This window comes from Neopsephotus bourkii, unplaced genomic scaffold, assembly GCF_033783945.1.
Source record: "Neopsephotus bourkii isolate Nb327-2 ecotype Australia unplaced genomic scaffold, CSIRO-AGI_Nbou_v1 NB_1161, whole genome shotgun sequence".
NCBI classification, from domain to species: domain Eukaryota; kingdom Metazoa; phylum Chordata; class Aves; order Psittaciformes; family Psittacidae; genus Neopsephotus; species Neopsephotus bourkii.
The window spans coordinates 430,713-502,801 of NW_026901647.1; positions in this window are offsets into that span (position 1 = coordinate 430,713).

Here is a 72,089-nt window from a genome sequence, read left to right on the forward strand (position 1 = left end):
TTTTTGTCTTTTTTTTTTTTTCTGCTGATGTTACGTTAAATCTTTATTGGCTTTCCATACTGCCCAGTTGCACAAGAAGAAAGACTGGCAGCTCAAGCTCACTTGTCCACAGCAGTATGAATATTACAAAACCGGACCATTGTCAGCATTTCTTGATGCAGAAGCCTTTGATCTCTAATGAAGAAGGAATTGTAAAGAACATTGCTAGTTTGCATGCAGTCACATTCTTCTGGTCACCCTCTTGCAAAGTTTGCCACAGACGGAGTGATTCACTTCAGTTGTAAGAGAAGTGTTAATACGTTTATTTCTATAAAACACCAATTTATATCATTAGTAAATGTGACGTTGGTTTAACAAGAAGCAGTGGTGAGATACACTTGACTGTTGACTCCATAGAAGACAGGGTCAGACAGAACTGTCAGGGAGACCCTCCCTGTTGAAACATGATTAAAAATCCCTTGCATTCCAAACTCCTCCTCAGAGAAGGGCCTAGGTGCAGCTGGATCCAGACTTAGTCCCAGACTTGGTCATTGCTTTATGACTAAAGGATTATATGTGCACAATCAGGCCTTTATATCACTTAGCTATCAGTCATTAAGAATCTGTTGTGGCAAGAAATCTCTCAACCTTGAGGGTAACCTTTTGAGTCATCCCTACACAAGGAGTGATCCTGGTGTGCAGCTAACTGCCATGCAGGAGAGCTCAATGGGCCTTGGGCTGTCCACTATTTATGTAGTGAGTTAATTGACTCAGTCATACTTGCATTTCAGCTGTATTTTGGGTTGACACAAGCTCAACTAGCCCTTAGGTGCTGAGCAAGACTTATGGCACATAGCTATTGTGGTGATACCTGTCTCCTCAGAGTCCAGTTTAAGCCAGATGCAGCCATTGTGATTGCCACTGGTGGCTAATGCTTAAACAGGAAACAGGGATGTGGGTTGTGGGGGCAACACACAACCACAGAGTCATTTTTTTTCTTAAGAGAAGTTGAGAAACTACAAATAAAAATGAGTTTTCAGAAAGTACCAATGATCTGATGGACATGTGGGTATATTTGCAATTATAATGTGTCTAAATTTGTGGCTTAAGCCTGAGAGGTGTATGATAAAGTTTCTGATAAAAAGGGCTTAACGTTGACTGCAGGATTTGTGCTGCTGTGATGTAAACAGAAGAGACTGATACAGCATAATGCAATTTCTGAGTTAAGAAAAAATTCAGGGCATTATTACGAAGTATATACAACTAGATTCCACTGGGGTTGCATCTGAGCAGGTTAACAGCAGCATTTGTGTTGATTTGAACAAGCAAACTGGGATTACAGTGTAGAAAAATGTTGGAAATGTATCTTCAATCAACACTTTGTAGTATGGCTTCTTTTCATATTTTGGGTGTGAAAAAATGAGTGTTACTTCAAGGTGGTAATTCACTGTTGTAACTTTAGATTGGGTCCTGTCGTGGTTTAACCAATGCCAGACAGCTTTTTACCCACTCCCCCCCCTTTCTTGCCCTCCCCCTACTCCTGGAGGGACGGAGAGGAGAATCAGAAAGAATGCAACTCCCACGGGTTGAGATAAGAACAGTTTAGTAACTAAGGTATAACACAAATCACTACTGCTACCACCAATAATAGTAATGATAAAGGAAATAACAAGGGAAGAGAATACAACACCCCATCACCAGGCGACCGATAACTTGCCCCCCCCAGCCCGACCAAGCACCGACCGATACCTCCTCCAACCCTGCAGTCCACCCTGTCCTTCCGGCTAACTCCCAGTTACCTCCTGGGCATGACGTGCTGTGGTATGGAATACCTCTTTGGTCAGTTTGGGTCAGGTGTCCTGTCTCTGCTTCCTCCCGGCTCCCCTCCTCCCTGGCAGAGCATGAGGCCCACAAAGTCCTTGGCCAAACCAAAACATCATTGTTTTTCAGCTCTGTTCCCAGCTGAAAGTCAAAACACAGCACTGCACCAGCTACCAAGAAAGAGAAAAATGACTGCCACTGCTAAACCCAGGACATTATCCACCCCTTATTCCATACCATTCACGTCATGCTCAGATCCCACATTTTCAATATACCATCACTCTTATCTAAGTGCACTCTCATCGTAGTGCATGGACCAGTCCCTATAAAGCTGCTGAGTCCATCTGGTCCATGATGCCAGGCTCCATCTCTTGTAACAGTCTTTCAGAGCAGGAGAGGCTGTGTGCAGTGTTCACACACATGAATAACCTGGGCAATAGTGTCCATTGTTAGGTCCACCCCTCGATCATGAGTCCATCTCGATGTTGCATCTCTGCTCTGTTGGCCTTAAGGGTCATGGGCCCACCAGGCTCAAAATAATTCACTGTCCTTCCATCTCCAATGCTTCCAAAGCACTGGAGGGGCCCAGTGGACTAGATACTTGCCCATACTGTCCCACACGCCCTGCCACTCATGGCTGTCCAGCCTTAGGGAAAACCTCTTGGTCCTCCCATATTGTTGTCTAACCCCCGATAAGACCCAAACCTGACTCTGCTTAAATTTTGGGATCAGACACAATGGTGGTGGGTAAAACACACTCTGCATGTGTGCCAACATAGTGAACACCATCACAATCAGCAGGCAGGTCCCAAGGGTACCCAAAGGCCATCCAAAACCTTCAGAACTCTCAAACGATGCTGCTGTACTTGTCACTGGGGCTGGTGTAGCTGCTGTGCTTGCCGGCTCTCCCACCACCAGCTTCTCTTTTCCTGAGTCCAGATCTTCCTCCTCTGCCTTGCTGGGAAATGCTGCGGGGTCTCCTGCGTCCTCCTGGGGCTCGGCGGGCGGCTTCCGGGGAATGCTCTCGGCCGTCGCGGGGCTGGGCTCTGCCGCGGGGCTCGGCTCCTCCGCGGGGCTCGGCTCCTCCGCCGCCTCCTCCCGCTCCTCGACCGCCCCGACCTCCTCCACCGGCAGCCGCTCCCTGCCGGCCTCCAGCCCCGCTCCCGCTTGGTCCCCGGGGCCGCTCTCCCGGGCCGCTTCAGCAGCCGCCGGCTCCCGGGGCCGCCCCCCCTCGGCTCCCCAGAGCCTCACGCAGACGGAGGCGAGGGCGAGGGCCAGGACGGTGAGGAGAAGCCGGACGGCCGGGGACCAGTCCACGGCCACGTCCGTCCCGCCCTGCTGCTGGAGCCCGCCCGTATTACAAGTCATTGCCATAAAGTACAGTGAGACAAGAACCTTAGCCCAAGCCCCACACTTGATAAACACTAACACAGCAAATACCGGCTCTAAGTAAGTTACAACATTCTGAAGCTGTGAGATCAAGAGGAACAACTCTGAGATCCAATAAATCAGCATTGTGACGGTCAGATCTGTCGTTATCTCAACCCCTCGTGCCCCACGTTGGGCGCCAAAAAGAACTGTCGTGGTTTAACCAATGCCAGACAGCTTTTTACCCACTCCCCCCCCTTTCTTGCCCTCCCCCTACTCCTGGAGGGACGGAGAGGAGAATCAGAAAGAATGCAACTCCCACGGGTTGAGATAAGAACAGTTTAGTAACTAAGGTATAACACAAATCACTACTGCTACCACCAATAATAGTAATGATAAAGGAAATAACAAGGGAAGAGAATACAACACCCCATCACCAGCCGACCGATAACTCGCCCCCCCCAGCCTGACCAAGCACCGACCGATACCTCCTCCAACCCTGCCGTCCACCTAGTCCTTCCGGCTAACTCCCAGTTACCTCCTGGGCATGACGTGCTGTGGTATGGAATACCTCTTTGGTCAGTTTGGGTCAGGTGTCCTGTCTCTGCTTCCTCCTGGCTCCCCTCCTCCCTGGCAGAGCATGAGGCCCACAAAGTCCTTGGCCAAACCAAAACATCGTTGTTTTTCAGCTCTGTTCCCAGCTGAAAGTCAAAACACAGCACTGCACCAGCTACTAAGAAAGAGAAAAATGACTGCCACTGCTAAACCCAGGACAGGTCCTTATAACTATGATGAGTAAGAGCAGTGAATCTGTCCACCTATGGAGCAATCTGACTCTTTCAAACTGCATTTGTCTCAAGCTCAGAATCTGAAAGTTTCTACAAGGGAGGTCAGGCAAAAAGTCTTGAGCGATGCAGGGTATTCATCAGTCTGGGTCTGTTTACAGCAACTGTTATTGCATATGCATACACACAAACACATAAGAGCACTGTATTTTTGGTTTTTTTTTATGTTCAGTTAATGAAAATGTTTTTGTGCTATCAGAGTGAATACGATACATACAGACATACTGCTGTTCCTGTTTTGCAAAGAACAGAATTGGGAGCAGGCACAGTAATCATTAGAATCTTAAATAACAATTAGGTATTGTAAATATAGGTAGGCATGATAGGTGATTTGCTGGTTAGAGATCCTACCAAAGCTTATTAATTTCAGTGGAAGTTGTGTGCTTCAAGTGCAGATTTGCAATATAGCTAGCTTTATTAGTACCCTAATTAGCTGTCTGTCTTCAGCGTTTTGTGCCACCTTCTATGCTCATCTGATGTTGTGGTGAGTCACGTGAAAGAGCTAAGATTATAAGGACTAAACTGATTAGAAATACAGTAAGTTGTTTTGCTGACTTATCTTGTGAACTCCTACACCATGAAGACGGGAGTGTTGGTCCTGAGGAACAGGATGGTGTGATAGTAGAGTCCAGGTAAGTGATGGAGGATAGTTTTGCATTGTTTGGAATACAGGAGTCATAGCCTTGGCTTTTGCCTGAAGCTATATCCTGAGGTATGCTATCCATAGAGCAAAAAACATAAGAGCAGCAACAACCTGAAAAACATGGTGCCAATTTATTTCTGGAAAACTATTCAGAAAGCTTGTGAGGTGCCAGGAGACCTCAATGTGAAGCTTTGAACCCTAGGCTGATCAAGTGTATCTTTTAGTACAACAATATCATCCTGGTTCTTAATAATGCTGTTCTTTACATTTTTCACTACTTTTTTGTATTGCTTATTGTCTGCCTGTCTTTGAGTGGGTTCTTTGAGTGGGTTCTGCTTCTTATAGCTAGAAAACTACTTGTGAATGAAAAAGTTGCATTCTGATAACAGTTTTTGAATGAAATGTGTTTTGTATGTTATTTTTCCTTGAATTTTTTGGCAAGTAAGGGCTGCATTTAGCAAGTACTTGACTGCTTGTCTATTGATTTTGTTGGAAGCTAGATGTTTTTTCTCTAACATCTACACTCTAAGCACAACTTGATATGAACATGTGAATAATATGGGCCAGCATTTCACTTACCTGGTGGCAGTTCATTTTTTATTTGAAGAAAGGTGTTTAATTTTCCTTGAATTCCTAACCCTGCAACAAAGGCAAATAGTGTTTGCCTTTGTTACAAGCCTGTTTAAGTTGCAAATTCGTCAATTCTGAAAATTACTATCATTGCCTTGTTTTTGTATAGCTACAACTTTCTTTCAGGAAGTGCTTTTCTGAGTGTGCTATAAAGGCATATTTGTGAAGTCACAGCCAGGGTCACTGGCTGATGATAGCCTTACACTTGGTTTTTTCAGTACACTTAAAGGTATTTTGTGTACACTTAGAAGTGTTAGAACCTGGCGTTTAATTCTGACAAATAGATTTAACCAAAGTTTTCTTTCACTACCAAGGATAAGATTGCTTATAGTTCACCTCTGTCTGCTGATCCGAATGCAGTTATGAATAACAGAGTTCTATTTCCTGGTTTTGTTTTGGAAAAGAATTTACGTTATGTGAGTCAATCATACATAAAGGACACTTAAAGAAAAAAAAAACAAACAATAGTCGTTATAAAGTTACAACTTCTTCTTACTTGTGCTTTAGTAGCAACATGAGAGAGAGAAAGAAGCATTTATGTCAGCCATTTGAGGCAGCCTTCTGAGTGCTGCCTTTGTCCTTTTCGAGAAATCATTTGTGCATTTGTGAAATCTCCAGTACTAAAGTCAGACTTCGCCTGAAGTGAGAAGTTAATGTAATTTTGGTGGCTTGCATGGTCTGAAACTATACGCAGTGTCAAAAGTTGCATTAAGTTTAGTTTCAAACCTGTTTATTAGAATTGATTATTGGCTTTGTCATAAGAGTTTCACCAGTGATATCACTGTGCTAACTTAAAATTAAAAAAAAAAAAAAACCCAGAAAGAATGCACCTCTGTATAAACAGGAGGTGGAAAACAAGTGATTTCACCTTCAGAGAACTGAGTTAGAAAGAGTTATAAATTTTGTAGTAGTCAACACGGAGCAATTCTACAGTAACTTATTACTCTCCAGGTTTCTCAGAAAGGTGCTCAGGATCTGATTATTCAAAAAATTGCTTGTTGCTAGAATAACATATCAGTTTTAGTCCTTGAATTTTATGTTACAATGTCCAGTAAAATACAGCACTCATTTTGGAAATACACTTGATAATCTCCTCAGAAGTTGCATTAGAATGATCTCATAATTATGTACTAGGTATGTGTTTTATGGCTGTAATAGGCAATATGTGGAATTCCTTATGGATGTTACAACTTGTTTCATTATGGGATCCATCTGAAAAGTACAATGGTCAAGAAATAATAGGGTTAATGAAACCCATTGAGGCAAATACGAAGCATCTAATTAGTGTGTATTGCTAATTTCATATAATGAATTGATTTAGTGAAATTTCTGGTGAGATGTGTGAAAAAAAATTCTTCTCCAAAATAGGAGTTTTGAAACTGGTCTTCAAAAATCAGTGATTGAATTTTGGATTGAAACACAAAGATGAATTTAATATATAAAATTCATAAACTTGAACATTATTTTATCATTTAATGAAGGACATGATCTTTAAAGGCTTTCATATACAAATTTTCCTTAAATTTCTTTGCAAGCATGAAGTCAGAATGGTGGAACACTGTATATAAAGTCGTAATTAAGCATAGAGTTCTGGGACAGAGGAGTACTTCTGAATTCTGCTAGTCAACTGAGTACACTGGAACCCGAGTATCAGGGACTACTCAAGGTACACAGTTGGATTCTTGAGGCCTTGATGTACAGAGGCATAGGGTTTATTTATATCCGTATCTGAAATGTTGCATCACACAAATATAAACAGCCTGAACCACTGGCTACGACCTCTTAGTCTCAAAATTTCCTCCTGTTTTTAACATTTGAAAAGGGAAAGGTAATTGGCACACAAGCAAACAGTACTGTAGCACCGAAGTAAAGTTTGAAAACTCCTGCTTGTAATAACAAAATAGGATTTAGTTTGAATTTTGCACTCTTAATGTGGTATGTTCTCATAATCCCAGAATTCTACATGGAACAACTGCTATTAAAAAAAAATAATTTATTTTAATATCTTTAATTTCATGAGAGGTGGAACTGTTTTCAGTAATTGCCTAATTCATTTCCAGTCCTTCTAGATTTTTTTTTATAAAATGCAGTCCCAAAGAAACTAGGAATTAGTAGTATGTGAGTTAGCATAACAGGTTAGAAGTCTTTTCCATTATTTAAAACTGCAGTCCTTGAAATGCAACCAAGTAGGTGAACGGAGTGTTCCTGGAGGTGAAGTGGATGAAATCTAAAAAGCCATTGCATTTAATGTTTCAAATGAGAAAGGGGGGGAAAAAAAGGCAAAGGGAAGAAAAAGAGCAAAATCAAAAACAGATAAGAATACTTTGGCAGTAGTACCAGTCATGAGATGTATTCCTGGTTACTCTAATTGTTTAATTGTAATAGTTGTCTAGAAGCACAAGAGCTTAATGTTGGCAAATATGCATCAACAATTACCTCTATACTTTTTTGTTGGCTAAAGCTTGATACTGATTTTCATGCTATTAATAGTAATAATCAGCATTGTATCCCTTGGCTTCTATATTGCAATATTCTCCCATAGATCTTAAGGTGCTGTTATAATCCAAATTTCACAAAGAAGAGTAAGAAACAGAAGTGACTTGTGAAAGTCATTGGGGTGGTTTGTAGAGCCTGAAATGAAATTTTGGATTCTGAAGTCCCATATCTATGCCTTTTTGGTTGTACAGGAGATGCTCCAGTCCCCTGATCATCCTCATGACCCTCCTCTGAACTTGTGCCAACAGTTCCATGTCTTTTTTATGCTGAGGACACCAGAACTGCTCACAATACTCTGAGTTCTCACAAGAGCAGAGTAGTGGGGCAGGATCACCTCCTTCGACCTGCTCCTTTTGATGTCACGCTCCTTTTGATACAGCCCAGGATACGGTTGGCTTTCTGGGCTGTGAGTGCACACTGAAGCTGGCTCATGTTCATTTTCTCATCGACCAGTATTCCCAAGTCCTTCTCCGCAGGGCTGCTCTGAATCCCTTCTCTGCCCAGCCTGTAGCTGTGTCTGGGATTGCTCCAACCCAGGTGTAGGACCTTGCACTTGGCATGGTTAAACTTCATGAGGTTGGCATCAGCCCACCTCACAAGCAAGTCAAGGTCCCTCTGGATGGCATTCCTTCCCTCCAGCATATCAACGCAACCACACTGCTTGGTGTCATTGGCAAACTCGCTGAGGGCACACTCAATCCCACTGTCCCTGTCAGTGATGAAGATGTTAAACAAGACCAGTCCCAACACTGATCCCTGAGGGACACCACTTGTTACTGGTCTCCAGCCAGACATTGTGCCATTGACCAAAACTCTTTGTGTTCGGCCATCCAGCCAGTTCTTTATCCACCGAGTGGTCCATCCATCAAATTGATGTCCCTCCAATTTAGAGACAAGGATGTTGTGTGGAACAGTGTCGAACACTCTACACAAATCCAGGTGGATGATATCAACCGCTCTACCGCTGTCCATCAGTTCTGTAGCCCCATCCCAGAAGGCCACCAAATTGGTCAGGCAGGATTTCCCCTTAGTGAAGCCATGTTGGCTGTCAGCAAGCGCCTTGTTCTTTTTCATGTGCCTTAGCATGCCTTCCAGGAGAATCTGCTCCAAGATTTTCCCAGGAACAGAGGTGAGACTAACTGGTCTGTAATTGCCCGGGTCATCCATTTTCCCCTTCTTGAAAACGGGGGTTATATTTCCCTTTCTCCAGTCGTTGGGAACTTCACCTGACTGCCATGATTTTTCAAATATGATGGCCAGCGGCTTAGCAACTCCATTTGCCAGCTCCTTCAGGACCCGTGGGTAGATTTTATCAGGTCCCATGGACTTGTGGACGTTTAGAGTTTTGAGATGGTCCTGAACCAATTCCTCTCCTACAGTGGGCCCAAGGTCTTCATTCTCACAGTCGCTGCATCTGCCTTCCAAGACTTCGGGGGTGCGGTCAGAGCCTTTGCCAGTCAAGACCAAGGTAAAGTGGTCATTCAGAATCTCAACCTTCTCCAAATCCTGTGTAGCTAGCTCTCCTGATAGCTTCCAGAGGGGGCCCACGTTGTCCCTAATCTGTTTTTTATTTGCTATGTAGCTGTAGAATCCCTTCCTGTTATCCTTAATATCCCTAACCAAGTTTAATTCTAACTGGGCCTTAGCTTTCCTGACCTGGTCCCTAGCTTCCCGGACAATATCCCTTGTACTCTGCCAAGGCCACCTCTCCTTGCTTCCACTTTCTATGAGACTCTTTTTTCATTTGAATTTTCCTGAGCAGCTCCTTATCCATCTAAGGAGGTCTCCTGGTCCTCCTGCTGCACTTCCTTCTGGTTGGGATGCAACACTCCTGAGCTTGTAGCAGGTGATCCTTGCAACCAAGAGTCTTGCGCCCCCCTGCCCTTTGGGCCTATATCCCATGGAACCTCACTGAGCAGGTTCCTGAAGAGGCCAAAGTCTGCTTTTTTGAAGTCTAGGGCAGTGAGCTTGCTGCACGCTCTTCTCACTGTCCTGAGGATCTCAAATAATCTGTCTTCTGTTTAGACAGCAGTTATTGTCATAACTGCAGTATGTTACAGTGCAATTAAAAGACCCCAAATTATGAAAGAATACAACCTATGAAAGTTAGAAACATTTGCATTATATCCAGTGTTATTACTGTTTCACTTAAGGATCTTAGAAAACTCAATGCTCTAAATCTTCAGACCAAGTGATTGTAATTTGATGGACAGAGTGTTGGAATCAGGTGTCTTACAAGAAAAGCGGATAACATAGGAAGACAAAAGTGTATTGAAATACTAGAGGATTAAGAGCATTAGACATGAAGACTGAGAGTGTCCAAAGCAGAGACAACATTTGTGTGCCTGAGAAGTTAGGACCTAACTAAGCTTATCATTGTATCTCTAAGACAGAGTAACACAGCGTTTGGGCTGGAAGGAGTCTTTCTCTATATGTTTTTTGTTGTAATTTGTTTGCTTATTTGCCGTTTGGTTTTGTTTTGATTTTTAAAAAGGTCCTCAATAAAGGATTATACATTTTGTGACACTGTTAATGATGCAGGGGCAGGCTCTGCCCAATGGTCAGAGAATGAGCATACATAACCCTGAATTTCTTACAGCCAGCTGCTGAGCTCCTTGGAGAAGGAGCGGGTGGTAGAAGTAATGTCTTTGGTTGGTCTAGTTAGCTGTATGGTGAGATTGGCTATTTATTTAAATATTTTATTGTGCATTGCTAGATCTAAAACAATGATTGTGCCCAGGCTTGTCCTTTTATCGTATTTTTTACTCTTTTAAACTTTACTGCTTCTCAAAATATATAATCAAGATAAAAACACTCAGGAATTAAAAAGAACAAAACAGGAGATTTTTTTAAACAGGAATTTTAGTATTTGGAAAAAATAGGTGTGAGAATTTATGTATGTGTGACTTCATATAGTGTGTTAATATGATTGAATAACATGACTTATTCTGGATTCCATGAGCAAATCCTTTGTTAAAAGAAAGAAGCATTAATCGAAACCCCAGAAAATGCATTTTGCTTTGCTGACTAAAAAAAGATGGTGTTCTGATTTAGGAATTACGAGCCTTCTGATACAAATTATTTTATTTTTTTTCCATGTTCAATGCGAGCATTGTAGTCACATGTTCCGTAAATTTTCTGGGTCTCATTGGTGACCATTTGCTGATACACTTGCATAGGAATTATACTTTAGTTAAGACTAGATAGTGATAATATACTGCAGCTGCTTCTAGCTACGTGTTGCTGTCGCTACATCTGGGAACAACTGAATTTCTCAGTGAGCAGTGATTACCATTTTGATCTTGACAAGCACTTTACTGTCTGAATACCAATGTCTGAATGTTTGTTTTTGCCAAGCAAGGCATAAACAGCTATTGCATATATAACTTGTAGTGAGGTTCTGCTTACTAGAAACATTGGACCAAATACTTGCACATTTGATTTTTCTTTTTTTTTTTTTTTAATTATATTGGAAGTAATCACCTCTAATTTGTAGTTGTAGAAAAAAAAAAAATGTAGTTTTATGTGCCTAAGTATGCAAAGTCAACTAATTCCAGTATAAAAAGCTAGATGTCTGAAAGAGCATTTAATGTCAGGTGTTGTGATCGAATATGTTATTGGTTCATGCCAGTGCTCCCAGCTACATGCAAATTAACAGTATTCAAGTGTAACCAGACAGCATTTATAGTCTACAGATTAGCATAGCCTGAGAAAAATCCAATTATCCTTTCCTTGGTTGTTTGCCTTCATTATATTTTTGTTTCAGGGGACCTTTTTTGTTCAAAAAAATTAGAATTGGAGAACTTAAACAGGGGAAGTTCAGGTTACATATAAGGAAGAAGTTCTTTACTGTGCGGGTGGTGAGGCACTGAAACAGGTTACTCAAAGAAGTGGTGAATGCTCCATTCCTGGCAGTGTTCAAGGCGAGATTAGACAGAACCTTGACGACATGGTCTAGGGTGAGGTGGCCCTGGCTGGGGGGGGGTGTTGGAACTAGATGATCTTAAGGTCCTTTCCAACCCAAACCATTCAATGATTCTATAAAAATTTATAAATAGTAAATGATAATGGGAATTCCACATAGAAGTATGAGTGCACTTGTTTCCTTTACTGAAAGGATGGCCAATCTTGCAAATTAAGCCCGAGTACAAGAGACTGAGGGCATAGAATTTAAGCCTAGCAATATCTTTATGTTTTGCTGCAAAACAAGCTTAAATTAAGACCAAGTTATTATCCTGGACCAATTTTAGTTGTTTGCGAAAAGCCTCCTGCCCTCCAGTCAGGGACAGAGCATCCATAGAAAGCTATCTTGCGGAGAGCTGAGAAGCGTTTTGCTGGGGGGATGGTAGCTACAGATGCTTTTGCTTATGCCCTTGTGTTCTTCTCTATGTTCAGGAATTCTACTGAAATGAATATTCTGCACCATGACTACAGTGCGTTACCAAAGCATGCATTATACTCATTGACATGGTTGTGAGTATCGTCTATAAGAAAATATTGTGCAAATGATTATACCTAATTATGGAGTATAGCTTCATTTGTTTAGATATTAAAACTATGTTCATTAGGTTGATACAGGCAAGTATAACCATGTCATATCTAGTTAGGGTGTTAAACATATACAGATTGTTTCCCTGAAACAGATTTGTTTCATGGCTGGAGGGAGTTTGGATTGTAGCTCAGATCCAATTCATTGCAAAAGTGATACAAGTTTGGAATGGTAGGGCTGAAGCTTTCAGGCAGGGGTTGCAGGTTATCACATGCTGATGAGCCAAGCTGCCTCTTGAACCAATTTCTGACTGTCCGGAAGAATCTGAAATTGTCCAAATACAGTAGGAACAGTGTGTTTAAGCACAGAAAATCATAGCGCTTCATAGGCCTCACTTGGAGTATTGTGTGCAATTCTGGTGTCCTCAACATAAAAAGGACATGGAACTGTTGGAACAAGTCCAGAGGAGGCCACGAGAATGATCAGGGGACTGGAGCATCCCCCATATGAAGATCGGCTGAGAAAGTTGGGGCTGTTCAGCCTGGAGAAGAGACGACCGCATGGAGACCTCATAGCAGCCTTCCAGTATCTGAAGGGGGCCTATAGGGATGCCGGGGATGGACTCTTCATTAGGGACTGTAGTGATAGGACAAGGGGTAATGGGTTAAAACTTAAACGGGGAAGTTTAGATTGGATATAAGGAGAAAATTGTTTCCTGTTAGGGTAGTGAGGCACTGGAATGCATTGCCCAGGGAGTTTGTGAATGCTCCATCCCTGGCAGCATTCAAGGCCAGGTTGGACGAGGCCTTGGGTGATATGGTTTAGAGCGAGGTGTCCCTGCCCATGACAGGGGGGTTGGAACTTGATGATCTTAAGGTCCTTTCTAACTATTCTATGATTCTGTGATTCTAAGTCTCTCTCTAGCTGTCAACAAATGTAGCCTTTTTTCAGACACTTTTTTATTTGATTTTCATCTGTATCTGAGTCAATAGGAAAGAAAAATATTTGGAAATCACTTAACGGGGAATGATATTGATAGCAGTCGTTTGAAATGAATTACCTTGCCATCTGTTCAAAACATGCCTGTGCACAGTGTCACATGGCTTTAGTGGATAATCAAGGAGGGTTGATTGTATCTGAGCCCCCCATCCTGGGAGACTAAGGGTGAGAAGGAGTCATATTACACTAAAAATCAGCTGAAAAAACTAACTCACTGATACCTGTGAAGAATTTAAAATATAGGTAGGAGTGTTTATTAACAAAGAAGAGGTTTAGGCTTTAGAAAACAGTGTAAGGTATACAAAAAGTGCTTTGAAGATTGCATGAAGAAGGCTGACGTAGAGTGCAGATAATGCACACACATAGTTACCTGTCAGTTCATTAACACTGTGAAGATAAAAATATGTTGTCTAAAAGAGAAGATGTAGCAGATCAGTATAACCAAAGGTATTTTGGGGAGACCATCAAAAGCAGGTATATTCCTCCTCACATTCGCACAAGCCTAATTCTTTTTCTTGAAGTGGAAAGACCTTCAGAAGGACTCAGATAGCAGTAGTGTTACCCTGTGGATACTTCACAGAAATACACTGGAGCATAAATGTTTTTGGAGTCCTTGTGACATGATTCATCTTCGTGGAAGTAGAATCGGGTATTGTGAAGAAATCTTTCACTGAAGCTAGACTACAGTGAGTGAGCGAGAACTACTTATAAAGTAGAAGTACAAGAAAATTCAAAATGAGCATGGTGTTGAATTGCTGTCAAAGGCCCTTGTGACATTAAATGGACAGGGAATGCGCCATTTCCTTGCAAAAACATGGAGTTCAGATGTTTATCACTCTTTTGCAACTAGAGTTCTAAACGTATGAAATGTATGTAGCCAGGAACTGTTGCACACCTCAGGTGCTTGGACTGTACAACAGCACTGTAGTTTGTGGCCAAGCTATGTCGTCTACTTTCACATCATTCCTCTTTGAAAAGATGATGTACCCATAATTTGTTCTTAGAATGGAATTTTGTGTGCTACCCTACGTATATCGGACTCGCTTAAAAAAGACCAAACAAAACCAACGAAAAACCTCCCAAGTCCCACCTCACCCATCCCCCAAAACCAACCTCAAAACCTACACCCAACCTACTTTTTGTCATCATCCTTGTCCTCCCCCCTGTTCCGAAGTGGTAAATGTTTCCTTAGGTGAGGGTTCTGCTGTTTTGCTAGACTGCCAGTAAATTGTTGCCATCTGGTCAAGGAGGGTCAGGTGCTTAAAAAGAGAATTTTTCTCAGCTGGTATTTCATGCACAAATTGAACTACCTTGAACCTGATGTTTTGGGTTTTATACGTTAGTTAATAATTACACTTGATGCAAATGCAAATGGTGCTAATAAAGTTCTCTTTGAGAGAAGTATAAAACACTGGGATAATAGTTGATTGTAGGATTGAATCCTTGAGGAACAAGTGAGGCAAAGGTATGAATATGTGAAAGAGCAAATGAGCTGATACTCCAAAATAGTTACCAAGAATATAAATGTAGGAAGTTTAAGGTATTAGTGTGGTGAGGGTCTTAATGGGGAAATGAACAGACAGTGGTTTTCTAGACTTCTGAATTGTGAAGAACTAGAGTGTGGTGAAATTCGGAAGGCAGTCACAACCTTCAGGTATAACAAAGCACTGGGTGTTGATAATGTTCCAGTTGTGACTCAATGAATTATTGGTCTAGTTAGTTTGGGGCAAAAAGTCAAGGAATATGTTGCCCTAGGAAGTTGCAAATGCTCCATCCCTGAAGTGTTCAAGGCCAGGTTGGACAGTCTTGGGTGACATGGTTTAGTGTGTAGTGTGACTGCCCCTGGCTGGGGGGGTGGAATTAGACGATCTTAAGGTCCTTTCCAACCCTGACTGCTGTGTGATTCTATGAATAGTTAATAATGGTCTTAATGAAGAGAAGGTAAGGTTTTGGTTGTGTGAAGAGCTGTTTATTCTCTCATAAGAAAGCATCTGGAACTAAGAAAGGCTGAGTATTGTGTTCAGCATCCCTAATGGAGTCGCCTGTGAGTCACTGACCAGGAAGTCATCAGTCTGGTGGAAAGGTGCCAGCCTGTGTTGCTTGCTGGAATTTGGTGATTCTTGATCTTTCAAAACAGCTATCTTTCCACTTGTTTTGTTTTCCCTCTCAAGTATTTATGCCTCTTTATGTATGTGTTTTTCTCTTTCATTATAAACTACTACCAACACAAAATATTTTCTTGTTTGTTTCTACTTTTTAAAAATCTTTTGAATCTTTAGTTTATATACTCTGTGTCAGTTCAGCTTCGAAGCTGGGCCAGGTTCATATAGCTGTACTTTGCAGAATTTGGCCTTATGTTAGAGATAATTCTTATTAGACTGGATCCTGGATGACAGTCTGTCTACCTGTAAAACAACACAGTGATACATTTATTATCTTGCTTCTCCTCCCCCCCCCTCCCCCCAAGGATTTTCAGCATAATAGAGGAGCTTTGAGATGTTTTGATGAAACATGATATTTGAATTAAAAAACATGAAAGTAGGCTAACTAAAAATAATATTAATTGCTCAAATCTGTAAGAAATTCTGTATTACTGCCTCTAAGTAGCACAGTTAATTTAATAGTTTACATAAATTATTAAGGTTCAGTAAATCATGCACCAAGTTAAGATCCTACTTGCTATTACATTTTCAGATATGAGTCAGCAACTTTATTAGTGTAGGCATCTGAATTTCAAATGTTAAATGTATTTTAACACTGCTCTAGAATGCGTAAGAAATTATAGGTCACCTGTTTAAAAATTTACCTGCGTATATGTAATTTGATGTATGTAACATGATCTGTTAATGCATATCAGGTTTGTATTGTGCAATTTTGTAATGTAAAACATAGCGCAAACTTTTTTTTTTTTCCCCATATTTCCACCTACAAAGTCACTGACTGATAGTTCCATTTCAAAGGCAAAGATCTAGTTTTTTGAGAAACTTTAAACATAGCAGTACTATTTTTCCTAGATGTGTACAAGGCCAGGCTTCACTTCAGGCACAGCTTTTCTTGAAACTATGCATTTTTAACTGATAGGCTTATTTGGTATGGAGGAACATAATCAGGCATCCAGCTTCTCATCCTGAAAGGCCAGTTTTTTGAAGAAAGCAGTCTGTCTATAAAATCTCGTCTTTTTCTTCTGCCTTTGTTCAGTGACCTGTCAGTAATGATAATCAGAATATATTTGTACACATCATTAAGGTGTTTGCATTTACATATGAAGTAATATATCTACAAAGTCTTTTGAATCGTGTTTAAGGAATAGAAATTTAAACCAGTAAAACTTTTTTGATAGAGACATCCAGGTTAAGTGTTCATTGAAGATGTTAAACCTAAAGGCAGGTCATATAATGCTGTCTTTAAATATGATTATTTCTATTTTTAGATAAAGAATAATCTTAAATTCCTTTCCTACTATTTTTTTTAAAACACCATCTGAATTTGGAACTTTGTAATATTTGTGTAGGAGGGTTTTGGAGCTAATATATTTTGAAACATCACTTCATGAAGTAACATGACCAAAAAAGATGACCCAGAAGATTAATTTGATGACAGGAAGAAAGCTCATTTGAGATACTTGAGCAAATAAAGTTCCTGGTATTTAAAAAAAAAATAAAATAAAAAAAATAAAAAGCTGCCCTAGTGGTGGCTTTGTTATGAAGCCTTCCTCTGATGGATCTGTAAAAATAAAACAGGGACCAAATGTTGTGCATAAAACTCGTATTCATGTTGTATACAAAGTTTCATAAGTGCTTCAAAACAGGATACTGATTCAGAGCTGAGAAAGTTAGCAATATTAATAGTGTATTGAAAAGAACGCCAGAGGCTTGTTTTTTCAGACAAGTTATTTGGGAATATTTATAGTGACCAAGCGAGCAGGTGAAAGATACAGTCATTAAAATGTACTTAAGATATTCCACTTTTGAAAGTGTGGTTTGACATAAGACAACACAGTCAGTTTTCCCAGAAGTAATGCAGAGAGAAGACATCTTATTTACTGTTCAAAAGCATCACTGTGCACAAAAAAAACCCCTCATATGGCATTTAAACCACTGCTTGTGTTGGGCCAGGTGAATGCTTCTGCTGGTAATGAAGAGCAGTCATGTTATGCTGTTACGCTACCTATAATAAAACCAAGTTAGTCTCCACAGACAGAAATTGACTTTATAAATCCATACAAAGTAGCACAGCATTTCTCATATTGTCAGACAGTATTGTAAGACTGAGCAGGGAAAGGCAAACAGCAAGACCCTCCAAATGAGGAAAACTTTGTGACCAACAGTAAATAGTAACACTGGGATACAGCCAGCTGTTACAAAGACACGCTCTCAAACACTAAACTTCATTATTTATGTTGACACTAACTACCAATGACAGCTTCAGAAACTGGAGATGCTAAGGTAAAACTACAGAGCTGTTTTTCTGTTCAGAGGGTTTCAAGGAACAGTGAAGAAGAGTGATGCAGTGTAGAAGATAATTAGGAGAGCTAAATAGTCTTGCTACAGAAAAGAAACAACTCTTTTTTTCAAGTTCTTAGATGATTTGAGGAGTACTGTGAGTGAAAAGTTCAGGCAAAATTCTAATTAAAAACCCTGGGAAATGCAATAAAGAAAATGTGCAGTAAAACCTGTGAAATTCAAGATCTTGTTTTACAGATTGTATACTTAGGTTTATGGACCAGCTAAGCACACCTTGTGAGGCCACTTGATCTCTTTGTTGATCTGAAAAAGATGAGAGGACAAGACGAACCAAGACTCAAAGCCATTTTCTTTATGACTTAAGATACCTACATACTCCCCAGCTGTCACTAGACTGTTCTGTTGTGTGAATTAGGAAACTGAGAGACTCCACAAATTTTAATTGAAATCACAATCTGAGCAGTTATCAATGAATGTTTGGAAGGGAGAGGAATCACCTTTCCCCACTATGGCAACATGTCTGACTTCTGAAAAGTATATCAGCAACTTTGTCAGTAATTCAAGCATAGCACAGGTGCCTGTGAGTACCTCACTGTAACCAAATATTGACTGAAGATAGTGCTGACCTGAGGTATTTGCCTGTCATTTTTCAGTCTGGTGGATACTTAGGGGTTGATTTATGATTTATCATCAACACAAATAATTGGGTATAAAACTGGAGAACAGTAGTTTTTCTTTAACCCTTGTATATGCACTGTAGTGATTCCCTTCACAAGGTGCATGCATAAACCTTTATTTTGTTGGAACAGTATGCCATTTACAAACTGACTTGTGATCGGTGTTAAGAACTGAGGATGGGCTATTTTCCAAATAGGAAACAGAGCTAAAGGCCTCTTTAAGCAGGTGAGAGTGATGTGGAGCTTACCTAATGTCAGAGCATTTCAGAGCTTCGATAATATTTCATTTTCTAGTAATATTGTTGCTGGGGTTTTTTTGGTTGGTGGGGTGGGTGTTTAGTTGATGTCATTACATAAATTACTGAGCTCAAGTGATGGTGATACTGCTGTTTATACTTGCTAAAAGCAATATTTAGAAGGTTTATATTGTAATAGTCTTTGATTCTATCACATTGCTGACTTGCTATGGAAAACAAACTACTGTATCAGAATGAGTGAGGAGCGTTATTCTCCTAGTTACTTTTATTTTTTTTTCTAAGATGAAAAGTTGTTTATATGGATGTAAACTCATCTTGCAAAAATAATCTCAGATCCTACAAAAACAACAAATTTGCCTATTCTTGAAAACTTTCACTAGACAATGGCAACAAATCTGTAGTAATAGTAATATGGTAAACAGTAAATATGGTGATATAGTAAGATGCTAATAAAGCCCATTGTTGAGAGTACAATGGAAAAGGTTAGAACAGCAAACAAAATACTCATGTAAATATCACTCTGTGCCTGAGTGCTGTCATTGCAAAGTACTGACGTTCTTTTCTTCTTATAGGTATCAAATAACTATGCAATGAATTAAGAAACTAAGATCAGGGAACATTCTTTTAAAAAAAAAAAAGAAAAAGGTATTTTTTAGTGGGGTGGGAAAGAGAGAATAGAATAAGCCTTTTGTTGTGCTTGTAAAAGGTATCACAGGGTGTTCAAAGGTATTCAAAAGGTGTTTCTGGACAAGGCAGAGGCTGTCTATTGTCTTCATCTTGATGGTGTTTGAGTGAAATTTCTTCTGTTCTCAGGTTTGATGTTGGAACTACCAACTTTGGTCTGAGTGGATACCTATATGCATTCATTTTTCCTGCCTTACATCAGTGTCTGTGATGAAGCTAAAGGCAAGCATTACCTGGATCACAGCACTGAGAGTGCCAGATGCCAAAGGTGATCCTAGTATGTCATTGAATAGAAGAGATAAGGGCATGTGAGGAAATGTCTTTAGTTTAAATATGGCCACAGCTGACAAATGTAGTTCAAAACAATACCATATTTAGGCTTTTAGAAAAGACAGGCCTGGAAGGCTGGGAGGGGGAGTTGCTATTCATGTTAGGGATAGGCTGGAGAATATGGAACTCTGGGGACAGGAGAGCAGTCGACAGAGAGTTTGTGGGTCAGGGTTAAAGGGAGAACAGCAATGGGAGACATTAGTGTGGGGATCTGTTACAGAGCACCTGATCAAGAGCAACCTGCTGATGAAGCACTCTGTAGACAGATAGGAATAGCCTCACACTCGCAGGCCCTTGTTCTCATGGGGGACTTTAACTACCCTGACTTCTGTTGGGAGGGATGGTACAGCCCAGCACAAGCAATCCAGGGGGTTCCTCGATTGTGTGGAAGACAAATTCCTCCTGCAAGTAATAGAAGAACCGACAAGGAGAAGTGCCATGCTTGACCTTGTGCTTAACAACAGGGAAGGGCTCATTGGAAATGTGATGCTCCAGGGCAGCCTTGGATGCAGCGATCATGAGATGGTCGAATTCGAGATCCTCAGGACAGTGAGAAGAGCGTGCAGCAAGCTCACTGCCCTGGACTTCAAGGGAGCAGATTTTGGCCTCTTCAGGAACCTGCTCAGTAAGGTTCTGTGGGATACAGCCCTATAGGAGGGACCAAAGCCTGTTGGAGCGTGACTAGCAGGTCAAAGGAGGTGATCCTGCCCCACTACTCTGCTCTCATGAGACCTCACTTGGAGTATTGTGTACAGTTCCGGTGTCTTCACCACGGAACTGTTGGAACAAGTCCAGGGGAGGTCCACAAGGATGATCAGGGGACTGGAGCATCTCCACTATGAAGATAGGCTTAGAAAGTTGGGGCTGTTTAGCCTGGAGAAGAGAAGGCTGCGTGGAGACCTCATAGCATCCTTCCAGTATCTGAAGGGATATAAGGATTCTGGCAAGGGAGTCTTCATTAGGGACTGTAGTGATAGGACAAGGGGTAACAGGTTAAAACTTAAACAGGGGAAGTTTAGATTGGATATAAGGAGGAAATTCTTTCCTGTTAGGGTGGTGATGCACTGGAATAGGTTGCCTAGGGAGGTTGTGAATGCACTATCACTGGCAGTGTTCAAGGCCAGGTTGAGCTAAGCCTTGTGTGACATGGTTTAGTGTGAGGTGTCCCTGCCTATGGCAGGGGGTTTGGAACTTGATGTTCTTAAGGTCCTTTCCAACCCTAACTATTCTATGATTCTATGATTCTCTATTTGTAGTGCTCTTCAAGCATGTAAAAGGTTCTAAGTGCTGTGTATTAATCTCCTCTTCTGCTTTTAGATTGCAGATTAGCCTTCCAAAGGAAGCAATATGTGATGTGTCACTTGAGAGGTTTAAAATCAGACTCTTACCATACAAGAAAATGCAGCTTTGAGTTTTTATGAAGTCTTGGAAAGCCTTTCTGAAGGATGAAATCCATAATTGACAGCCAGGAGGCTGCTTCTGTTTCTTACTTCTTTAGTGGCTGGCTGAGAAAGATGCCTAGAAAACCGTAGATCTTTTCATGTTTATTTCATGCTATTTCTTTCACCTGTTCACTGTAAAATGTTATATAGGATATAGGCTGACTCGGCAAAAGCTGGGAGTTCAGATTTGGAAGCGTATGAATTTTAGCACTGATTTGTTTGACATTTAACTGTATATAAAAGTAGGTTGGACATGGCAGTAATTTAACTAACGAGTTTAGGTGTTATAGAAATCTCCATATTTTTTACTCACTTTGGTAGGAAAACAATATGTCAACAGTCTGTCCAGCTTTTTGCTGTTAAGAGTTTCAAGAGAGGCCCTGGAGGCACAAGGATATTTAAGGCATTTCTGAATGAGATTTAAGGCACTTCTCAATCCGATTGATAAGGCCCTTCAGATCACAGTACTCTATGAATATACCTCTTCAATATCTGGCTTTGCGATGTAGAACTCGTATTCACTTCTCTTACTCTGCAAGTTGTGATGCAGAGAAACAGAGGTTACTTAGAAACACACACGTCTGTGTCCCCAGCCACCAGCTAGATGTGTGTTTACAGAAATAGATTTTAAAAATTGTTAGTAGATTGCAAGAGAGACAGTCTTATAATAAAAATATAAATACCTCTAAATAGTGCATTTAAATAGACTGTATTTTTGCTGAGCAATCCAACCCAGTTTATTAATGTCCACCTACTTAAATCTTATTATGTGCCTGCTAAAACATACACGTTACTTACAAGTTACGTTATACTACAAGACTATGCAGAATGCCTTTTTTTTTCTAAAACAGTTTGATTAAGAACATAGGAATTCAATTATCTCCTGTATTTCATAAATTTCTGTCTTGTATCAGTTTATGAATGTTTGATATGCAGAACATGCTTCATTGAAATAACTAATTGCAAATACTGTGATATATTGAACGTACTTTACTGGACATTTAATTGAAATATCTGTTCCAAACTGATTTGAACATAGATTGTGTTTGCTTTTTAGAAATTCCATCCGGTATAATAAATTTTCTGCTTTAATTGCACGTTAACCTTAGAAAAATTGTACCTCTGGGAAAGCCTCCCACTGGTAAATATGGCTTCTGAATTTGGTGATGGTACAGTTGCAGGTAACTGTTATGACAAAAAAAGGCATAATCCGTATTTATGATTATGCTAGATCCAAAGACTGATCTGTAGTCATTTGCGTAAGGCACCAACTTCTAATAAAGGTCCTTTTAGACTAAATTATATGACAACATGGTCTATCCATTCATGAATGGAGATGACCTTAACTGTTTTTAGGCCTGGGACCTAAAGAATCCTGTTATTTTTTTTTATTTTTTATTTGTTTTTCTAGGAACTTCTCGTCAGACTTCTTGGTTGAAATGTTTAGATATACAGCCTGTGTTTCAAATGGGGGAAAGAAATCCCCGAAACATTCTAAATCAAAAGCACTCTAATATGCTTGAAGCTTGCATACAGTCTAACAAGGAAAACTCTAAAATCTTGTGACCAGCATGCAGGACTCTGCTGCTGTCCAGTAGATGATTTTCCTACGAAGGTAAAAGGTATGAACCAGCATCAGGAAGTCAAAGAGGGTGTAAGTTTAGAGACCAGTGGGTCGAGCTCTGACTTTGAACTACAAAGAGAGCTCATATTTTTTGGCCTTTATAAAAAGTAGTGTCCTTTTAAATTTGATGCTGCTTTTATTCTGTACTTGCCCTTGAAGGTCTAGAAGGTCACTGCTTTCTGTAATCCTGCTCAATTCAGGATTTAAGTTGCTGGAAGATCATTCCTTTAAGTCTGGTCTTTGTGTTTGAAGAAAGTCCTCTTTTTTCCACCTGGATACATAAATGCTCAAATACTGCTTTTTATTCAGTTTAGTGGTGAAACTGCTGCTAATTACATTAAGATGAAGATTGTGCTGCTTGTGAAACTAACCATCTTTGTCAGCAGCCTGTTCTAGCTCTTCTTCCTCCATGTAACTAAATTGTTATACTGCTAGCATGTACCTGCACAGCACTCTGATTCTGGAGCAGACAGTGACTCTCCTAGAAGTAGACTTTCCTATAGTAAAAATGGAGAGAGAAAGTATGTTCAATTCATATGGAGCTTTTGCTTTGTATTTTGGAGTTTCATTGTGTCATATACTCCAAGTAGTCTAAATGCAATGAAAGAGTACTTTTTGCTAGTAAAATTTAGGCGATCAGAAGTCTTAAAATGTTGGTTTATGTGCTTCCAAAGTTTTCTGACAATTGAGGGCCTACCTGTTTAGAAAAACCAGTCTGAAGTAGTGTCTTGTTCAGCAGCTCCTGCCCATGCACATCTCAAAATCTACTTCTACAAGCTCTGTGACCCTCTAGCAGTGGAATCACAAGATTTTGGTTTTTGTTTACATTTATGTGTCTTGAACTTCCACATTTGTCAAAGATACTCCTTAAGAATTTTGCATGTGAAAATGTCTTTGAAATGGCACTATCTTCTTAAATGTTTCAGAACTTCACTTTTCTAATCTTCAGCTAAATTTGTCTCTACAGTCTTTGCTACACTTTATTGCTTGTAAAAGTCAAAGTGTTTCTCCTGTGGGACAGGTTCATACTAGGTATCTGATGTGCTTTGCTGTGAGAATTGAAAAAATAAAGCATAATAGGTTAAGAGTAGGTGAGTTATTTCATATGCTTTTCAGAGCTATAAATAACTTTTTTTTTTTAAAGGTAGCTATTACTTTGTTATCTAAAGATGAGATACATTGCTTTCAGAAACCTTTTATATTGGTACTGTAAACAACTTGATACAGTCTTGAACTGTCCTTTGTCCAACAAAGTCATTGTACTTCTAGTCCTTTAGAAAACATTTTTGGTAGCAGTATTTTGGCTCATAAAGAGTTCACCTTGAGAAAAAAATTAATTTAAAGGATTTTAGAGGTGGATCTGTTTAGAAACAGCTGAAATTATAATTCCTGACTGTAAATAAAGGAGCAACTTAATGGCATGTGTGCCACAGTTTTGACAGTAATTGTGTTCTGGACTTTCACTGGCATTACCATATATATATGAATTTACTTCTTAATACTGTAACATTTCAATTATATTTTTTATGTTCAGCCTGTACTTCTACAGCTTAATTTTGAGGTAGTGGTGGCCAATGTCCGATACATATTTGTTAACTATGTGTAGTAAGTTTGTGGCAAAATTAAGCTGTGGATATTTATAATATATTTTGTTTCTTGCTATGACCCTGGATATTAGCATTCAGAAGTACCAGGATTTTTATTTCTCTGCATCAGTTCAATAGCCTGTGACCATCTGAAATAACTGACATTAAGATAGAGAACACATCAGTGATGATGAAGAAATTATAGTTGGATTTGCTCTTCTTTAAAAAAAATAAAAATAAAATATGTCTAATAAAAATAATGCCAATTAAGAGTGATAGGTCTGAGAGCCATGTTCATTAAAGCACATTGACAGATATATGTGGATGTGTGATTAAATGGAGATTTGAGCACTTTAGAGTTAATAAAATATCCTAAAGATAAACCAGATGGTCTTGATAAAATACTGAATGTGTTTTATAGCACAGGCTTAAATGATGTAAGCCCTGAGCAGAATAAGTTACGAGGCTTAGTTACCATTATATAATGAATAACTGCCTGCTGACCTGTGGTAACTGTTCAGGTATTCATTGTTTCTCCATAGCAAATGGAAGATAACTTACCTGTATAGCAGATTCTCAATAGTTGATTATCTGCTGGACAACAGTTGAACCTGAGAATAGAAATGAGAAAGGATGAAACATGAACTTGAGTTCAAATTAGGAATTGGAGATACTACTATAAAGACTTGGGATTGAACTTGATTCTTCCTCTCCCATACTGGAGCATGAATCAGATTTATACTTTATTTTGCTTGGTAGCTATTGGTACATTTCTGTGACAGTCATGAGTGATTGTTACATGCTCATAGTGGGATATTAAACTGGTACGTATACTGTTGGTATGTGTTCCATTTAAGTTCTCACACCAGTTGCAGAGTTACTGTATAAGAAACACTGAAGATGCTCAGTTGTCCTTCCCCTACCCTTTCCTTTGAACTAATGACTTTTTAAGTGGTACATTAAAAAAATGGGAAAGCCTAAATAGTGAGAGGTGGTGTACTCATCTTCTCATTGTAATCTAGAGTAATCAATATCTTGGAAGTTAAAGCATACATTTAGGAGCTAAGAAGCATGTTTTGGTTTATTTGTGAGGGTGTTTGTTTTTTGGTGGTTTATTTTTGTGGGTTGTTTTTTGTGTGTGTGTGTGTGGTTTTTCTAATGTTTTTTTTTCCCCCTAGAATGAGGTTTTCATGAATGTCATTTATTCAAAGCTACGAAAGACAACATAAGGGAGTTGCCATTTTTGCCACAGTGATTGAATTAGGTCTGTAAGAACAGAGCTTTCCAGGTACAAATCTGGTTTTAGGTTGGAAAGTCTGGATTTCGCGAAGTGAATTAGTTGATCATGCCCATTATAGCATGGCTGTTGCTGACTGCATGAAGCTTCCAGTAATGCCAGTTTATTATCTAAAATTAAATGTTTAAATATTGAAAAAGAGAGCTAGTTTAAGTTTTCTCAATAATTAGGTATTTATAGTGTTTTGTAGAGCATGTAGCACAGAACTGAAACTGATGTGTCCTGAAGTGGGAGGAGGAAAAAGTTGAACCATAATTTCTACAATTCGAAGAGTCTCTTGCTGAATCATTTTATTGTTCCTGGAAGAAACATAAAGTTGTTCACAAATACTTGCAGATGGAAACCGAAGACTGGATTATAGCTGTTGGAAGCAGAGTAGCTGTGTGTCTTGTTCCCTGGGAGAAGCTTATTTACACTGGCCTGAAATGCTCTGTGCTTTCACCAGAGTTTAGTCAGGAAAAAATGACTGTTGGAGCCTGGTGAACTTTATTAAATAATCTTGTTACTCAGATGCTGGAACTACAGATTCTGTTGTGTGTTGGTCTTTAGGGGAAGATGAAAGAAACCTTTCACATGTCTAATCACCATGCTTTAGGCTCACCTGGGAAAATAAGTGAATGTATCTTAGGTTTTCTTTTCATGACTATTCCATCAGTTTTATTAAAAGTAGAATTTCTTAATTGATGCATGCCAGAATGTCGTACAGCCTTAACTGGCATACTTGACCATGACTTGTAAATCTAAGTTGAAGGAGTGGTGTTGAATTAGGCAGAGAAGGCTTAAATTTGAAATGTTTGATTCAAAGCTTAACTATACCTGCTCATCCTTATTCATAATTTGTTGCAAGTGTTGTATCCCATGATACTTGTTACAGCCTATCCAGCAAGTTAGTCATCTTGTAGATCCCATATTGACTTCTGTAGAAGTCAAGAAGTTCAGTTATGTAGCTAGTGGAAACATCTCTGTTTTGCCATTCTATGATGGTATCAGAACAATAAAATTAATTAAAGTCACTAGAGAAAGCTTCTAGAAAAGGGAGCATAAGAATAAATGAAAAAGATCTGGCAGACACTGCATGGCTGTTTGTTTAAAGCATTGTGTTGTGTCTTTCCTCTTTGCTAATTCCCACTTTACTTGATAGCTAGCAGTACTGCCTGCGTTATACGCTTTTGAAGCTTTCTGGGTACCAGCTTCATAGTCTTGAGATCTCCAGATGTGTTTCGCATGGACCCTGTTCTTTCCCATGGCCCCTCAGGTGCTCTGAGTTTTCTGCCATGGTACCCCTTCCCCTCCCCCTTTTTTCCCATGGCCCCTGGTTTTTCTCAAGGCCCCCGGATTTTTTTGCATACCTCCAACGTCCTTGCTCCACCCTCCTCCCCCTGTTTTCCCCACACCCACCACTTGTTTGACCATGCCCTCCCCCTCCCCTTTTTTCCCTGTGTGCCCTCTGTTTTTCCTGTGTCCCCTCAGGTTTTCCCATGATTTGTTGTTTTTCCCATGGCATGTGGTGTTATCCCATGTTCCCTGGTTTTGCCCAAGGCCTCTCATGGTCACAACTCCTCTCCTGTTTTTCTCACGGTCCCCAGGATTCTTTACCCATCCCCCGTGTTTTTCTCACAGTCCTTGTTTTTTTCACATGGTCCTGTTTTTTTTCTCAGGGTCCTTGGTTTTCCCATGTCTCCATAGCTCTTCCATGTCCCCTATGATTCTCCCATGGCCCCTGTTTTTTCCCACGGCCCCTTACTTTTTTCCCCACAACTCCTCTGTTTCTTTTCCAGCAGTCCCTTGGTTTTTCCTGTGATCCCCCTGGGTTTTCCCATGGCCCCTTGGCTTTTGCATGGCTCCTCAGGTTTTGCCATGGAATCTCATTCTTGTGGCCCATTTGTTTTTGTCATGGCTCCCTGGGTTTTCCTCTTATTTCTACCTGCAGCTCCTCAGTTTTTCCCATGGCCCACAGCTCCTTATTTTTTCACATTGCCCCCTGGGTTTTCTTATCGGCCCCTATATTTTTTACTGTGGCCTCTTGTTTTCTTCCTAAGGCCCCTCAGTTTCCCATGGCTTCAGGTGTTTTCTACATTCCTCAGTTTTTCCCACAGCCCCCCATGGTTTTCCACACATCCCCCTCAGTTTTTACCAAGCCTTCTTCCTTTTTTTCCACAAGCCCTTTTCTTTTCCCACAGGCACCCTTCTTTTCCTCCACTTCCCTTTTGTATTTCCTCAACCAAAAAAACCTGGCAGGACAGAAAACAAATGTCTGACAAATCATTAGTGTATGACTTTGGGGAATGCAATAACATACAAGATTTGTTAAAAAAAAAAAAAAAAAGTGAAAAAATATGAGAATTAATCAAAAGCATCATTGAAATATTTTTGATAATTGCTTTTAAAATAACACCATTATAGTAACATTTTTTTTCTCCTAATTCTATTGTCTTTTTGAAGTTGCTAGATGCAGTAGTGGTAGAAAGAAAGAAATATAACCTTGTTTGTAATGAAATGAAGTTATGCTTAGTGCAAGGGAACAGGAACTTTTTATTAAGTTAGGAAAAAAGATTTTTATGTGGAAACTAAATTCTCAGTAGCAAAATTCACTACTGTGTTCTATGGACTTCAATGGAGAGCTAATTTATGTTCTCAGCCATACATATTTTAAACCACTGAGAATACACATTTTTTGTAATAATTTTTCTTTTACCTTTTTTCCATTCTCAGTGGTTTCCAGTTTTTAATCCTTCTTCCTCCCGTGACTCATAATGCCTTTTCCAGTTTTCTTTTGACTTATTTTCAGCCTTGCTTTCCACTCCATCTCTTCTGTTACTTGTATTCCTCTTTGTCTACCTCCCAAACTACTGAAATGCTTCTGCATTAATGCTGTGTGAGCTCTCAAATACACTGTCACATGGTGATATGAAGCAATATAGATGTCATGACGGAATAAAAAGCATTAATAATATTTAGTGTTTCTCACATAAGGGTTGATGATATTGAAGCAGTGAAAATTGCAAAAATGAAGAATAGTTCCTGTTTGAATTGGTGTGATGTCACTTGTTGGTGTTGGTAAAATAGGTACTTGTGGCAAGGCTTACTTTCCATGAGAAAAGAGTTTTAACTCAGTGAACTATAGCTGTGTTGTACTGCTTTTTCTAGCTCCAGTAGGTTGTATTGCAAACAGTTTTTGTGAAATCTGTAGAGCAGAAAGAGGTGAGACTCCCTGTAAATGAGAAAAAACAGATGCTGTATGTGGTAAAAATCAGAGTGTATCTTTATATATGTGTTTGATAGTTCTTACACATAAGGCTTTAACCTAATCTCGCACTCCAAAACCAGCTTTTGTCCATAGGTGAAAGTACTGAACTTTTAATTAGTTCTGTGTATTGGGCTGTGATTGGATAGGAATATTAGTCTGCTCTGAAAGGAATTTGGAGATCATTATTCCGAAGGAATTTAGAATCTTCTGGGGATTTTGCACCTAGAGTACAGAGGAGTCAGGATCATTAGGTAAGTCTTATGCCATGCTCATAATGTGTGGATTCCTGCTGTAGTTATGTGACCCTAACACCAACTCCAGAGTTGAACATGGCTGATATTTTTTTAAATTTATTTTTAAAAATTTATTTCACTTTCTATATGACAATTGACAATTAATTTCTTCATTGTTTATTTTAGCAAGCCTTAAAAACGCAGAGGTTAGTATTGCCTAAAAATCTCTTACTAGACTGAACTGATAAGAATTCTGACTAAAAATCAGTTCTTTTTTGTTCCTAATTCAGTGGCATGTAAATTAAAGGTAACCAGGGAAACCGAGAGTTTGCTACCCTTATATACATTGCAGAGTGCTTTCTGGAAATAGTGTTCTCCAGTCTGTTGTGATCAGTATTCTTTGAGAACACAATAAATGAAAATAATCTCAACAGACATAGGAAGCAGGAAGACAGGATCCTTTTAATGTGAAAGTAATCATTCAGGCCTCAAAACTTTTTATTTTGTTCTGAATGTATTGGGGGTACTAGGAAATTACTAGGTTGTAAAGAAAAGAAAAAAAAAGCTAAATGTGTGGGAAACTCCTCTGTGCCACAAATTCAGCCTTTTTGAGTGGTATAACACGTGCTTGTAGATGGAAACGCGGTTAAGAATGTGGAATTAGGATCAATTGCATCTCTAGACTTAGATGCACTAAGGAACATGCAATGTGCTTTTTCTTACCCATGTGTAGGTGTAGATTTTCCTGATACATCTAACTGTAGAGCAGACTTTCCTCCATTCTCTCCAGAATCTAGCCAGGCAGAAACTAATGGCAAGAGTGACTGTTTAGCATCTCAGTATAGAAGGCACACAAGGTAACACAAAAATAGTAATCCTAGTTTCCTGTTAAGAGTGGTGTTGCTGACTTTATGTCCTGGGTATGATTTTTGGTTACGGTGTGTGTCGAGTTCTCCTGGGGGAAGTGTTAGTGTGATCTCAAGCAGAGGCAAGTGTTGACAGAAGGTTAACTGTAATAATGTATTATGTTGAAAAACCACTGTATTTTATGGTGTTTATTGTATTTGATCATACAGTGTATGGCAATGTACTCTTGCATAGATAGTGGTCTCTGATATTTTGGCTCTAAATTTAGATTCCAACAAATGAGTGATGCCAAACCTATAGTAAATTTTATTTGTTTTGGGAAAGGGGGCTGGAGATGAGGAGTGAGGGGAATGATGTGTGGTTAACAAGTAGAAGACTATAACTTTAGCTGCTTTTAGAAATAAGCTGCTTCTTTTATATATTATTCCTGATGGGACAGAGGGCTTTCTTTGTAGTTGACTTCAGAAACATCCTTCTTTCCTACTGTACCAAATGCAGAACTACCTGTACAAGCTAACTTTTAGAATTTGATATGTAGAATAATATTTCCACTACTGTACTACTAACAGATATGTGCTGTACAATCTCTGAAATTAATTGTGACTCCTATGAAGATACTTGGAGAATGTTTCAAAACAAATTAAAAATTAATGACAAAAAAGTTTTCTTTTGTGGCTTGTATTTTTTCACCTGCAGATAACGTCAAAGAAAGCAAGTGTTAGATTCTAAGATGGAGTGACTTATTGAAGGAAAATAATCACTGCACTCCCAATGGTATTTTTTGACAACTACCTAATTATTAAAAGTCGTTGGTAAGAGCTACATCAAGCTGGCTCTCACCAGACTAATTCAAAGAAATGCGTGGCCTGTGATCATGGAGAAGAAATAGTAACTTTAAGAGCATATCTAGATTTTTTTTTCCTTGCAGCATGTTGTAGAATCACAGCTGCTGGTTCTGCCATTCATATGCTGTTGCATCTGTTGGCCAACAGCCATGAAGAATAAGCAGGCAAAAATAGCAAATAAATCTTACACATTTTGTATCTGAAAAACAACCCAGACCCAATTCAACCCAGTGATTAAGTTCATTGTTTATGTGTCTGTATGTGGTAATCAATGTCATAAATATAGCAAACATGACGTTTTTAGTCTTCTGAATGCCTTCACTTGATATAAAAATAAGGAATAAGAGGTTGAAAAGGGTCTATGGAGTTAATTTGCCATGTGAAATTGCTATAAATTATGACAGCAGTAAGTAGGAAACCCTTTTTCTCATTTATTGTTATTGTAATCACCACCTTCTCTCACCTTCCAGTCTTTCTAGCTTTGCTCATGTTTAATAGATATATTTGCACCATTCTAAGTCTTTTTTTGATGAGCAAACCAGGGACTAAAGAAAGAATTTTAGGACTAAGATCACAGCTATCTGGTTGGAAGGAGACAAGATGCTTAACTAACTATGCAGAGGATTCCTGTTCATGCAGAGATACAGTCAGAAACAGTCAGTCTCACTGAGCTAGATCTGATAGGACAGGATAGCCCATGACATACTGTACAACTGTGAGGGACTTAAAAGTTAAGATTGTATTCATAGTGTAAATTCTGTGAGATGTGGCTGCATGCTTTAATCTATTTGATTGCCTACAAGTTAGGTACAATGTTATATATTTAATAGGCAAACCAGCAGTTTTATTTACAAGGTAGTGAAAGTGTAGAATAGTCAACTTATTAGCATGATGCATCTATTACTTTTTTTTTCCTCTGTACATATTGGAAGCAGTTTCAAAGCATGTCTGAGATGTACATTGATACTTCTAAAACATAGGAAATAAAAAAGATCTTTTCCCATTCAGTTTTTGTGATTCTATTACAGTAATCGATAAAACCACACAATATATCCCATTGGATACGGAAGGGAGAGAGATACATTACTGTTCATTTTGGGAAGGCACTCGACATTTATTACAAAACTACTGGGGGGAGCTCTGTTGTTACTTTGTGGAATAACTCATCCCATCATGGTGGTGACTTCATTCCTAGGGTGTTAATAGAAAGTAAAATCTTGACCATTTTAACCAGTCTGCTTCTTCATCAGTAAATTGCTTTCAAAGTTTAAGTGTTAGCAATATCCTTTGAAATACTAAACAGAACTTTAGGAAATTAGGAAACTGTTTTCTATATTATTCCAAGGTATATTGATTTGACACAAGTGAGTCCCAACACATACTTGTCACATAGGAAACTGCCACATCATTACTGCATATTTACTCCCTGAGATGTACTTCCCATTTCATTATGTATACTGTTCTGGAACAGTATAAGTAGATATTTCTTAGTAATGAGTAATTCTTCTTTAAGTTTCTGTTAGAGTATGAATTGTGAGGTTTGAGACTTCCTGCACCTGTTTCCTATTGAATTTTGTCAGTTAAGAGTGCTAATTTTGAGATAGCACATGCTGTATTATGTAAGAAATGTTATCTAAATTATAACAGAAAAGTAATGCTAAACACAATTGGTTGATTAATAAATCCTCTTTGTGGCAATATTACTTGAAATCATGTAGAGAACTCACCAGGTACATACATTTCAGACGACATGTTAAAATGTGTCTAGCCTCTCAGGCAAAAAATCCATCATTTTTTGCCAATGCTGGAATTGCTGTTGGGGGTGGGGGGAGAGGGAGGGAAGAAGAGATATTTTTAACAGGAATATGGTAAAAACTTACATGCACGTACTTTCAGTAAGTATCACTGTGTTTCTCACATAGTAGCACTACATCATGGAAACCAGTTGTGCATTGAGGAGCTGTTCAGAACAAGAAAGTGATATCTAGGGATCATTAAATGTATAGGCAAAAAGTACAGTGTTTTCTCTATGTGCTAATAGGGTAGTTTAATTTCTAATTAAATTTCTCCCTAGGTGTGATTGATACGAAACCAGGTGGAGATAGGAAAAACCTTTGCTTAAGTTTTAATGATTTAAGTCCAAGTTACACTTTCCAAAAAGAAAAAAAGAAAATCTTTTTCAAATTTGTATCATGGCAGTGCTGGATCTGTTTTGCACTTGGTGGAATTAGCTGAATTGGTTTGCATGTGATCCACATAACTTTTGTCTTTTCTTCCTCCAATGCTGGCGGTTGACTTATAAATATAAGGAAAAAGAACATTCAAAAGTTATTACCAACAACTGAATGTTACTTTGCATAGAGAGATGTGAATTTAGGGCTGTAACCTTTGATTTTTATAGTTACACTTGTCCATTCATGGAATTGAATATAACCAGGCAGTATGATTGGTGGTGGACATGCAGTACTGTGGATTTTCATTGTAGTTGTTACTGTACTTCAATATAAGTACTTAAGAGTTATGATTTCTTAGCAAAGTTTATAAGGTGAGCTTTTAAAATAGCGGACAGTGATTATACATACCTGGGGCATGAATAGAATTTTTTTAAAAAGCTTTGTTTAGTTTCTAGCTGTGCATTCTGCAAAGTTATCCATAGCTAATTCTTTTTAGAAGGTTAATTTGCACTGGGTTAAACTCTCCTGTGGATTTTCTTGGGCTGTGGTTTGTCACAGTAGACCTCAGAGCTTCCTTTGGATCCACTTCACTATCTTAATTAAATCTGTGGTTAGGCTTATTTAGCTATACTTCGTTTCATAGAATAAAACATTTGAGAGTTTGGTGTCTGCTCCTGAGTGTACTAAAAGTAACTGCTTTAATTAGGCCAAAACTGAAGTCACTTCTGTTTTTTAAGTGCTGACTTTATTACCAACTTCACCAGTAACTCTTCTTAAACAGAGAGGTATAACTGCTTCTGTAAATGCTTAAGTCTGAATTGTAAAGTTTTATTAAGACTTATTCAGTGGGAATTATTTATGTTTTAGGGTAAAAGTTACCAAGTTTATAAAAAATGTAAAAGTCAGGTAAATTTTGTGGTTTTTTTTTTTTTTTATTGAAGTTGATTTTTGCTTTTGAAGAAAACGGGACTCATCTATTTTCTTACATGTTTTTCACTTTCACCCCTTGGAGTTTCATTTCAGGAAAATAAATTTTTTACTGTGCTAACATGTATGCTGTTTTAGTCTCTCATTTTCTGGAGAAATAGTTCAAAACACCTTCTTGTGTTAAAACTCTTAAAAACTGATTATTTGAGAAACATTTCATAGATATGCCTGAAGGCTCCACTGTAGGCACACCAGGTGATGCCCTACAAACAGCTTGCAGTTAGAATAATGTTTTATGAGCACAACAAAAGAAGTTCATATTCTTAAAGAGAAGAACATACTTGGTTTATAGGCCAGAAAGAAACATTTTATGCAGTTACTGAGAATAGCTGATTATTCATAAAGTTACAATCCTAGAAGATCACTGTAAGATTGTATAGTGTTTGTGTATTTATATCTTGTACTTCTCTTGATTTTTAAGTGATAATACACTTTTGTGTTTGTGTAGAGAACTGGGATTTGAATTTGTGGTGAATACAGTCCTTAACCAGAACTGCAGGCTGAAGCAAAGCTGTGGAAACCTGAAAGAATCACTCTAACAGTGCTAAATGTGATAAAGGAAGCTGGATAAAATGATTGACGAAACGTCAGATGGCAAACTGAGAGCAAGACATCAGTAATGTGTAAAAGACTAATGAGGTCTACAACAGCCACTTCCAGAGATAGAACAGAACATGCGTATTAAGAAATGTTTAAACACAGCATTTGAAGATGCAAACCACATACTGAATGTAAGCTACTGTTATTTATGTGGATGCTTGTTTAGCTTGAAAACACATGATAGACCATGATTAACTAGTACCTCCAAGAGTAGAGTAATACACTGTATTCCTGCAAGACAAAGGTGTACCAGTCTGTTCTTGGATGTTCCTGCCATGGGTCAGGGTCCCTGGAACTGTACTAATAAGGCCCTGTAGCTAATAGGGTGACAGGCCTCGAAAAAGGGTACTACTGGTTTTCATTTTTCAAGGAATTCAACAGAATATGAGAGGTCCTGCTCCACTTTCTCCTTCCTAGCGCTAAAGTATTGGCTTATAGATTGTTTTGCAGTCCTTATAGGCTAGCTTTTATCAGAAATGTCACATTCAATAGGAAATACTTTAGGAACAGAAATAAATCATGGTAACTGTTGTAATTTTCATAAATTGAACTTTTATGAAGAGTAATTCTACTGAGAAAATTCTGGTGGTACTGTAAGTACAGGCATAGGTAGAAGATTGTTACCTCACTTGAATTGCCTTTTCTCTTTTTATGAAAACGACACCTTTGGGAGGCTTTGAGATTATGCTTGGCCCTCAAAAAGGGCTTTCTACAGAGGACTTGATTTCACTTTATAGTGCTTTGGCACTTGATTTGCGTGAGCAATGAGAGTAAATAAGTTCTGGAAATAAAACAACACTGCAAGTAAATATTTTTAGCCAATAAGAATAAAGTACTGAATAAAATGAAAGACTTCTTTGTACACTGTGTGCTTGATGTTACAAACCCAAAGTTTTCCATGAATTGCCAGCTGCTTAATTTATCATGTTAGCTCTTGACATTTTTCTGATAAGTATAAAAGATAAATCTATCACATTTTTGCTTTCTAACTGCAATTGCATTTTCTGCATAGGATGCACTGAAATAATAGAGTGCTTAGCAGAGTAAATATATGAAAATGGTGTTTAGGATTTCAGTGTAAGCAGTAATTAGAGTACTGCTTGTCAGTTTTAGAGCATTGTGAAATATTATGGCATATTGTGACTTTATTTTTACAGAATCTGTTACATACCTGTCACGTTAATTCAACTAGAAAGCATTCTTTATGACAATTCATATAATATCATAAAGGCAACCAGTCATGTTTGTTACTGAATCATTGCATGTCTCAATGTTGAGATTAAATTGGAAAAGAAAAAGACAGTTCAGGAAGATTAAGCTCAGTATAAAATGCATTTTAAAGGAAAGCAGATCTTATTTTGCCATTCCTCTTGCAATCATAAAATTCGGAAGATGTGCACCTGCTTAAATTAGATATATCTCCAGGAATTAATATTTTGTCTAGTGTTGACAGAAGTGATTGCATGAACTGCAACAAGATGCCCAAGGCTGACAACGAAGATGTAAAACTTTTATTATTACTATTCAGCTCTTACAGAGCAAGATGGACTTTTATTCAATGACTCTGACATTTTAATGTTTGGTTTTTGGTTTTAGTTTGGTTTTGCTTTGTGGTTTTTATGTGGTTTTTTTTTTAATTCTTTTTTTTTTTCTTTCTTGGTCCACAAGGATGAAAACTGTGAACTGCAGCATACTATATGAGAAAGATTCATCTTTTATTTCTTGATGTGGTTTATCTTAGCATCTTGAATGTGTGGATTTTGGGGGTTAGTTGTTGGCGTGTTCGAGATTTTTGATGATTGCTTTCTTAGGCATTGCTTGGAAGGAATCCAGTTAATGTGTGATTGGTGTGTTTGGGCCTTCTGTGCATTTAATTTGTCTTCTGTTTTCATAAGGTGATTTGTTAGTAGTTTTGTACATTTCTCAAACAGCATCAGATGTCAGCTCAAGCATTTTTTACTTAGCCGTATCCATGTAGTCTTACCACCTAGGACAAGTGTAATAAAAGGTTTTAAAACATTTCTGTAAACTGAATGTTTTTAGAAGTGGGTTTGCATTTTCTTATGCTGTTTTAAACCAGTTTTAACTATATTCGACTTTCTTGCTTCCTATCAACATCTTGGAGTTGAATTACCTGCAGTTACGTATAGCTGGTGCTGCTAGGCAAGCTTATCACTGTTGCTAGATGGTTCTTTCACTGTAAATATATAGTAGATAAAATTACTACTGTTTAGTGATGCACTCTTTACTGATCTGTTTTTTATTAACATGGAATAGAACAGTGATAGTAAATATCATTAAATATTTTTATTCTTTGATAAAAGTAACAGGGTAGTCATTAATTGAACAAATAAACAGGTTTTATGAAAGCTATTATATGGTTATCTATATACATACCTAGCTTTATTCATCTCTGAAATGGTGCAGATTTTTTCCAATAATGTTTACCACTAGCTGAAGTGTTTTAGGTGCCAGTTCAAAACAGAAGTTGTTAATAACCATGATAGGACCTACTAAAAAGAGCTATAGCTTACTTAAAAGCAGTTTAGTATTCAGGTTTACTTCTTTGGTTTCTATTTTGGAAAGAGTTGAGCATCTTGGTAATTCTCAGTTTTACATCAGTCTTTAATATTCAGCCTGAAGAAGTCAGGCCAGTGTTGTCAAATATAGCTGAAATTAGACTCCTAGTCCTTATTCTGTGTCCATTAGTAAGGGACGTGAGCTTATTTAAATGATGTAGTCAGTAAGAAGAGAAGCATTTTGGAAATGTAGGGGGAGGAGATTCCTTTTTTTTTTTAACCAAATATTGTTTGTTCTTTTGTATTTTATTTTAATGTGTTTGTTACTGTGCTTTGTAATGGTACCCGTATGCCCTGGGCTTCAGTTGGACAGAATATAATGAAAAGAACTTTTAGAAAAGGACAAAAAACCTGGTAGGTGTATTTTTGAGTTCCAGTATTAGTTTTATTCTGACTTTTCCGACTTGGACCTTTGAGACGCTTTTTTTTTGTCTTTTCTTTTCTTTCCTTTCTTTTTTTTTTTTTTTTTTTTTTACCAGTGTACAATTGCATGCATGGTGACTGCCGATTTTGAATATTTCAGTTCTGTAACAACTGATTTTGATGGCTCCTTGATAGCAATCACTACTTAAGCATTTGCTCTCCTTAATTACATGAGAAGAAAAGATGATTAAAAGTAGTGTGGTGCTGAATGTGGGTGCTATGTTTTTCAGTTTTAGCTGAATATACTTTTAGTTTAGGTTAGTTGTACAGAGATGGAATATGCACTGGTCATACAAAATACGATGTTACCATTTATTGGCAGCAATTGTTAATGCGTTTGGTATTTTAATCATTCAGCTATGCATCTACCATTACATTGTCACGTTAACTGTATGAGTGATACTGGCTTCTCACAAATACAGGCAGCTGCTTCTCCTTTACTGTGTAAACTTTGCCACTAAGCCGTATGTGTGCGTCTGTGTGTGTGTATATACAAAAATATATGTATGTGATAGTTGTGAGAAGACCAGTGCATTTGGTGACTTCTCGTTGCTCTCAACAAAGATAAAATTTAAAGTTTACTTCTAGGAGTGAAAAGTGAGTTTTTCTGATTTAGGAAATTTTTAAAATTTTAAATGCATGTTGGAAATTCTCTGTATCAATGGGGAAAACAAACAATCGCATACATCCCTCACCATGACTTGAAACATGGATATCAAATGCATCGCAAAAAATGTGAACATTTAATCTTAATCCTTTCTGATTACTGGAAGAACATTGATATTTTCTGTGAACTCCCTGTGGTTTAATCTGAAATGAGAGCTGAAGCCAATGAGTTTCTGCTCCAGAAAATGGAAAAAGTGATTGTCTTAACAAGACCTGTTTCAAAGTTTGGGCTGAAGTGCAGTGTGCTATGGGGTAATTAAAATGAGAATTTCATTTAATAGAACATTTTTGCAGGAAGCCAGAAAGCACTTTCGTTCTGAGGACTCAGTTCCTTGGCTTTTCATACACATCTGAATTCAGAAATGCAGATTCAAGTATACAAACATGCATGCATGTACTTATTCAACCACTTAGAAGAAATTTGTCATTTTTATAGACTATTTTGAATAATGTTCGACTTGCAATGACAGAAAACTTTTAAATAATGTATTAATAATATATGAACATGAGAAATTATACTTCTGAGGTTTTATGAGTAAAAAATGTCAGTGCAATGCCTGTAACAGTGAACTTGTTACTCTTCCAAGAACTGGATTGAGGGGCTGCTGGAGGTCAGATATACCAAATGTAAGCAAAGCTGTGAAGAAAGCCAATGATCTATTTCATAGATCTAAGAAATAATACTTTAGTATGATTACCATTAATCGTCAATTGTCTGATGCTTGTTTTGCAACAAGTAAGATTTAATGATTTTGTAAGATCAGGGAATGTGGGGCATTGTTTTACATTTGTATTTACAGAGAAAGTATTATAGTAGCATTTTGCAGCATCTCATAAAACAGCACATCTAACAAATCACAATAAAAAGGGAAAAAGTCTTAATTTGAAATAAAGGGCATGTCGTTTATTGTGGATGTGAGGAAAAATGTGTAACAATACTTAACTCTTTTTTTCTGGGGAGAGTATCACAATTACTTCTCTGTCACTGGAGGTTTTAGAGACTAAAGCATGTATGAAGACTTCTGTTTTGTCTTAACCCACCAGGATGGTGAAGACAACTTCTCAGACTTTCAACCTCAGCATCTTTAACTAAATGGTATTAATAACAGCTACATACAAAATAATTTCCTTAACAAACCAGAAAATTGCTAGAGTTCATGGAGTTAATTTCTTGGTCAGGGCTTTGACCTAAGGTTTACTTCCTGCCAAGTCTGCCAAAATAATCAGTTTTCATGATAATTTGTGACACTTGAGAGACTAGGTCTACCTTCCAGAATGCTTGTGACATCGTCCAATGATACTTGTCATTGCCATAGACTAGGGGAAGGATTGGAGAATGCAGATACCCAGTTGAAGTTATTACACTCCACATCAGGAATTCTTTTCAAACTTTCCATTTTCTCTTTTGGTAGTTGAAGAAGATAGTTTTAATAAGATGAAACATTGGTCTTCTGCAACACAGAAATTGTCACTGAAGTCTTTTATCTTTTCAGTTGTACCTTCTGAGAAGGATGCTTTCAGCTGAGCTTATACGTATCTCCTTTTCATTCTCTGATAAGTGAAGAGACACACTGGAAGTGAGCTGCTTGATGGTAAACAAGGGGGGAAAATACTGGATGGCACACCAGGTTTTGCTTGGTCTTTATTTATACAATACTGTTTATCTGAATTTTGCTTTTGTGGTCATGTTAAAATGTTGCAATCTCTTTTAGTAATAAACATCCAAGAGAGCTACACCAAGTGTACAAGGATGGCACCTTCTAAGCAGAGTGGTTGAAAAAGGATTAGCTTGCATTTTTGATAGTTTAAGGGTCCTTTGTACCATTAAATTTCCCTCTTTAAAGTGACAGCACAGACTAAGCTTTCTTGACAAGGGATGTCCTGATTCTGGTATTGTAGAAATAACTGTGGGGTTTCTGTATGCTTGCTGCCTCTCTTCACCTTACCCCACCTTTGGTGTTAGAGTTTCTAAAGGTTGTTTCCTATGACTGCTAATTGGTAGAATATAGCTAGTGATGTAAAGTGACATACCATAAGTCTAGAAATAATAGCACTATAAGTCAAATTGGAAGGCAAAAATAAGTAACTCTGCATTATAGGTGACTCTTCTTCTCTAGTTCTGAAATACAAGATTTAAGTTTGATGGGGGAAAAAAAATTACAATAATCATATTTTCAGTACTTGACAGTTCTCATTGTTAACAAGGGTGCCATTTCATGTATTTTATAAATATTTCAAATCAGGCTTCCTTAGATGAAGATATTAAGATGACATTTCACCGGTGAATGTCATGGGTGACAGGTAATTTTCCAATTTTCCAAACAAGTTTTCTTTTTCTTTGTAACTTCTCTTATTTTCAGTATTCCCAAATCCTCTTTGATTCCTTTCACACTTCTGTCTTCCCAGTCAGATTTCATAAAGCATGTGGCAATAGAAATGTGTATTAAAAACCTCCTGAAGTTTGAATATACAATGAAATGAAGTCCCTTAGTACTTCGTTGTGATTTTGTTGTGGTTTTTGTTTTGGTTTTTTTTTTTTGTTGTTGTTTGTTTGGTTTGGTTTGGTTTTTGTTTTATGTAATCTACTACTTTTCTGTAATTTATTAAGTTTGGGTTTTTTTTTTCCCCTTTGTTTTTTTTAAGTTGAGGATATATTTTTATTATACTAGGTGAAGAGAGAAAACAAATTTCCTGGTCATATAAGAATGTTAAGACAAAATAATTTAAGGCAAGTTCTCAGTTGGTGGGAATCTTAGAGTGAAATGTAAGCAGATTAAAAGTAAAATGCTTTAATTTTTTTTTATTTTCTAGGAGATTTGAATTTGGATGGATGTAATAGTCTAATTTTTTGTAAATTAAATATATAATTAAAGCAACTTCACGCATCTTTATTTTTGGTTTTCAAGAAGCTTTGATTTTATTGTGTAATGGCAGAAGGTAGAAGGATTGTGGTGGATTAATTTGCAAGAACTTTTGTAACAACTTCCCAGTACTTTCCTAAGTATAAAGGTAGGACTTGTTTATCTTTTTTTAATTGTGCAAAGTACCTATCAACTGCTAAATCTTTGATGCCTATCTATGCAAGATCATTCAGACATAAATTATCTTTTATAATGACTAGTTGTGGGCTGCATGTAGTTTTGACCCACCTTCTACAGGAAATATAATGATTGCATTTTTTGTTCTTCTTCCACATTAAAATATAAATTTGGTAAACACTTGACATTATGACTTAAAGTGTACTTATAACAGAATGAAGAAGAATGTGTTGAGGATCTGTATTGATACATGTAAGCAAACAGTTTTTGGAGTTCAGAGGTGGGATTATTGGACTTCCGGCAATTATCTGAAAAGATCATCAGGTCTAGTGCTGGCAGTCAGCTATTACATGAAATACTCCCTTTTTAAATTAATTAAGGTACATTTCAAAAACTTAGATTATTTTGTCTCCACTATTTTTTATCTGAAACTGTTCCAAAAGGAGTTCCAGGATTCGAGCTCTAATGGCAGAAAACTCTGCTAATTTCCAATTTATATCTCTGAAGTGGCTGTGAACCCTAATTTGCATTGGTCTTTAAGGTAAACTTTTTTTTTTTTTTTAATCTTTTTTTTTTCTCCTTCCCTTTCTTTTCTTTCTCTCTTGCAACACAAGTCAGGGTTATGCATCTATCCATTCCATACCAGAGCTTTAACAACATCCTCTGCAGATGCACACACAGAGCCTTGCAGAACCATACACCTTAACCTGGTATTCTAGTCAGGGAGGATCCATTTGAGCTACTTCTCAGGGCCAGCTCAGGGCAGGAGACAAGAACAGGAGATATGAGGGCTCTAGCTGGAAATAAGTCAAATAGGCTGAGCTCTGCCTGCTAGCCAGTTATAGTAGCTGTCCTAGCAGAAAGAATTAGCAACAGGGGCTACCAAAGGCATAATATTTATAGAACATCATCTCCTTTGAATGGCATAACCCTGAACTAATGTGTATGTACATATCAGTCGTTCATTTCCAGTTAACATTTGTGTTGATACATGAACAAATCAAGGTCGTACTCTATTTGCCATATTTAATCTGAAATGTTGTTTTGCCAGTACACTTTTACATAGTATTAACACTAATACTTCTAATGAATATACAGTGCTTTTGGGGTTATGACCTTGTGTCTGACTCCTGCAAACGTGGTCTGTAGCAATAAAGGCATACTGCAGTGGTGATTTCTGCAGTCTGTATTCCTGTTCTCTGCAGTCACTTCTGATTGATGAACTAGTTGATGTAACATTGGGTTTTTTTCTTAGTTACTAACTGAATCATCTTGACTTTTATACTTACAGCTTTCATTCCCTGTCTGTAACTGCACTCATTGAGATAATCCAATTCATTAGGTATGGTATCTTCTTTCTACTCTTTACTGACAAATGTTTTAGCAGTGCTTGCCTGTTGTGCCAAGATAATAATAAAAAAAAAAAAATCAACCTAAAAAGATTGATTCCAAGAGTAATCTTTCACATTGCTAACTTCCTTCCAGCTGATCCTTTCCTTTTAGAGGATGGTTAATACCTAATTTGACATTTTCCATCTTAAATAATGTTAAAACCTCTGATTTTCCTCATGATGTCTGATTATTTTTAGCTAAGTGAGAAATAACTTAATATGTAAGGCATTTAACTTGTAGGTCATAAGTCAGAATAACAAATATTATTTTCCTATGGTAGTACCAATGTACTGTGTGAATGTAGATACTCATATTTAGAAAGGTTTCTCCTCCCTTCTTTCTGGTTGAAATGTTTCTTGAAAAATGTTAATGGTCTAATTTGAATAAGAATGCAAAAACCCTCAATCACCTGCTTAAACAACATCATACCCTGAAAGCACTGAAAGTATAGTTCGAATAACATTGCAACCAGCTCGCTCATGCTGGTTTTGTGCATCCCGAATATGCATTTTTCTTACTTAATTTTCACTGTGGTGAATGTATTATTGACTATAATATTAACAGTGTCAGAAATATATATGCAGACAGGGATAATGAAAAAGAGAACTCCAAGGGGAAATTGAAAGTAATGAAAAAAGATTTACTGGCTGCAGGGCTGTCTTGCATGACAGCTTTATGTCTTATCAGCCCTTCGTGTGTTTGAAAGGGTATGATGCACAGCCTTTTGTTTCTGATAGTGCAGTTATGGTCAGCATGTATGAAACCCTCACAGTGGTAATTCTGTGATCTCATTTCCTGCATGAGGCAAAGAATTATTGTTACTCATGTGGGTTTGAGTCTTCTAAGAAATAGTTGTTGATGGATTGTGATAGTGGTCATGTGGGTTTATGGTGTTACATTTCTTTGTTTTAAAGCTCTGTATCAGGTTTGTCATTATTTCATCTCTCCAAAACAAAATCTGTTGTCTTTCCAAAATTTCCAAAAATTAAACTTTAACACACTATGCATTATAACATAGAGATCTATAATTGTGGAAGATTTCCCAAATTTCAGGATGTTGAAATGGCAAACAGTGCAAACTTCCATTGCTGGAAGAAAGTCGTCTAGTACCTAACAAAGCTATGTTTGACTGCCTGTTCATTTAATTTATTGTGGTTTAGGTTATAGAGTAAATGTTGGTAAATTTGGTAACAATGGCAGGTAGCTTTTCCTCATATAGAGTACAGTATTTGGTAACCTTAACTCACAAACTTTTATTTGACTTCAGGGAAAACTCTTGTAAAACACGCTTGATGCAGCAAAGAGTCAGGAAGTTTTTCCTTCAGTTATATTTTTGTGACAGTTAGGTTTCTAAATCAGCTAACTCGATAGAATTGATAACTGATCAGTTTTTCCATTCACTTCTAAAAACTTTTTTTTTTTTCTTTTTTGATTGCTTGATGACTGTAGTGGTTTATGATGTAAATATAATTAGCTTTTCACTACATGAATGAAACTAGCATTGACCTTTGAAACAGCATTGTAACTTCAGATAATATTTTCAAGTTCATGGCAACCTCTGCTCATCACCATTGCAACCTGCAGCTAAACATTTTCCCCTCTAGTCATATTATTAACATGGTTTTCTGCTTAAATGTCCCACAGTAACCTTCTGCTAATTACTAAATGCACATAAAATTGTATTCTGCTTTTCTAGTACTTGGGCCTTTTGCTGTCTCTCAGATATCTTTATGAAGTCTTACAAGGCTAGTAGAGGACATGTGTGTGGTGCATGGTTGGGGGTTATTTTGTTTTAATTTTGTCCTGACTGTACTTCAGTATGTACTTCTAGCTTTGCGGTGCAGATCATTGTAGAAATACCATGCTATTTAAACATATATGCTCAATGCTGATCTTCTTTGAAAATTTTCGGTTTAATAACTGAAAGTTTTCAGTTATTTCAGAACTAAAGATTGCAAATTTGCTGACTGTAATGCAGTTAATTTTGTCAATATTGAAGTGGCTAATGTAATAACTTATTTTCTCTGTGCACTCTCATGATGCAAGTAGAGTTCTATGCTTAAGAACTAAAATAAGATGTAACAATGAAGAATTACCTTATTGAAGGTTTCAGTAAGTGATGTGGTGTGTACGTCATGGGGTTATAAGAATATGATGAATGGGTTATACAGTGATGGAATTATTTCCTCATGTCAACAGGTACAGAATCCACACCAAGCATTCCTAACGTGAGATGGAAAATCTATAGCCTGATATTGTGCTAGCAATTATGTAGTGAATAACAAACTTGCTTCAAAAGATGAGCTGGACCTTGATAAATAGCATGAAAAGTGTCTAAATGGAATTAAAATTAGGCAATATCCAGACAGTTTTACCTTCTCCATACTTGAAAAAAAAAAACCCTCAGGTATCTTTCTTGAGAGACTGTAATTGTATTAGGAGTTCTGGTGAAGAATGTACATAGCATATTGATAGTTATGCCTGTCTGCTCATAAAGAATGCTGTCATTGGCTTTGGAGAAATTCAGAAAATTAACGGAAGAAAGAAGAAAAATTGTTCAAACCAATGACTAAATGAAGACGCATCTTTTGAGAAATGTCTGATACTTTGAGTCTTGAGGACTGGACCCTCAGGCTTTAACTCAAAATTTCTAAGAGTTTCTGAGGACCTGTGACTTTCATTGACGTCATATGGTGATGTGGATCTTAAAATGTCTGTATTGGAGAGATTCGTGCATGCAATAAGCTCATAAGGTGTGGCAGGATTTCTTTTCCATACTTGATTGTGTAGTTGTAGATGGAATCAGAGCTAACTTGGAGGGGGGGGGGGGGAGGACACATTAACAGAATTAAAAAAAAAAAAAAAAAATTATTCCTGACTATAAATCTTTTGAAAGGTTTTTAAATCAGGGAAGTTGCTTAGATTCATCCTATATTGCTAGCTGTGTGGAGAGTCAGCTGGCTTAATGTTTCACATTTCACAGCAGAAACATACTATTTCTTGATTTGAGGAAATGATGCAGAATCACAGCAGTTGCCATGAAAGTACAGTATTCATGAAGTTTATAAAATATCTAACAGCCTCATTTTCCAAAGCCAAGGTTTGAAATTTCTGCTTCTAATAGAGGAGGAAACGTTGCTTTATTTAGGTGGACTTTTACATCAGTCTGTTGAAATAGCACACAACTGTTTCCAGTTTATCTGTTGTTCCTCACCCTGTCAGAGGTAGCATTTCAGCAAAAAGCAGGCTGATAAATGGGAAGGTCTAAAAGAATGCTGATGTCAAGTCTTCAAAGATTATTTGATACGTGAAGATGTAATAATGAAGAAGCTACACCATCCAGTAATCCTGGGGTGAGTGCTACAAAATCAGGATTTCTGAGGAAATCTTACTGACTTCAAGAAAAAAAAACCTGCCTTTGCTGGATTTCAATCTTGCAGAATTTTGTCATTCCGAAAGCCCAGGATATTGTGTCCTGGAGACGTTTTTTTTCAGGGAGAACTTTTTAATTGTAAGTGTCCAAAGCAACTGCCTGCTTATCCAAGATGATTATATATGAGATCAGTCTTGGAGAGCTTGTATTTGCAAAAGGTGAGTTTGGAAAGTGTGCATCTGGAAGCTTCTGATAGCTTATTTGTTAGGAAAACATGACTGGGTCCTCATTAGCTATATATAGAACATTTAATTCTTTTAAATCTTAAAAAAATTTTATCAGTGTGCGTGGTAGACATCATAATGGAGAAGAATGCTGTGGAAGAGGGCGGAGAGCAAAAAAAAAAAGGGGGCAGGGAAGGGGAGAGAAAGATGTTTAAGAAAATTGTAACAAATCATAGGAATTTCTAGAACAATGTAGTTTCTTTCAACAAGAACTTTAAGGTCTTTGGTTTTGATGTTTTGTTTTTTTTTTTTTCCATTTCTGCTTCAATTAATGTAATAAGGCTGTACAGTTTAATTTACAACTAGCTAAACTCCCTGGGAGGTACTCTAGTGGTAATGAGTCATCTGAGAAAATGCAGCAAAGTATAAATGAGTGGCAGATTCATAAACACATCACACATACAGTGTTAATTTTTTAGGGCTTTGTTCTTAGAGATGTACACTGTGCAGAATAAAACAATGCATATGAACACATGCCTAAGGTTGGGGAAGAATAGTTTAGCTCACATGTTTTCTCTTAGTATCTTTCTTCATCAAGAAATAATATTTTACCTCTGAGTGAAAGTGCTGAGTCTTATCACTTACTTGTAAGACCTTATCTGAAACTTTGGCCAGAAAAACTGAGTAGCGCTTCTTTCTTTTTCTTGTTTTTAAAAGACAGTGATAATGCAGTGCAGTGGCTGAGCTGACCTCCAGCCAGGCAGAGCTCAGTTTCTGTTTTGTGGTGTTACATACAAATAGGGTATTCCATCCCCTATTTAGATTGTCAGCATAGGAATAGGGCCTTGCTGTGAGCTGTAAGGAAGAAATTATGTTTAGTTAAAAGTGCCAGGGTTAGGGGAAAGTGAGGAAATTAATCTCTTTTCTAAAATACAATGTTCTTGCAGGTTTTAATTTTGAGAAGTAGAGCTTTTAGGCCTTCAGTCTTTGGATGTTGGTCTTTTCACCACATAAACATTGTATGTTTAAATCTGTTTTTCCTGCCTTAGAATATAGTTCATTGCAATATATTACTGTATATATATATAAAAATATAGATGCATATTATTCATATTATGCAAAGTTGTATTAAACTCAATGGTGCATGTATCTTTCATTTCAATGTGACTTTGTGGAGTAAAATTCTATATAGTGGTAGGAATTTTTAATGTAGTAGCTGCCAGAACTTCTCAAAGAACAACTAAGAGACTGAGAAAATAAAAATTGTTATCACATAATTTAACATTGCCACAGCTATATAATTTTTTGATAAAGCATCCACAATTATCCAGCATAGTTTCTTTTTTTTTTTTTTTAATAGATATGAAGTCTCATTATTTTAATAAAGAGCTTAGGCCTGGGCTTTATGTTACTGGCAGACTATGAAGGAAAGAACAGACAAATTAACTACTGTAAATCATATCAGTCAGCTTACATCGGCTGCATATGAATTTGCAGGTGAAATTTTAAAATGCTATTTTTCACATTGCAAAGCTCTAAAAACTGGAAGAACTTAGGAAAAGAAAATTTGATCTCTTTCACACCTCTTTTTTGTTGTTGTTGTTGTTGTTTTTTTTTTGTGAAAAGCTGAGACCAAGAGGGATTTCAATGATGTATGCTGCAGTAGGTGCTGCTACCTCTGTCTCTATAGAATGTTCCCATATAGTACACTAACTGGTAATAAAAGTAGATCTTGCTAAAAGGCCTTTGTAAGGAAAATTTCATCCCAGCGCTTTTTCAATATTAATAAGTAATGAAATTACTTCTATCAGTTCTGTGTACTAAATGGAATTGATTGCCACACTACTCATGTTAGCACACAAGGAGCATAATATGGATCAGATTTTGAAAGCTAAGTGAATGTAACATTAAAAATCAGAATTTTTCTTTCCACTGAAATCAGGACACTTAAGGCTTAGAACAAAACCTTAATTTGGGGCATTCTAGTCGAAAGTATTTAACTGCACTTTGTAAAATGAGTAGTCCAACGTTGTGTCACACTTTATTGTCTTATCCCTTGCAAATCATGTATGTTAAGTTTCATCATGTGTTCCTTGTTCTAAATTTCATTTGGGTAAGATCAATGGAAATAAATGTAACCTAATACCACCATTCTGTTGTCATCTTCCCATGCAATTGCAGAGCATGTAGACCATTTCAGAATTATATCACCCCCTCTGATATGTAATTCTAGCATGTAACCAGTTGCAGTCTGTGCTGTATTACTCAGTGTCAGATAACTATTATGAAGGTGAGAGAACCTTTGAAAGCAATAGAAGAAATATCACTCTTGTCCTAACTACAGGAAGAACAATTTTAGCTAACCCTTTCTGCCTGTGTTTGACCAGCCATACTGAAGGGAGGGTTACCAGTTTGCAAAGAAGTTTCAAGAGCTCCGAGCAGTGAGAGAAGCATAGGTAGCTGCATCCTGTACTTTTTCTGCTTTCAGAACAAGTATAATAGTCAGGGTTCTTTATAGGTGCATTTTCTGAATGGTTTCACCTCCTCTCCAAAATCCTCTCCTAGTTTGCTTTGTTGCCATTTTTATTTATTATGTGCATGTATGTGTGCACATAGTTATTCCAAAACACTAAACATGTTAGTTATTCTAACACTAAAATAATTTAGGTTGGAAAGCACCTTTAAGATCGTTAAGTCCAATCATTAACCCAGCACTGCCAAGTCCACTACTAAACAATGTTCCTAAGTGCCACATCTACACATTTTATAAATACCTCCGGGGTGGTGACTCCAACACTTCCCTGGGCAGGCTGTTCCAGTGCTTCACAACTCTTGAGGTGAAGTAATTTTTCCTAATAGCTAGTCTAAACTTCCCCTGGTGCAATTTAAGGTCATTTGCTCTTCTGTCATTTGTTATTCTGGAGAAGAGACCAACACCTGCCTCTACACAGCCTCCTTTCAGGTAGTTGTAGAGAACAGTAAGGTCCTCCTTGAGCCTCCTTTTCTCTGCACTGGGCAAGCCCAGTTCCCTAAACTGCTCCTCATAAGCCTTGTGCAGTAGACCCTTCACCAGATTCATTGCTATTGCATGAGTATATATGCATACAATATGATTATACTAATTATAATTAGTATTATTAATTTAATTAATATTACTAATTAAATAATAATAAGAATATATAACTTGCTGAGTATTTCAAAACTTTGGGATTTTCTTTTGAAGTTGAGCACTCAAAATTGATAAAGCCCTATGGGACACTCACATTGTATGAACCCGGCATGAAGAGTTTTTGTAGTAGAAAGATCCTACATGAAACACAGCATATTCTGATGTTTAAAGGTCATTGGTATAGAACACTATCAGACAGAAGCTGGTAAAAGAACACTGTCAGAAAGAATTTGGTAGGAGGCTTGGGTTTACTGGAAGTGTGGTGGAGGAATGTAACAGTGATCTGTTAAGGCTTTACAGCAAGTATTTTTGAGTGTGTGTCAGACTGGTGTCTAGTTTGACGCTTGACATCCCTGTGAGATACTGAATACCTTAATATTCTGAATCTGTGTACAGTCCCATATATCCTGGAAGATCTATATTTAAATGGAACTGTCATTTCTTGAATGATGAGCTGTTACTTGTGTACCTACTGTTCTTTAAATTTTAATTATTTGCGTAAGCTATATTGAGAAAATTGCTATCTGAAATATCTATATTGGAGCACCTGGTATGAGTGCGTAAATAACTTAATGTGGCTTAACATCTGATTTAAATAGTCTCCTATCTAGCAACGTGTACATTGCAAACTTAATTCCACAAAGAAAGTGCAAAACTGACAAGGTAATGCATTTGCCATAAGTACAGCAAAACGATGCTAGGGAATCTGTGTAAAACACTCTGAAATGTTGATAGGCCTATTTTTTGAAGAACAGTAGATTACTGAATCACACTGGTTTCAAGCAATAGCATTCACTGTAAGATCTTATTTGTAGGATGACCAGTGTCCAGTGAGATTTTTTGCCATGAGCTGGTTTTCCAGATGCTACTTCTGAGGAACTACTAATACTAGTAATGACTAATGTATTGAGTACTTGGTTATGTAGCATTATCTTTGAGAAAACAGAATCTGTATGAATTATTCATGCAAATAGTAAATGATACTTGGAATGCCATCTATATTTGGTATAATTTTAAAGATTTAACTCAGTTGTATTAATTATAATGTAGGAAAATGGCAACAGTATTTTCTATATAAAAAAAATTTTTTTTTAGTAATTTGGAGTATGCGAGTGATTTTGAGTAGTATGGAGAATGAGAGCTAGAACAATGACTGGATTAAATGCTTCAAATTAGGAAAAAAAAACAAAACCAAACCAAAACAACCAAAAAAACCCACCTCACCTGCAAGTAGGGGAAGCTTGTAGTTTATTGTTGAGTTTTAATTGCATACTCAGCTAATAACATGCTCATCTTTTGATTTAAGAATCGTTCTTTTTAGTAAAATCAGCAGCTGTAATGCATCACACACCCAACCCCAATCCAGTGCTGCCATTTCTAGAGATGGAAAAATACATGAATTATATGTGTGCAATATATACAAATATTTAAAATAAAATGACACCTTGCATATAATCATGGTACGTATATGTTACACACAAAGACTGAAGTATTCAGTTTATTTTGTTTAGATGATATTTGATTTGCAATATAGTTAGGCAGTTAAAGTTATCCAGTGACTCCTTGCAAACAAAATTTATGCAGTTTATTATCTTCTGAACCTTGAAATTCATTATAGGGATAAATAATTTAGGCCAGTTCTCCAATGTAATGCATCCATGTTTTTTTATCAGACACGGAAGATTTTTCTCTTGCTTTTCCATGCTCATTGCCCAGGAAAGCCCTTCTACTTGGTTGCTAAGTCAATGCAAATCAAACATAATCATAAAAGTTTGTCCTTTATGTTTCATTCCACATGCTTCGCCCTGTTATTCAGTATCCTTTTGTTGGTGCTGGGAGCTCTTTATCTTGGCAACTAAGGTATTTTTTGGTTCTGTACTTGATATTAAAAGTCCAAATGTATCACAATGATGCACAGATTTAAGGTCATTCTAGCTTTTAAATGCTAATTGTTCTGCCAACTGTTCTCATTTACAAGGATTTTTAAAGGCCACATGCACATTCTATAGGATTCAGTAGTCAGACACTTCCTGAAACCAATTAAGGAATATAACTGGTCTTAAAAAAGAAGCCATATGCATATTGTCCTAGGCTGCTGCTTTCTTTCACTATCAGCAGTTTTATTTAAAAGCCATTTTAATGCTGTTGCGAAGGTTTGAAATCTATTAGTCTGTTTATACTTCTTTTGCCTAAATGAAAAGTTTTATTTAGCAGAAGATGCCACAGAAACTGTGGTTTCCTTTTTTATGCTGCCCCTTTCTCTTGCTGAAGGAAGCATGAAATTACAAAACCTCTTGTGATTTTTTTACGTAATTTATTTTTGAGACATCTAAAATGAAGTTCATATACTATATTAGGGAAAAAAAAAATTAGTAGATTTCAAAGTGCCTTCAAGCTTTGAGAAAAAACATATGCCCATGAAGGTTTTAGTAAGACATGTAACATGACTGAGCATCCTTGGAAGTAAAATACTGAACCTGTTTGGCTGTTGTTCAGTCAGGACTCCTTGGTGTTTTGTGGAAATCAACAAATGGTTGTCAAGAACACAATTTCAGTTGAAATTTTCCATATGTGGGTGGTTTTGTTTGGAGGGCATAAACAGACCTTTAAAATAGCATATTAAGGATATACTCCTAAAAATACTAGCATAAAAACTGGGAGTATAAAAGGACCACCTTAGTGAGTCCATTCCCATAGCAAAAAGCAATTGGATTACCACTACATTATTTATAAAAACATTTTCATTTCTCAAATGTCAGCAGCATACTCTGTTAATGCTAAGCATTGCTGGTGGTGGTATTTTCATGGGAAAACTATTTATGAACAAATCTAGAGGTCAGAAATGAAAGGACAGAGGACAGTCTTCTCAACTTGCAAGAGTAGATCTTACACTTGGGCTTCCACACGTTTGAAAGAAGCGGATAAACAGTTGAGTAGCTGGACACTGTGACCAGGATTGCATAGTGACCAGGATTGCACAGTGATTTACTCAAGTTCATCTAAACTGGATGCCACAATTAGGCTGCTTCTTGAACTGCTGCTAATTTCTTCCAGGGTACTTGGCTTCCTCTGCTACTTAGGTCACAAAACTTGAGGTCAAATTGTCAAAAACGGATGCATCTTGCAGGTGTACACAAGAGAGAGAAACAGAAGTTACCTGTGCCTGGGTCTTGTAGCAGTGGTGGATATTACAAAATAGAAAAGAAAGATCCTGATCCTATGAGTAAATTGTCCTCTGAGATTACATTGTTATAGGGAAGCTTATTTCAGCTCTCAGCATGGAAAGAGAGAGTGGGAGCAAACAGCAGTGGTTAGAGGAAGAAACATTCTTTTCTCCCCCTGCATGTTGTTACTTGCTTATCTGTTGCTGTATATACATGAATGCTGGCCCCAGCTGCCACACTTCCTAAAGGCATCTGTGAAGTGGGTTAGTATTTGTTAGGAACACAGTCTGAACTGCAGATCCTTTTCATTAAAGTATATTTAGTAGTGAAATCTCTGTCCTGCTGCTGTGCATTGTGCTAAAAGCTCCTTGCTCTGCATCAGCTCAGAACAGACATACAGCAAGCTGAACAGCAAATGTAGTGTGTAAGAACGATGAGTACATCACAGGCAGAAGTCCAAGAGCAGTTTGGAGAAAAGTGCAAAAATGAGCTGGGCAGCAGTATGTTACTTGCCAGGTGGAATGCAACCAAAGAGACTTGTGAAAGTGAAGAGAAATGCACCTAAATGAACAAGGTGAATTGAGTGACCTGTGGAGTAGTATGAGGAGTAATTGCTTTTTCTTGTTAAATATGTTAGATTTTAGTTTACTTTTCAAGTTTTATAAACTGAATGTAAATTATAATTGTCAGTTTACTCAGATATGTTCAACAAATACACATAATGACCCTTCAAAGTTTTAGGGAGTTGATTGTAAATGTATTTGCTCCTTTTCATTCTTCTCCTTACAAAACTGCATACAGTTCCTTTAGGTGCTTGCAAGATGAGTGTGAGTACACTCTGATGTTCAGTAGTGAAGTTTCTTTCTGTTAGGTTGTCATGCTGAATACAATTCTGTACTGCAGTATGATGTTGCTGTATAGGTAGAACTCTTCAGTGATCAGTGTGTTACAATAATCTTTTTAGTGCAATGTAGTTAGAAGCTTGAATTATGTAAGTAATAAGTAGAACTGGTTAGAAAATGAAGTTCTTTGCTGTAATTAGAAAACCCCCAAACTTTTAGGCATGCGTTAAAGCAGTGATTTTTCCAGTGTTGTGGTTTAAAACCAAATGACAGTGTGGACACGGAATGATTTTTGATACCAAAACACTTCCAATCACATATGTGCAGCTTTGCTAGTGACATGACTTCACTTTCCCATAGAAGAGGCAACATAGTCTGCCTAGAAGTTGGGCAGGTTAGTGTAGCAGTTCTTTTTGTAATTTCCCTGTTTCGTGGGGGAGATGATACAACCCGGGAGAAAAGACTTTTTTTTTAATCACCTTGTCTTCCCCCATGTTACCTGCATTATGCACAGATTCATGACAGTTGCAACTGAATATAGGCTAGAAATGACTTGAAACTTTTACGAATTCTCTCACAATTTATTTTCATTTTCTGTCTGTGGTTTAATGGCACGTACTTCTGATCTGACCTAGTGCATTCCTGACCATTCTAAAGTCTCTTCAAAGAAACTGGCTGAAGTGTTTGTGCTGGCTTTGTTTCAAATCTGGTTAGCATGTATTTATGGAGACTGTATCTTAAACTGACTATGGAAGCTGTATTGGATCTCCTGCGTCATAGTAGAAGCCCATGGTGCACATGCAATAGCTGTTCGGGCCTTATTCTTCATGTTTTTTCTGTACATTATCCTTTTATTAGCTCTGCAAGTGAGTGTAGTAGCCGGGAACGACAGTGTTGTTACTCCCAGGTGCAAATGACTCAAAAATGTTGGAAATCACTGAAGAGTAGACCCTCTATGAATTGCAAAAGAGTTGTATTTTACGCTAACTTTGACTCATGACTTAGAAGTTAATAAAACTATTCAAGTCGAATACTTTAATCTCGCAAATTGGTTATCATAGCCTTGTGGCCACTTTTTGTTTTATAATAAAGCATAACACAAAGTATCTGTGAAGGTTTACAAAATTAAACTATGGGAAATATGTGCAATTTTGAGCTCATTAGGAGCAATTCATATTTTCATCAGTCTCATTAGAGATGTTTTCATGAACTAGGAAAGTACTTTTGAACCTGTGATTTTTAATTTCCTTGCCAACTGGCACGAGCTTTTTGGGATTGTTATTTTCTTTTAATTTATTTCAAAATGTTAAAAGGAGGAGAAGGAAAAAAAACCCTAACACCACAGGAGGAATGAGAAGAAAAGCAAGGCACTAAGGAACAAGCAAACTGCATAAGTGTGATAAGAAATACTATTTTATACCAGGATTGTTCAGTATATATATATATATACATATATATATATCTTGTTTTGGTACTTTGATGACAGTCTGTGGAAATAGAGCATATTGATAATGGGCTCAGAAGATGCACTTCAGAATGCACAGGTGAGGTTTATTATCTTGAAGAATGACACTTGACTTGATGCTATTAGGTGTATTTTTTGAAAAAAAGTGACAGATTTCTTCAAGCCAGATATAACATTAGTCTCACTACTTCTATTGTACAAAACAGAGCTGTTTGACCTTCGGTAGCACTGACAGTAACCCACTTATAAGCTTTTTGTTTGAAGAATATAGGGGAGCATAAGTATTTATTTCACAGGACTGTAATGACTACTCACAACATGCTTCAGATACTGCTATATACCTAATACTAGAGATTAACTACTCTTCAGGTGCTAGGATTTCAAGGTATTTTGGTTTTTAAATGTAAATATGCAGGAGTCTATTGTTATTACTTTTGAAGTATATTGTACTCTCTAAAATACCCCTGGAGAAGAGAACTCTGGTCTTTCATTTCTTTGCATGACACTGCTGTGCATACAGTAGAATTAGTTTCTCTGTGTCCTTAATCCTAGTTTAACCTTTATGCCAAATCAGCCCTTCATTGAGGTCTTTACTTTGATCATATGACTGCTGATTGCAGACAGTGATGGTGATTTTTGTGATGAGTTGGTCTGTAGTTTAAAGAACTATAATCCTATGAATGGTAATACAGTTTTGCCTAAACAAAACTTGACGATTTCATGAGTCATGATCTGTGTTATTTTCAAATTTTTGAGGTGAGTTTTGTCCTATATTGACCTTTAATTTTTCTTATTTATGGCATTTGTTACTGAAAAAGCACTTCGGTTACTAATGAAAAGCCAGTTTTAAAAATCTGAACAAGCCCCCTTCACTTTTAAAAATGTATGAAAATTGGTTTTATACAGCCTTCTCACTCGGCAGCCAGATTTTCAGGAGATTTTTTATGTTGAACATGCCCCTTACCTGCAGAATAGTACAGCCTTACAGTTAGGCCTGCAGAAGCTGAATAGGATTTTGCTTGGAAATACCATCCTGTTGTGCATGTCCCTGTTTCAGGCATGTAGTGGTTCCTGCATATTTCCTACATGATCAAAGTCACAGTCTGTGAAATAATAGAATCACAGAACCTTTTTGTCGGAATTTTTTTAAAAAAGGAAAAAGGAATAATTTATGTGATTAAAACTAATGTCAGAATGATACCACAAGGCAAAGATTAAGCCTGGAATTTTCTGTCTGAAATGTTTTACTGAGCAAAGTTGGGATGTGGAGATTGGATTGCTGTTTTTGAAACCATAGAATCATCAAATGGTTTGGGTTGGAAAGGACTTTTAAAGATTACCCAGTCCAACCCCCTGCCATGGACAGGGCCATCTTTCACTAGACGACGTGGCTCAAAGTCCCATCCAGTCTGACCTTGAACACTTCCAGTGATGCAAATGTATTGCTTATGGTAGTACCAAAGCTACAAAGCAGTGGCGCTTTGTCAAACTCTGATGAGTAGAAAATCTCCTTGAGAGAATGCTTCAAAATATCTTTTTCTATTCAGCATTCAGATTTTCTGTGTAGATGGCCAGCAAGGTTTTCTTTTAGTGCTAGTGGTTCTGTTGGTTTCTGTGAGGAAGACAATCGTCCTGTTGATGAGCTGAACAGAGAGTGCCAATTTATATCCTGTAGATCACCAAGCAATGGTTATATGTTATATGTCATTGTGTGGCAACCATAGGCTGAAACACACTGAAATATATATATATGGAGGCCTGTATCTAGTGGAGTGCCTCAAGGGTCGGTACTGGACCAGTATTATTTAATATATTCATCAACGATTTAGATGAGGGAATTGAGTGTACTATCAGCAAGTTTGCTGATGACACTAAGCTGGGAGGGGTGGCCGACACGCCAGAAGGCTGTGCTGCCATCCAGAGGGACCTGGACAGGCTGGAGAGCTGGGCGGGGAATAACTTGATGAAATATAACAAGGGAAAGTGTAGAGTCCTGCATCTGGGCAGGAACAACCCCAGGTTCCAGTATAGGCTGGGGAACGACCTGTTAGAGAGCAGTGTAGGGGAGAGGGACCTGGGGGTCCTGGTGGACGACAGGGTGACCATGAGCCGACACTGTGCCCTTGTGGCCAAGAAGGCCAATGGCATCCTGGGTTGTATTAGAAGGGGGGTGGTTAGTAGGTCGAGAGAGGTCCCCCTTCCCCTCTACTCTGCCCTGGTGAGACCTCATCTGGAATATTGTGTCCAGTTCTGGGCCCCTCAGTTTAAAAAGGACAGGGACCTGCTGGAGAGAGTCCAGCGCAGGGCAACTAAGATGATTAAGGGAGTGGAGCATCTCCCTTATGAGGAAAGACTGAGGGAGCTGGGTCTCTATAGTTTGGAGAAGAGGAGATTGAGGGGTGACCTTATTAGTGTATATAAATATATAAAGGGGGATTGTCACAAGGATGGAGCCAGGCTCTTCTCAGTGGCAAACAATGAAAGGACAAGGGGTAATGGGTACAAATTGGAGCACAAGAGGTTCCACTTAAACTGAGAAGAAACTTCTTCTCAGTGAGGGTGACAGAACACTGGAACAGGCTGCCCAGGGAGGTTGTGGAATCTCCTTCTTTGGAGACATTCAAAACCCGCCTGGACACGTTCCTGTGTAACCTTATCTAGGTGTTCCTGCTCCGGCAGGGGGATTGGACTAGATGATCTTTTGAGGTCCCTTCCAATCTCTAACCTACTGTGATACTGTGATACTGTGATATGTGGTAATTCTTTCCTAAATGTCTGCTTGTTCATAGTAACAAAGTATCAGTTTCTGTTGTCGCAAGTGTCTTCACAGTAAATCTGTCTTCCTTTTCCTTAAATGTGCCTATGAGCTATAGTTAGGGCTTGCATAGCAGGTATTTGCTTTTCAGAAGAAAATCCAGTGGATCGTGCATTGCATCTTAAACCAAGTTGCTGGAAATATGCGTATGCTGCTTAGATAAGGCTTAAAATGTCGAGCCCTCCTCTCCATTGTAACACACTGAGTTTCTTAAACGTTGTAATAAAATACTTGCAATTTTTTTTTTTTTTAGCAAAACGTGTAAGCGTAAATCTGTCATACTTCAATCCAGATTGGTGTTATGTACCGAGAAATGAACACAGTAGCAATATAATCTTACTTTGAACTATAACTGAACTGCAGAAAACATTTCTGGAAGTACGTAGATTTAGCTATCAAATAAAATTTAAGTATCCTGATATGCAGGAGTTTATGAAGGCAAACAACTTCTTTGTTGGGAGGGATTTTTTCTTTTATTATTCATGTAAAACTCATCTTTCATTTTAGCTGTAGTTTATTTCAGATTTCACTCTCCATAGAGCAGGAGTTTGATTCCCCTCCCCCATGTTCTCTGTTAGGATTATTGTTTAATTGAAAATGTCACTGCAGTTAATTTAAGACAATTTATTTGCTATAAATGTAATTTAATATTTATTTTCCTATTGGAAAATGTAAATTTTATCTCAGAATGTGATGATCTTGCTACATATTAGAATTTGTGATATTCTAAAATCTCAAATTACATTAGTATCCTTGCATTTATTCAGCAAGGCCTAAATGCATACGTGTATTTTAGTGCCTTAAAGGGCAAGTGATAGAGATGTATGGGTCAGTGACTTTATCAGCTTTCTATAGGATATCTTTATTTTAATGCAGACATAAGTTTGTAATATTAGCACAGTTGTTGAGTTTGGTTACAAACCCTCACATGTATAGATATAAACTTGTTATACTTGTAGTAATTAATCACACACATAAATAAATGTTAATCTTTGAAGCCTATCCTAGTATACAAAACCAGCATAAATTGGTCTTTTAGGTAAGCCTAAGAGTTCTGAAGTTCTTGTTCCAGATCAAAGATTATATAATACTATAGAGTCTGTAATAGTCTTTTACAGTAAAATTGTAAATTAACTAGCATCTTACTTACAAAATTTCCTAATGCCATGCTCTAGTTAGAGAATTTGGGTTAACTTGAAAAGTCATTATCGTACCTTTTGTGAACTCCTATTTTCACACCTGGACAGATGGAGCTCATCTAGCCTTGTAAGGTCTTCCATCTAAGAGAAGGACCCTCTTATAAAACCTACGACCTAAGGACTTTGTTGTCACCATCCTAGCTAGCTAGGCTGTGATAATTAAACCTCAGGTGTAAATGGTGGGGCCAGTTCTGCGCACGCTGCCTTCAACTAAGAAGTCCACTGCGCAGGCTGGAAGGGCTTACTCTCACTTGTCTGTATGGACAGGCGAGGTTCAAAACAGCAGGTGACAAGTTGCATGGGAAGCTGCAGATCCAACTTTGCATGCGGGTGGACCAAGCCATGGGTCGCTCATGATTGCCCAGGGGATGTCAGTCCTGGTCAGAAGCTTCCTAATTGCCTAAGCTGCCTCTTTTCCGACCAGCTTTGCATATCCCACATGCTGTTGGTCATCGTGCTTGTAGCAAGAATTGTAAAGCCCTTCCCAAATCTTCGTTCATGAAGCCAAGCCATCAATCAATCATACAGAGTGATTAGGGTGATGTTGCAGGTCTGGAAAGGGATGAGTATCAGTATCTAGTTAAAACAGTATCAGTCACTGCATTAACCTTTCTGTTAATGTGCCATCATTTATCTGAAATTGTTTGTTACAGTGTAGTGACAGCTAAACATTTGTGTTGATCTCTCTGTGAATACTTCAGAAAATACTGTATTTTAATTCCTTAATGAGGCACGGTTTCAAGATATGGAGAGTACCTCAAGCTGCTTTAGGTAATAGTGCTTTTTTTTTTCCCTGGAAACATGTACTTGATTTTAAGTGCTTTCAGAGTAGCTCAAACAAAATCACCTTAATTCACAGCATGCATTGGTGCTTTGCACACAGTGCTGTATCTTTTGTATGACATCAGTTGGGGAGCAATAGCTCAATAATTTTGGTTTTAATTTTTTTCTTGTAACCTTGAATTTTGTGTTATGGAAACACTTATGAACCATGACTTTGTAGCATGTACATGTGTTTTGCAGAAGTGAAGCAGTACAAGATGCAGGAATGATTTTATGAAAATAATATACCTCACAGTGGAAACAAGATGTGTAGAAATTTAAAGATGCTTTTATTGTAGTATAGGCAACTCTAATGCACACAACTAGTTGTTAAATAAAAGGTAATGGAGAATACTTTGGGGTTTTAATTTATTCAGCATATTTCTTGCTTCTGTGAAGATACTGCATTGAAATGCTTTCTGAATTTCCTGTTAGGGCTAAAAGTTGACAGTATTCTCCTTTTTAGACACTACCTCCTGGATGCCTAAAATTTTTTGGGAAGTCCTCTGTTTAGTTTTTAGGTAGAAAGGTGGGAATTAGCACTATAAAATACTGGTTTGAAGGAAAACTTGATGTTTCTTTATACACATGCACACCGAGAGAGGATATTTGTATCACAGTTGCTATTGTGTAAGTAGAATAATCTGTAATTTGTGTCTTTTCGTTCTTGATCCTTAATCAGGTTTTTAGCTGTTACTGTAATGAGAATAAATTAAATAGTAGGAATAAATCACTTCAAAATACATAACTTTGGCATTTGACCCCAGTTAGTGTAGGCCATTAGAGGTAGCAAGTATTTTGAATTACATAATGTTTTTTCATATTATCTGAGTAATACAAAATCTGTGCAAAGCATTCCTACTTTTTTAATTTCTGTGACACTAGGTCCCATATTGTCTTTTCACTGCTACTATTGTTTATCTACGGTAGACGCTTCTGGAAATTATGTGAGGTTTTTTTTATTTTTTAGATATAATTATGGGCAAGATATTTTTTGAGCTGCAGAAGGATATTTTGTAGTGCAAATAAATGGAAGTCATTACATCAGTATCTGAACTTCAGATGCAATGCCTAACCACACTCAAATTACATGTTCAAATCCCTGCAGGTCTGTTCTACTCTGTGAACAATGGTTATGCTCCTTTAAGTACATAGTGTTATTTCATAAACATTGTTCAAGTGAGATTCTAATAAGGTTAGCTTCTGCTCTTAATGGACACTGCACCAAAGTTAAATGGACACTGCATCCTTAATTAAATTGCAGGCACAGATCTTCCCACGTACATGTCTATTTAGCCACTATGGAATTTGCTACTATTTTAATGGAATTTGGTACTATTTTAATGGAATTTGCTAATATTTTTATCGAATAAATGATGGAAATTTTAAAAAGTTGTAAAATGATGGGGATTTTAGTTAAAATTTTCTTTTATTGCTATTAGTTATCCAATAATTGATTTTACTCTAAATGGGGCAACAGGAATTTTTTTAAAAGCACTTTGGGACTTAGCAATTAAGAACTATGACTGAAGTCCACTGTCTAGCAGCATGAAAAGCTGATCATATGTTGGATCTGCAGATACTGTCATAATTTATAAAATGTGAAACATGGGTAGAGGAAAAATTTCAAAACAAAAGATGGAAGTCTTGTAGAGAAAAAGCAGCAGACTTCTGTGGGCTTTGGTTTTAGGTTACTGTTATTTGACTCGTCATTTCTGTTAGAGATTAACTGGTGTTTTGTTCATTTTTTCTTTGGTCTAGGCAGGCTAAAGGAAACATACGCAGAGATATAAAATGAAGGTTTTCTGTAGCTTTTGGAGAGAGCGTATGTTGAAAGTGTCTGTTGGACCATATGAATATGTTCAAAGTATTATTTGGCACCCTATTTCTATTGTGCTCTTATTACCCTTTAGCTAGATTACCTAGTGGTTTTCTGTGGGGAAGAATATGTTAAACAATTTATAGGAAGGAATAGGCATGATATGAGAGCAGTGAAAGACAACGCATTGTGAGCTACAGTTAAAACTCAGAAGAGATACTTAAATAAATTTCTGAGGTGCTGACTAGTAGTTCACCAGTACATCCACTGATACAACTTACAGGACGGGCAGAGTCCTGTATGAATGTCACCTGCTCCTCCTAACCAAATGGGGGTTATCAGCATTGAGCAAAATTCTCTCAAAGGCCGAAATGTTTTCCAATAAAAGTGAAATTTCAAAGCAATAATCTTTATATTTGATCTGAAATGTCCTAAAACCTTTAAAGCACCCTCTTCTCCAGAGTCAGATGTCTTAGTATAACATGTAACACTGACATACTTGCATTATGGTGACTCATCTCCTTTGTTTTCTTCCTCCAGATCAGCTCAAGATAGTAGAATAGGGAAGGACAAAAAGAGGTAAGTCCTTAAATATTTCTTACTCATAACCTTAGCAGTTTTCTTTCCCCTCATGCTCTCACTTGCCTTCATTCCGCACGTCTACTGAGGGGAAGAAGAGGGAATAGATTTTTTTCTTTATTTGCATGCTGAAATCCTTTCTGAATCCAGGTAGTACCTGCTTTTTTTCTGATACACTGATGAATTCCCCACTGAATTGTTTGCAAGAGAATATTGAAAATGAATGGTGAGATCTTGGAAAACTGGAGTCCTCTTAGGGAGCATTTGTAGTCAAAGGATTTCTTGAAAGATGTGGGAACGGCAGTTGGTGGGTGGTGGGGGTGGATGGAACGGGGTTGTCACATGGAGAGCACATTCTGACAGTATCAGTAAAGACTCTACTTTCTACTGATACCTTCTACCAGAGAGGCAAGGTATGAATACTTGTGTCTGAAGAGTATGAGACAATATATGCAGTTTGCCATTAACAAGGTTGGTATTATTTATGTCATATTGGTGATTTATCCCTACTGAAAGAGAGAAGCAGTTAAAGAAGAAAACCAAAAAATACTGGGTAAATGCAACACTAAGCTTATACACATTAAAAAAGGTTAATAGTGGTGAACTGAGCAGAGAAATTGTTAGTTTGATAGACACAGATAAATTCATTCTCTGCTCCATTGCAGTTCTCATAAAAATACATGTAAAAATAATTTTCCTCAGGAAAAGAATTAAAGCAGAAGCTCTCTCAAAGAAAAAGGAAAACAGCAAAAGAAAAGTAGCTTCTGACACTTTGAGAAGAGCAATTAAGTCTTGTAAGACATGGGTGTTTACATTCATGACAGCCAAATCTGTAAGAATGATTGTAAATATGACAATCATGGCACTGTTGATTTGCATGGTTAATATTAGTATTATTTGTATTTAAACAGTCTTCCACCTACAGATCTGTCACTATTTGCAGTCACAAATTATTAGGCCTCACTTGCAGCATGGCTGCTTAAGCTTGAAATCAACAGCCATTCTTGATTTACTTGAATTTCTGTATTAATGATTCTTCTTTCTTTTAAGAAAATTTCCTGACTTGTTTCTATGGAAATCTATGATATAAAATACTAAAAAATGAGCAAGCAGCAAAATAAAATGATTTGATCTATCTAGTACCTTTGATGGAGGGGAAAAAAAATAACAAAACCAAACCAAACCAAAACTGCTTTAGTTATTTAAATAGCATAACTATTAATTGCTGCTGAGCAATTTATCAGTTACATTGTACATGTTAGTTGTGGTCAGTTACCTTTTATAATACTTACATAGCTACTGCCTGTGAGTAATAAGGTCATTAGTAATAGACAGAAGGAATCCCTCAAGCAATCCTTTAGATACATTTCTATGTGTTATTCAGTGAAAGAGCAAACTAGTTTGCTACATCCATGTGCCTTTAGTGTCTTGTGTCTGGATTGTTCAGATCTTCTAAGCCTTTTAAAATTGTGAGGGCTCTTCCAGGTTAGATTTCTACTTTATCATTTGGCATCAGTGAAAGCCAGAAAGGGAGAATTTTCTCTCAAAGGAGATAGACTTTTAACTTCAAGATAAGCAGTAGGGAAACTGACTCAGCCAGTATTTATACTCCCTGTTTATATGGATTACTGCATACTGTTTATAAGATGCTTTAGTCCTTTTGATAAATCTTTTGACTCTTATTTTTAATACTTACTCAAAGTAGATAATATAGGAAATAAGTCTGTCTCTTAACTTGCTTTTCTGAAACTTCCTGAAACTTGCTTCCTGAAACTCCAGCAGATTTAGCCCAGAAAATTGTCACAAACAGGGAAATGTATCAACTTGAGTGTTTCAGGATTAAGTGAACACAGGGTTCTTTTCCAAGAAGTAAGCCTCTGATCCTACACCCAGGAGTATTTGGGAAAGGCCTCTTGCAAATGCTGCAAATAATCATGATCATTGCAGGGAAGACAGTTTGGTCGTGTTGTCTTAGAACCTGCACCTACAAGCCCTTTTTGAGGACTGCTAACTCTGTAATACTGGAAAGTCTCATAACAAATAGCTGGGGTGAAGGGATCCAGGAGGTCAGGGAGAAGAATGGACATGTTTGCCCGTGAGATTGGCTTGTGCTGGTTTAAACAGCTGTTGTGTTAGGGATGTAATATAAGTGTCATCAGTAGATCATTAAATTACGTAATTGGTGTTTCAACTTTGTGATAAAACAAGCCTACCCTTAGCTACTTTCCTACCTGAAAGGTAATTTTCTCCAAGTTTGATTTTCAAAAGTAGTAAGGGAGGAAGTATGTATTTATTGTTTTCATACACTACAGAGCAAGAAGATTTATAAGGTGCACATTTAAAGTGAGCGCCTTCAAAGAACTTAAAGGTGCTCATAGAGGTACAAGAATCTTAGGGCTGAAGGTAAGCCATTGCTGGAAATCTGAGACTGTTCCTTTTCTGTGTGGCAAATTAACTTTGCATTCCTGATCTTGTGAGTTTAAATAAATTCAGCCAGTAGCTGTATACAGCTTTCTAGAATGGAATTTCTCTGTAGTTACTGATACACAATTTCCCAGGAATTGAAAGTAAGTATAGCATTTTCTGCCCTCAGATGGCTGTAATCTTTAAGCCACAGGCAAAATTATAACAGGATTTAGTGTTGATTTTGATTCAGTATTTAAGGAGAGAAATGTGTAAAAAATCGTTGATGGACTGTTAAAAAGTACTCAGGTTTGCATCATTGTCAGCTATGCTTAAGTCTTAATTGATCTACAGGATAAACCTCAAGTTCTGTCAGCAAGAGTTCATTTGTAATGTATTAGATACTACACTAGTTTTATGAGTAAAGCCTAAGAACAAGAAGCAGAAAAACATCTCTGTCAATAATATTTACAACTCAAAACACATTTGAAATTTAAAAAATTAAGAATGTCTCTTGATTTGAAAGCTGTCTGAAAATAAAGCAAATTTTCAGTCTGTTGAGGGTAGTCTCTAAAACTTTGTCTGGAAATAGTCCAAAACATTTCATTTTAAATGACAGAAAATTAAATTTCTTTGGTTTTACCCATAAAATATTTGCACCTTTTTTCTCATTTTAAGCAGATAACAGATCAATGTAAGATGTTACTGTCAGTCACAGAGGCATAATCCTACTTTCTTTCTCATTACAGTTAGGTAACATTGAATGCTCAGGAATGGCAGGCCTAAGGTGTTATTTTCAAAAGCACATAAAAAATAACTGCTCTTTTGACTCTATTTAAAAAAAAAAAAAAAAAAAAAGGCAACCCATGGGAATTTAGGTGCATTCTCAGGTGCTACAAGAAATGTTTTTTTTCTTCTTAATGAAACAGACTGGCAGTGTGGACAGTGCCATTGGAGAATTAGACAATATTACCAGGATTATAATGTCAGTTTCCTAATTATCAATTAATTTTATTATAGTGTGCCTAAAGCAAAAAATACTGTGTAGAACATCAGAGCAGAGTTTTTGCCAGTATTTCTGTGGTATGTTGATAAGTAAAAATTTAATTTTCCAGTGCAAATAAGTGTGAAATTAACTACATATGAAACACTTTTTACAGCAGAAGTGTCTATATTGGCTACTTTAAAGTTTACTCAGCAATCTGTTTTAAAAGTCACTTTGGTTAGGTGCTTACAGAAAATAGTGTGCAGTGGATTAATCCAGTTTGTAGGCTGTTTTCCAAAGAAATGCTTAATGAAAAGAATTTCATGCAATATGCTATTAGAGCTTCATTTACATTAATAAGACTCTGTTCTCAAACTATTAAGCTACCTTCAAGATAAAAAAAAAAAACAACAAAAAAACTTGCAGTATTCTACATGTACAACCAGGGCGATTAGTTTCTGCTGCTCTTGTAGCCTTCTGAGCTCAGTGTACACGAGAAAGAAAACATTGTTTTACTCCCAGCTGAAGAGATACCCTGTCATCTTGCTGCCATGAAGTTCCCTTCACAAACCAGCAAAATCCAAATGAGAAGCCAATAACTTGGCTTGCTGTAGCTGCATTGCAGTGGCAGTAAGTGCTGTGGAAGTTAGCCCAAGGTTTCACAGGGAACTGAACTGGCTGAATTCTGTGTTGCAGAGTGACCACAATAATTCTGAGCGTGTGTACTACCACTTGCATTTTGTATAACAATCTGAAAACAGCAGGGCTGGAACTGGTGCATGCTCTATGAAAAGAGGCACATAAGGGTTACTTGAAGGATTCAGTCATAAATTACGTCAGCACTTCACAATCTAGTTATCAGGTATCTGCCATGAGGAATATAGAATGTACCATATGAGATGAGAGCACTGTTCAGATCTGTCCTATGTTGTTATCTCTGGATCTTTAAAATGGTGAAGGAAAAGAACAACAAAATTCCAATTTTCTATTGCCAAGAAAGCAATTGAACGACACTGTGAACTTCAGAGGAGCTGGCTTAACATAAATCTGTTTTTGAATTAAAAACAAAGGAACAGTTTGAGGCAGAGGAACAAATAAAGACTGTTTAGAACAGTATCATAATATCAGTTTTTTGTATTTGCAGGTTGCTGTAGGGAGAGAATCCTTTAGAGCAAGACTAATATGGAGAAAGTTGGCTTCATCTCATTAGCAGCTGTTGATCTAGATGTATGATCAGCTCATTATAATTTCCTTTCACTGTGGTGTATTTTTCGATTGTGGAGAGTGTTGTGATGTATGTTGTCTTCCTCAGACATGTGAGAAATCAACCCCAAAGCCAAATGAAATTACAATATCCACGTTAATAGATGACCTAAGACTTTTACCTAGTTGTCACAGTAAAGCAGGGAGAAACCTGTCTTTACGTTCTCACCCAGAAAAACAAAATGTTCAACTAGAAGTGGGTAAACTGTGAAGAGTATTATTTATTACTGCAGGAGTTATTGTTCTGTGTTCAGCTAACAGCCCCAATATTATTTTAAAAATTATTATATTTAATCATCTTTTAATACTAACTTCTATTATTTAGAAGGGGAAGAAATAACTGATAGAAGGTTAATCTAGCAGAAAGTTATATAGGTCCAATAGATATTTGAAGTATATATGTACTCATAGTATTTCTTCTTGAGAGGTGATAGCTTCCTTCTTAATTTTAAATCTTCACTGAAAAATTAGCTACAGACATATTGTTTTTAAAATAGCTGAGTGAGATTATTTTACTTTTGTTCTGCTGGAGTTCACACTAGTTGATAATTGTCTCTTACCGGTTTTAAAATCTGTCACTTTTGGAATATGTACCTGCTTGTCATTTTTCCACTGATATAATAGCTGTAGCTTTTCAGCAGTTTCCTGACATGAAAGAAAAAGGTCTTTACATATGTTTATATGCAAATAATTAATAGATAAAGTGCCAGCAGCAGATGCCAAGAAATGTGCTGACCTTTTTGTGAGTTTTGCAAGATCAATAAACTTCTTGTTAATGTGTACTGGAAATAGCTTCTTGTCTGGAGCTTCTAACACTTTTGTCTTAAGGGAGTTAAAATTCACGACTCATTTTTAATGCTAGATGGCCAGTTACCTATATCATCTGCTCTGGTTTCCTCCTTTGTGTTCACTAACTGCCATCTTGCGCTGTACTTTAAAGACAGCCTTCAAGACTGTAAACAGATATACTCCTGGCAAGAGTAGACTTCCCCCCCCCCCCCCTTATTTTTCTAAGCAAAAGAACTCCAAACTCCTTACACTTATTAATGGGTAACTTTGCTAATGACTGGCTGTAGTACTTTCCCAGTTCTCTGTACAACAGTTAGGCTTGATATAGACTGCATCATGTTGTCAGTTGCTGGGATCTGTGACCCATGTGTGAGACTGAAAAATGTGATCTCATTCTCAAAATGTTAATGAAAGAGATTTAGAGATTTTGTGATTTTAGCATTCAAAGGAAAAAAAAAAAAAAGCGGCTTCTGAAAGAGAGTTAAGCTAATTTTTACTCATGGGATAAGGTAAGTGAATGTGTGGGTGCGTTAATTATTACAGCATTCAACTTACATCCTTGTAACTGGTAGAGCTAGCTATTCGATTAATAACTTATTGTGTGAATTGCTGTATTTAACAAACACACACTAAGATGTAAGTGCTGTTAACCTAGTATTGCTCTATTACACAGTTGACTTAGTGGAAATAGTTATAATGCTTAATAAAATCCCAGCACTACAGCTTTGCTAGCAGCTGCTGTACATCTTCACTCTGAAGGTACTAGGTTTACATTGGGTAGATGACATAACAGTTTTCTTCTTTATGTCCACACTTAAATATAGATATGGATAGTTCCTCCATGTGTATTATGGTGATAGGATTTGTTAACACGTATCTGGAGAGTCACAAATTAGAAATAATTTTCTCTTCAATTTTGTTAGGTCCAGCACTTTAATGTGTAATAATGTGTTCATAATGCCTAGTAACAGTAACTGATATAAACCTGGTTTCCTGTTCTTGAAGAAAGCTTTGTGAGGCTGAAGAAACAGCTTTCAGTTGAAGGTGGATACCTTTCCCAGTTAGTACAAAAAATAAAAATCCTAAATGAAATACGTAAAACTATTGAAACAGGCCTTGTGGGTCACTGGAAGTACTTAATTTAGCTTTTTAGTTCCTTCTATTAATGTTTTAAGTATACAATTATTCCCATTTTGAGTGCAGTAGTAATTATGATTCAACTTTAAAAAGTACAGTTGACCAGTATGAGAATGGGCTTTTTAAATAACTTTGATTATTTTTTTTAATTGTTTAATTTAGGAGGCTTATTAAAAAAGACTGTCTTGGGCAAAAGATGATTTCACAAATGTAAATGTCCAGTGAAAATATTTCTTTGTTAATTTGAAAATTTGATGCTGATATTAGTCTGTTAATATTAACTGGGAACAGCATAAATTTAAAGACTTAATCCCTGTTTAAATTTTTATTGTTTAAGAAGGGATGAATAAGAGAATGTTGATAATACTGCATTCTTTGTGTTAGTGAGAGGAATTGAAGGTATGCTGTTTTATTGAATTGTGGAGGTTCTTGTTTTGCTGTTAAGGCAGACTCTTCAGCTTACAGGTTGCACATTTTTAGAAGCAGAGATGTAATGAAATTTTCTTTGTGCTGCTTTTGGTTACATTTGTTTGAGTCCATCTTTGAAAACAACCAACCCTCTTACAAGAATTAACGAAACTCTTCTGCAGTGACATTGGGATGCTTAGCAAATCCCTCAGGAGACTCTTCCAAAGGAGATCTCTTCTAATAAGAGATCTTTGTTGATCTCTTCTAGTAAGAGATCTTTGTTGATCTCTTCTAGTAAGTAATGATTTGGTTAGGCCCTTGTAGGTTGGGTTTTGTGTAGGGTTTTTCCCCAGGTGGTGACGTAACATCTTGATTTCAGTCACATATGTTAAGTGCATGTAGCTGTTGAATCACCTAGATAGATGTTCTCTCCAAATCTGGCTAGTTTTAGGATTACACAGTATGACAGTAGATTAATCACAGTTATTTGGTTACCATTTTCTTAGGAATTATAACTGCATTTCATTTTATTAACTCTATTTTGGACACTGTTGTACAGTCAAAGATGTTTCCTAAGCATTTTATTCTATTTTAGGAACATGTTGGGTTTCAGCTTTGCTAGCCTTTAGTTAAAGATTTCTTTGCACTAAAGGGGACGGCTTAGGGCTGAAGTTGTGACATTCCAGAGAAATGTGGAGTTGATGGTAAAAATGCAATCAGCATTCAGCAGCCAAGAAGTTAGAGCTTAATCACTTGCATACCTTCTTTAGCTTGAGATAGAAATGATGATGAACAGAGTAATACAGGCATTTGAATTGAGCCTGCATTAATAGCCATTTGGAAGTCTTCCAACTCTATTTAATAGTCTATTCTCATCACATATTGTAGGTTCCCAATTCTGGTTGTGCATGGTATGTCTCTTCACATCTTCACTGTATCTGACATACACTTCTAAAGCTGGTGAGTTGTTGTGCATCTGCTTAACAGAGCAGTCTTCTTACTAGAGTGTTCTCTAATACGTTTTTCATTTTCCATTTTGCAACTAATCTCTGAAATACCCATGGCATTCTCTTCAAGTGTTATTATTTATTCTACACATAAGCTGTTTGGCTGTATTTGTCATATGAACTTTATAATATTTTTTCTTGCTCTTTTGCTGCAATCAGGAAGAAGCTTAAAGAAGCCACTGCACCTGTGGATCTCCCTTTGAGCATAGGCATTTAGAAAATTTTAGGTAGTTAGCTACTTAGTGATGCTGGAAGTGTAAATAGTAGATTTCTTTCTTTGAGCTGAGGAAGCTGACACCTCAGGACCCTGTCTAGAAATCTGTAGAATTCAAATTTTGTTTCTTCAAAGGTTGTGTCCATCTCTGGTTGTGAAGGCATCACTCAGTTGCCTTTGTAGATCTTGCAACCTCCCTAAGCTCACAGGAGAGCTTCTGAGCAAGTCTTTCCCATTCTGTGCATAAGTGACCCAGCTGGGTTTCCTGGATATCTGTGTTTAGTCATTTACTGTATGCTTTGTCTAACATGGAATAAATATCTAAATGCTAAAAATGCAAGAAAAAGAAATCTACTATTTTAGGGTTGCATTATTGTCCTGGGTTCAGCTGTAGCATTTTTCTGCTTCACAGTAGCTGGTGCAGTGCTGTGTTTTTGACTTTAGTCTGAGAACAATGCTGATAGCACACTGATATTTTTAGTTGCTAAGTAATGTTTACTCTAACCAAGGACCTTTTCAGTCTTATGATCTGCCAATGACAGAGGGCATGGGAAGCTGGGAGGAAGCAGAGACGCAGGACACCTGATCCAAACTAGCCAAAAGAGTATTCCATATCACAGTGCATCATGCCCAGTATATGACATAGGGTATATAACTGGGGGGAGTTACCTTGAAGGCCCAGATCACTGCTTGAGTCAGGCTTAGTATTGGCAGGTGGTGAGCAATTGTATTGTGCATCACCTGTGTTTATTGTTTTCTTTTCCTTTCCCATTTTTAGTTTTATATAAAACTTTTAGTTTATATTTTCTCCCCTTGTAATTTATCATTGATGGTAGTAGTAGTAGTAGTTTTGTGCTATACCTTTGTTACTGGACTGTTCTTATCTCAACCCGTGGGAGTTACATTCTTTCTATTCTCATTCTATCCGTAGGGGAGCAGGGGGTGAGGGGTGGTGGGGGGAGATTAGTGAGCGAGTGTCTGCGTGATTCTGAGTTACTGGCTGGGCTTAAACCATGACAGTTATACTGAGCAATTTGATTTCCATCTTCTGTCCTTCTCCCTAAACAGATATTAAGCTTTCTGGAATATACTAGTTTTATTTCACTCTGCATCTGGAGCGGTTAATACTTAAAACGCCTGTAACAATTTAGAGTTTGAGGCTGTGTGACAGAAGACACTGCAGTAATTCTGAAATCTCTCAATTTTGTAAAAATTTCCAATGCCTCAATTACAATACTTAGGTTTATACACCACGTTAATTCTATATTGCTTGGCTTTACCTTGTTTACTATTTAAGCCTGCAGATACAAATGTCAAAAGAAATTGGGCAGCATCTTCTGGGCCTCTGTGCTGAACAGATCTGCCATGGGTAACCATTTGCAGTGCATGACCCATGAGCTAGAATGAGGTCTAGTAGAAGGGAATTTTAATTTACTTCACTTACTGCTTGTGGGTAAGTCTACGACTGTATTTAAGGTTAGTCTAAATGTTCTACAAAACAAAAGTAAAGTTACTTTATTTTGAAGAATTTGGGCTTTTTTCAGGCTTTTGTGATGTAAGTCAATTGCTGAGGTGAGTAGCTCGAGAGAGGACGCCTTGAACACCAGACCCGGGGGAGATCAGCGTCCAGGAGCCTCAACTCAGAGCGACAAGAGCCACCGAGGGAGCCTCAGGTCCTCGACAGGACCTGCCCAGGAGCCGGCAGCTCGGCTGAGGCTAGCAGGGACTCAC